The sequence below is a fragment of the Neomonachus schauinslandi genome, chromosome 7, assembly GCF_002201575.2.
Source record: "Neomonachus schauinslandi chromosome 7, ASM220157v2, whole genome shotgun sequence".
NCBI classification, from domain to species: Eukaryota; Metazoa; Chordata; class Mammalia; order Carnivora; family Phocidae; genus Neomonachus; species Neomonachus schauinslandi.
The window spans coordinates 122,741,618-122,813,706 of NC_058409.1; the positions used below are offsets into that span (position 1 = coordinate 122,741,618).

Here is a 72,089-nt window from a genome sequence, read left to right on the forward strand (position 1 = left end):
TGGTTAGTTGACTATTCCTTTTCCCTTCTTTTCCTCAGCTTTATATCCATGCATAAGGAAAATGGAGGCACCTAGGGGCTTCCTTGAAAAATCAGACATAAATCAGGGTAAATGTAGATATTAATCTCTAAGCAACACTTTCTCTCAGAGAGAAACCTACAGAATGAAAAAGACTTATGACACATATCAACTAAAGACAGTGTGTGGACATTGGGGTCCCAATTTGAACAAAATGTAAATTTGTTTTTAAATTATGGGACATTAGGAAAATAAGAACACCACCTGAATATTCAATTACATTAAGGAATTGTGTTTAAATATTAAAAGGCTGACAATTTCATTATGGCTCTATTTTTCAAAGTCCTTGCATTTTAGAAATACTTATTGTAATATTTATGAATGCAATAATCTCTGGGAAGCTTCAAATCCAGTGGTGGGGTAGGGGGCAGGAGTAGCTGTGATGAGACAGATTTGAAATAAGATTGACCATGAGCTGATAATGATTGAATCCAAGTGATGGTGCACAGGACTTATTATGCTATTCTTTCTACCTTCTCACATATATGTTTTAAATTTCTCACTATAAAACTTTTTTTTTAAGAATCCATTTCTCTCAAGGGCTGGCTTACAATTTTGTGGGTTATTTGACTTACCTATATAATAATAGGCTTATTAGTGAGGTCCACAACTTGATAGAATATCAATAGCTTTATGCCTTCACCAGCCTTCCACCATGACTGTAGGAGATAAATGCCAACCATTAAAGCAGAAACTATGGTTCTCTAGTAACAACAATCTCTTTCCAAGCAGCTACATACTTCTATAACCCGTTGCACTGTGAGAGACCTAAAACTGCAATAGGTAAACTATTAAAATGATGGAAACAGTTTAATAAATAATAATAATTGTGTAAGAGCAATCACACAGATCATAAGAGTTTTCATAACTCAGAGTATGCTTGGGAAATTGTTGTTAACTGTGTCAAAGTAGAAGGAGGATGCACCCAGATCTGGCTAGGGGGTAACCTAGTTAAGGTGTCAGGTTTAGCACCAATTTCCAATATGCCCAGGAAGCTGCAGCACCCAGACTTTGAGGCTGAATACTCTGCCTTTCTCCTTTGTCCCAGCCCACCACCTCCATTCAGAATCTACAGAGCTGTGAATCTTAAAGGGCAGGCTCTACTAGCATTCATTACAACTTCAGAGGTAGCAGGGTTCCCAGTTAAATGAAAGGTGTTCAGGGTTTGTTTTTTAAACAATAATTAAATATTCTATTATTTCAATGAATATTTCAATGAAATATGCTATTTCAGCACAGGAAAACCCTGGAAAAAGCTTTGTTTTATGACCTAGAAGTGGAAATAGAGAGTCTAAGGGGAAACAGAGGTAGATTTCTGGGAAGATAATGTTTTATGTGTTTATTTGTCTTCCAGAACTCCAAATAGTTGCGTTGGCAGGCAGGCTGCCCTAGAACTGCTCCCTTCTGAAGACTCAGAGGTGTTTACAGAAACTGAAAGTTCCAGCAGTATATTTCCATGAGCTCATTACCCGTTCCGATGATATCCTTTAGATGTTGCATGTGCAAATGAATATCCATGCAGTATAAACCCCTGCTCTGAGCTTTTGTTTTAATTACAAAGTAGCAGAAGTTAGATATGTGATTACTGTAACATCAGGGCATCTTTTTAGAATTCCTGCTTTGGTCACTATTATTCAAAGCAACTCCAATGCCATTTCTTGCCTGCCTCTTTATGCTAATCAGCCTAGCTCACTCGGCTCCTCCTCCTTCAGCTTCCCTTAAGAACTGTTCACTTTCAGCTGTCACGGAGGGTAACTCAAACCAGGCTTAGAAATCACTTGATTTAACTCAGCAGCACTTTTTAAATTTTGTGTCTATTACTCTAGCAGTCCTCTCTAAATACCAGAGGCATTAGGTTTCATGTCAGCAGATGAGTCAAAAATTGCCAAAACGGTAATTGGTTAGAAATAGTTATTTTGTAGCATTTTACACTGGGGGAGGGGGGGGCGGGAAGCTTCAAAGTGCTTTGAAATGAAAGAAGAATTAAGTTGTGTTTTTATCCAAACGAATTGGCATCTTTATTTGTAGGGGAGGTTATACTGGTAAATATTTATTTCAAGAATCATGACTTGGAAGCGCTTGGAAGTTTATTAGAGAGGTAAATGTTTTACACTCACGGACAGGATCTGCATGTACCTCTGTGGCTCTGGGTGTCTGGTGAGGACCATTTTAGGTGACTGACCAAGGGAAGGAAATGCCTTAGTGAGACTGGAGTCACAGCCATATTGCCACCACCATGTCTACCATACAAAGAAAAGGCAGAAGCCACCTGTTTAACAGTTTGTACACCTGTGAACTGAAGCTTCCAGAAGACCAGCGACAGCAAGGTGAGTCATCCAGGCTAATGGGCTGTGTGTTCGGTGATCTCCCAGCCATTCGCGTTCCAGGAAGAATGGTAAGCTGGGGAAGTACCTGGGGAATCTCTGGTTGTGAAATGCTTTATGATCTTTGATTTTTTTAACTCTGAGAATAGATATACTAGTGATGCATAAGGGTGAGTTCGCTTGGATTCACTATTGGTTTTTAAAAGACTATGGGAGACTATCAAGAATGCATATTTCTTGGACTTGTCATTCTGCAGCTTATGGGCTTAAACTTCAGGCCACTGTCATTTTTCTAGAGTATGCTAGACTTGTGTAATTCAAAACGTCCATCCAGGCAAGGCGGCATCAGCTACTAGGGGAATCTGCTGAGAGTAGCTTTAAGTGAGCCTGGAACTATCTTCCCTGTCCTGTCACTGATGGCTTGCTTTGGGATTTCAAGTTTAAACCTCATTTTTGCCCAGGTCTCTGACTCATTCATTTGTGGGAAAAATAAATATATTTTTGACTCTTCCTGTTAGGATGTAGGAAGAGCTGGAGACAGACAGGGAAAAGTGTCACATTTCACATGCTGGGTCCTCATTCAGACTCAACTATCTATCTGGCAGCCCCATTTTCACCATCAGTCTTTTTAAAATTTCAAATCCACTACCCAGCTGCATCGAGTAGTGGCAGAGGGTAGACATGAATAGACCAGATGATTCCTCCAATCCATTCTGTCATGGACAGCAAAGGACACTTGAGAAAAAGGCAGGGTTCTGTCACAGATGACATCGTCACTCCCCAGAGGCTAAGGATTGGTCCCAGACATTTCTAACTTGCCCTCAGTAACCACTGATGGATCTGTCTGTGTATGGATCTAGGCTACCAGCTCTTTATTTACTTTTCCATAGACACAGTTTTAGATTTTAGTGGCCTGGAAAGTATTGGCTCATGGGCTGAAACCTCCCATTGCCAAGGTGGATCTGTGTGCTGACATTTGCAAGACAGTGTCAGGCCACCTCCCTGCATTATTCTGGACTTCATGCTGTACAAGGCTTGGCACAGTGTGGGTAGAAAATACTTTATAAGAAATGGAAACAGCAAAAACTTGTAAGACCATTCTGTATCATCAGGGCTTCTCTAAATTATTTTAAACTAACTGCCTTAGCATGTCAAGTCCCGGACTGTGCCAGGGTTCAATCATAGCACTGTAAAATTTTTACCCTTCTGTTAGTAAACTCTAATTCATCATAGGTTTTCGTTGGCTTTCATTTTGTTTTAAATGCTTAAAGTGACCTCCCCCCCTCTATTGCTAGTATAGTATTTATTATATAAAATTTGCCAGGGGGAGAATTAAGGAGATGGTAAAAATCATTAGCCAAAGATAGTTGCTATTAACATTTTAATGTATATTCATATACATTACAAATAAATACATATACAAATAGAGTTATTTTATATATAGTTGTTTTGTAAACTGCTTTTTAATTTAATAATTGATTATGAACAGATTTCCATGTCATAAATTCTTCTACAACCTTATTTTTAACAGTTGTATACTATTCCTTTAAATGTAGGTAGCAAAATTCCTTAGACAGTTCTCTATGATGAGACACTTTATTTCTATTTTTTCACCAATACAAACAACACTGTGTTTCACATAAATCATTGCAGAGATAAGATTATTTTCTTGGATACATTCTCAGTGGTAGAACTGTGAAGCCAAAGGATATGTATGTTTTTAAGATTTTGTGGGTTTTTTGGCTTTTTTGTTTTTTTTGCCAATTGGTCCTCCAATTAGAAGTTTAGGGGCATATTCTCAGTAATACTGGGTAATATTTTTAAAAGCTTTTCCCAATTTTATAGGTGGAAATACTATCTCACTGTTGTTTTCACTGAAGGCAGGCTGTCTTAATATTCTCTCCTCTTATTGGCCATATCCAGAGAACACTGGAAAAATCATTATGATGACATACTTCCCAAAATACCAACAAGACAAGAAGTCTGGTCTCTTTTCTCAGACTGAAGCTCTTGCCTAGAATGTTTTGAAAGCAACCATATTCTTCCACAACCGAGTCTCAAAATATCAGCCCGCATAAACCACAATCCATAAAGTTGAAAAGCATGTTAATGCAATCCAGACCGGCCACTGACTGCTACAAGAACTGTCATCTAGAGATCTGAATTGACAAGTGACACTGGGCAGTGTTTGCTATGCTGCTAAATAGCATTCTACTTACTGTTTGGGAGTTGAAAAGTATTCATTGAGTGTAGTATCCTCCAAGCTATATTTGCACCTTGCTATTATACAAACTTCAGCAAAGGTCCAAGAAAGCAAAGCCGTTAGTTTCAGAGAGTGAGGTCCGCCTGTGGATTTATTCACTGAGGCATTCTGAGTCTGTGGCTTTGGCCTACCCCCAGCCACACCAAGGTTCCAGCTTTTTAACTTAACATACGGACGTGATTAATTGGCATTTAACTCTTCCGAGGGCACAACCAGATTCAACACATACCTACTTTCTAGTCCTCCACACTATATGTTGAAGCGCTTGTTGTTGTAAAGCTGTACTTTTTGGGTGATCACTTACATAAAAGTCACTTGTTCTTTAGCAACTATCTGAACAATGACTATGCAAAGCACTGTGCCAGTCACCGGGTACATGAGTTGAATCAAACCAACTAAGCCGTGGTTTCCAGTCCACACAGTGTTTACCTGCTACAGCAACAGATGCTCTAGAGTCCAGAATAGTAGTCCAGGAGGCTCCTCTCTCTACTTGTTGCTGTTTGATAGCTTCTTCTGTGAGAGTTCAAATCCGCTGATCTATAACTCTGATCTGAGACCACATTTGTCAACATTAACATGTGTCTGCAAAAACCTCAACAACGTTCAGTACGCATTACATGCAGGTACTAGGCAAACTTTACCATATTTATGTTTTATAATGCTGTATACTTTAAAATTTACAAAGTAAATTTCTAAAATGCTTTAAAAATTACAAAATTTTCAATACGTGACACCTCATTTAATTCTTACAATATCAGGTGAGGTGGTATATTAGTCAAGATTCTCCAAAGAAACAGAATCTATGGGGGATGTGTGTGTGTGTGTGTGTGTGTGTGTAGATAGATAGAGATAGAGACAGAGATAGAGATAAAGATAGAAATTTATTTTAAATAAATAAAACCTGGGTCGCTCAGTTGGTTGAGCATCTGACTCTTAATTTCAGCTCAGGTCATGATCTCAGGGTCCGGGATCAAGCCCCGTGTGGGGCTCTGAGCTTGGTGTGGCATTTGCTTGAGATTCTCTCCCTCTCCCCTGTCCCTGCCCCCACTTGCATGCTTGATCTCTCTCTCTCTCAAATAAATAAATAGTCTTTAAAAATTAAAAAAAAAAGAAATTTATTTTAAGATATTGCCTCACACAATTAGGGAAACTGACAAGTCCAAAATCCTCTGTGTGGGCCATCAGGCTGGAGTCCCAGGCAAAGAGCGGACCAACGTTGCAGTTAAAATCTGAAAGCACTCTGTTGGCAGAATTCCCTCTTGCACAGGGCAGGTCAGTCTTTTGTTATATCCAGACCTTCAGCTGATTGGATGAGGCCCACCAACATTCTAGAGGGCAATCTGCTTTACTCATAGTCCACCAGTTTGAATGTAAATTTTATCCAAAAGCACCCTCACAAAAACATCCAGAATAATGTTTAACCAAATATCCAGCACTGTGGTGCAGCCAAGTTGACACATAAAATTAACCATTATAGGTAGGCATCATTATCCTCAATTTCAAAGATGTGGAAACTGGGAATCCTCAAAGTCAAGTGATTTTTCCAAGGCTATATAGTTATTAAGGCCTACTTTCAATGTGCTTTCTGCTATATATAGCTGTCTCATAAAATCCATGTTTCCTAGTGTATATAGGGTTTAATTTTTTCCATTGATCCATATCAAAGTAACTTCTCTGCAAACAGTCAAGCTGCATTAGGATTCCTTCTGATTTTGTTTGTTCTGACACCAACTAGGTGTGCTACAATTTAATTCAATTCTGACATTATCCAGAGTTAGTGAAGATTCCAAAACTTACGGGCTCAGTCTCATGAGACTGACAATTTCAAATGCCAGCTACAAAACTTCAGGTGTCTCCAAGCCATCTGCATTTGTGCCTGGATGATTACAAATGCAAGCCTTCCCACAACTCTCCCAGGTTTGAAAATTTGCTAGAATGATTCATAGAATCCAAGAAAGACCTATAGCATTTTATTATAAAGGATACAAATGAACAGCCAACTGAAGAGATACATAAGGCAAGGTGTGGGAGGGTTCTGAGCACAGGAGTTCTGTCTCCATGGAGTCTGGGTCTACCACTCTCCCAGGACATCAGTAAGATCACCAACTAGGAAGTTCCAGTAAGCATGGGTGTCCAGAGTTTTCATATGTGATTTCATTACACAGATGTAATTGATTAAATCATTAACTGTGATTGAACTCAATTTCCAGTCTCTCTCCCCTCTCTCCCCCAGGTTGGGGGTAGGAAGTAGGGCTAGAAGTTCCAACTCTATACTTGCTTGGTCTTTTTAGTGTGGCCAGCCCCTCCCTGGAGTCACCTCATTAGCAAAACAGACACCTGACTCTCAGTCAGGAAATTCAAATGGTTTTGAAGCTCTGTGCAAGGAATAGAGAACAAAAACCAGACCTATTCTTTATTACATCACACTTTGGCCATGATTTTCTGGATGAATTCTGTCCTTAATGTCAGGACAGGTTCCTGAAAGTCAAGAAACATAGATTAATGCCTTCAACTATTTACTTATTTAATGCAGTTTTTACCAAGTGCTGGATGCTGTATTAAACACCAGAAATGCAAAGATGTTTTTCTCCCAGGCTTGTTTTCTATCATGTGTTTTTAAAGAGGAATTCTGTAATAAAAACTCAGCTAATGATACTTTTTCAACATTTTGGGTGAAAGAAAAAGTGATTTGATTCTATAATGTTCAGACTTTGCTGCATTCATCCTCATTCTTTGTATTTTAGCCACACTCCTCTTGAGGGTTTCAGAAGGCATTTAATTTACCTTTGAACTTAGTAAAGATAAATATAAAGGTTAAGTGGGGCCTAGTTACTGTGTGATCTAATTTGCTCTGAATCTAAACCATATAATTAGACTGCTGCAAATGCACTATTTCCCTTCAATATATTCTGTAAACATTTATGGATGTACTTAATTTAGAACACCTAAAAAATTTAAGTGCTAAGGATTGAAGACACGACCATGAGAAAGGGAGCCCAGTAGTGGCAAATAATGAAATAATGCCTCCAAAATGAAAAGATAATGTGATATATGTATATTTCGCTTCTCAAATAGATTTGTATTGGCTTTCCTTTCTGTGATTCTAAAACTGTGATACGGCCTAGACAACATGACATCTTTTGGGTGATACATGTCTAAATGAACAAGGATCAAAGAAGAAGACATACACATATTTCTGTTTTTCTTCCACCAAAGGGAGCCTCAAGGAGGCTAGAATGAGTTTTGTTCTATCTGCAAAACCATTTTACTCGCATTTAAAGGCACAGATTGATGGAAACAAATATAGACCACTTTAAAATAATTAGAAAGGAGAAAGTTCATATTCTATTAGATTTGATCATATTCAAGCTCTCACCCAGTACAGGAATCCTTTCCATTAAAACCTCCTTAATAGATGAAACATATATAAGGATTTGGAAAATATATGTAATGGCTTAAACTTCATTTTCCCACCTCACGGTCATTAGGATGGCTACCATCAAAAGAAAAAAATACCAGAAGATAACAAGTGTTGGCAAAAATGTGGAGAAATTAGAACCCTTATGCACTGTTGGTGGGAATGCAAAATGGTGCATCTGCTGTGGAAAACAGTATGGCAGTTCCTCAAGAACTAAAAATAGAATGATCACGTGACCCAGAAATTCTACTTCTGGGTATATACCCAAAAGAAGTGACAGCAGGGACTCAGACAGATACGTGCACACCAATGCTCATAGCAGCATTATTCACAAAAGCCAAAAGGTGGAAGCAACCTATCTGTCCATTGACAAATGCAACATAATGTGGTATATACATACAATAAAATATTATTCAGCCTTAAAAAGAAAGGAAATTCTGACACATTCTACAACATGGATAAATCTTGAGGACATCATGCCAAATGAAACAAGCAAGTCGTGAAAAGATAAATACTATATGATTCCACTAATATGAGATTGCTAGAGTAGTCATTCATGGAGACAGAAAGAATGGCAGTTGCCAGGGGCTGGGAGGGTGACTAGGGAGTTATTATTTAATGGTATGGAGTTTCAGTATTGCAAGATGAATAGGTTCTAGAGATTGACTGCACAAACATGTGAATGCAGTTAGCACTATTGAACTGTACACTTAAAAATGATTAAGATGCTTAATTTTATGGCATGTGTATTTTACCAAAATTATTTTAAAGCCATGCTGCCCAAATTCATCCCTAATTACATTTCTGAATTTGGACTTAAAAAAAACAAAAACAAAACAAAACAAACCTTCATTTTTCCTATTCCTAAAACCAAAACTAGAAAGAAATGTCCTGCTCATCTCTGATTCCCAAAAGTTATTTCTTTGAAAACATTAATAAAATTAATAAACTCCTAATTTCCATAAAAAAGAAACAAAGCATTACCAATATCAGAAATGATAGAGAGTGTCATTATAGATCCTATGGCCATTAGGAGGATGATAAAGGAATATTATGATTAATACTGTGCCAGAAAGATGCCCCCCCCCAACAAATTCAACAGCCACTCATGTAAAAACTCTAAAAGGAATTAAAATAGAAGGGAACTTCCTCAGCCTGATAAAGAATGTTTTCAAAGAACTGACAGCTAACATAGTACTTTCACTATCAATGAAAGACTTAACACTTTCCTACTAAGATTGGGAAGAAAACAAGGATGTCCATTATAATCATTTCTATTCAGCATTATGGAATAAGACTGAAGGTTCTAGCCAGTGTACTAGGTTAAGTAAGAGAAATAAAAGTCTTAAATATCAGAAAGAAGAGTTAAAACTATATTCACAGATGAATGATAGTCGGTATAGAAAAACCTTTAGGAATCTACTAAAAGAAAAAATACTAGAACTAATAAATGAGTTTACCAAGGTCACAGGATAACAGCAGACAAAGTCAATATACAAGAAAAAAAATTGTATTTCTATATATTAGCAAAGAATAATTGGAAATTGAAAAATTTTAAGTATTCTTTTAGTAGTAACTTTTTTATAAAAAAAACTTAAGGATTAATTTAACAAAATATGTGCAAGACCTGTACACTTAAGACAAATAAACATTGCAGAGAGAAGTTAAAGAAGATTAAACTAAATACACAAATTGGAAGGCTCAATATTATTAAGATATCAATCTTCCTCAAATTGATTTAGAGAGTCAAGGCCATCTCAATCAAAATTCCAGCAGACTCTTTTCTTTTTCATTAACAAGCTAATTTAAAATTTATTTTTTAATTTTTTAAAAAGATTTTATTTATTTATTTGACAGAGACATAGCGAGAAAGGGAACACAAGCAGAGGGAGTGGGAGAGGGAGAAGCAGGCTTCCTGCTGAGCAGGGAGCCCGAGGTGGGGCTCGATCCCAGGACCCTGGGACCATGACCTGAGCCAAAGACAGATGCTTAACAACTGAGCCACCCAGGTGCCCCGCTAATTTAAAATTTATAAGGAAATGCAAAGAACCTAAAAGAACTAAATGAAAAGAAGAACAATGTTGACAACTTATGCTTTGGATTTCAAGCTATAATAATCAAAATGGTGTAATATTGGTATAAAGATAGAAAATTGATTATTGAAACAGAAGAGGGAGCCCAGAAATTGACTCATTTATTTTTGACCAATTGATTTTTGAAAAGATACCAAGATAATTCAAAAAAGGAAAAGGTAGTATTTTTTGTAATAGCTCTGAAACAAATGGCTAAACATGTGACTAAAAATGGACTTCATTATCCTCCTCACACAAAAATTAATTTGAGATGAAATATGAAAATACAAAAGCTTAGTCCATAAAGCTGCTAGAGGAAAACATAGGAAAATATTTTCACAAAATTGGAATAGGTAATTTTTAGGCACAAAAAATAAGTAAACTAGACTATCAACATAAAAAATTGTTGTTGTTTAAAAGACAGAATTAATACAAGAAAAGAGAAGAGTGAGGGTGCCTCAGTCGATTAAGCATCTGCCTTTGGCTTGGGTCATGATCCCAGGGTCCTGGCATGGAGCCCCCCCGTTGGGCTCCCTGATCAGTAGGGAGCCTACTTCTCCCTCTCCTTCTTGCTCATGCTCTCCCTTGCTTTCTCTGTCTCTCTCTCTCAAATAAATAAATAAAATATTTTTTTAAAAAAAGGAAAAAAGAATATGTATATATGATATATAGATCTGAAAAAAAGCTTGCAATCAGAATATGTAAAGAACTCAATATAAACAATTTCATTTAAAAATAGGCAAATGATCTGGCAGACACTTTAGAAAAAGGATATACAAAGGTTCAATAAGCACATCAAAAAATGCTCAACATAATTAGTCATCAGGGAATGCAAATTAAAAACACTATGAGATATCACTTTACATCCACCAGAATGGCTAAAATTAAAAACACCAATGATACTGTGTTTCGGAGAACGTGGAGCAACCAGAACTCCCATTTACTGTTGTGAAGTGGTATGACCACTTTAGAAAATAGTCTGGCAGTTTCTTTTATATATAGTTAAATCTGTGCCTACCTTATGATACTCAATTACATTCCTAGGTATTTTCCCAAGAGAAATGGACATGATATGTCCACAATAAGCTTGCAGAAGAATGTTCATAGCAGATGTTATACCTATGCGCTCCAACATGTGAACAACCCAAATGTACATAAGCAGGTAAATGGATAAGCAAACTGTGGTATGTCCACAGAGTAGAATACTACCCAGTAGTAGAAAGGAATGAATTACTGATACACGTAACCACACAGATGAATCTGAAATTGCATGACATTTTGAGGGTGAAGACAAGAGGCTGAGCCTATGGGATGAAGGACTGTGAGCCCGGCACACAGGTAGCTCATAGGGTGCTGCTTCACACGGGCTGGAAGCCCTGCCAACAGCATACATTCTAACCACTATGCTGTGTTACAGAAGGCCATCTACTGAGGATGCTGCAGACACCTCAGATGGTAAGTTCTCCTAGGAGACCTATCAGATCCCTTTCAAAACTAAGATACTGTGATTTGCCCCTAATTCTTTCAGTCATTTGGATGTTGCCTCCTCAATTGTGTTGTACAAGCTCTTTGGGAGCAGTTACCTGGGTTTATACCGGGAACCAAGCACAGTGCTCAGGTGTCACCTATAAACAAATCACATTTTGTATGTGTCAGGCACTGTTTTAAGCACTTTGCATGTGTTAGCTCATTTCTTTATGAAAGTCCCGTGAGGTAGGGAACATCAAGACCTCACAACTGGGGTCTTGAGCCAAGACCCCAACCCAAGAATGTGCTTTAACACATGTTCACTTCCTCCTAATGGGGGCACAAGATAGATGCTCCACTAAGTACCTGCACACGATCTGAGTGATGGCTGGCCCATGAATCAGTTTGTGGTTCAGTTTAAAATGTGTTGTTATTGAAGTCACCAATCAATTCCTATATAAACTGCTCACCACATCCAGCTGTCTCCCAAAAGGGTGTAGTTGACTCTAAAACAAACAGAAAGAAAATGCAGCAGTATGGTGCAGACATAGCAGCCCAGAGCAAGTTGTTCTGCTTACTGGGCTGCAGTTTTCACTTAAATCTAAGTACCTGCACGGTCTCCATGTCTTACACTGCATAAAGTGTGAAAGATAGCAATGTACCACTTTTGGAACTGGGCTGATATGGCCTTGGAGAGATGATTTGAGTTTTAACAAAATACACAAGAGGTATCGAAAACTCCAAATTAAAAAGGGGCTAAAGAATTGTCATTATTATCATTCGCTTTTTTATTTAAACTGAGGACTCTATTCAAAGTGCTGGCTCAACTATTACATTAAATCATTAACTTGAAATCTTAACATTTAGGCAAGGTAAGTTTCACACCTGAGTGCTTTTTAATGAAACCTGTTGGTAAAATTAGCATGATATCCGAAAGTCAGGATTCAAAATGCAGTAAATACCAGTGTTCGGTAAGAAGCTGCATTCCTTCTACCCAACGATCAGATGACTCACCAATAAGTAAGCACGAGGTCATAGGAGTAAGATCTAGACTACTGGCAAAAGATGATAGTCTGAAGGTGGCTTTTGATACTAACTAAAGCCACATCAAAAGAGCATGAAACATGCATCTGTGTGTTGACCCAGAAGGAGATAGGAGTTAAACTCTAACTGAGGAAATGAAAACGGACCTATATATTTAAGCAGGAGAGAGAAGAAAGAGATTTTTGTAAGTGGCCTGTATCACTGCAGGATGGGCTTCAGGTCCAAAAAGAACCCAAGGCTAACGGGACACAAATTCCTTTCCGTCAGCAGATGCAGAGAAACTACCAGACTTCCAGACACTATAGGTCAGTAACTTGATTGTCCCTCTCAGGTAGGCATCTGTAATGACTGGTTTAAATAATGGGCACCAACGTTTCTTGTTTTGACAAAAGGAGGTAATTCATGAAGAAGGTATGTGACCATCTGGAGAGGAAAGAGTTAAGCAGGGAGAGCGCCTTCTTGTTGGAAATGGACATTTTTCGTCTAGGGCTGTCTGTCTTGCAGAGAAAAGGAGTCGCAGATAAAAATTTGTGCGCGTATGTGTTTTTATAAACTGAGCATGGGTAAGACTTATACTGGCGCTACCGATTATGAGGAGCTCTTTGTCCAGCAAGACCAAAGAACTTCATTCTCAAGTATGGATTAATGTTTTGGTATTATTTGCCATTTTTCTTTCTGCAAATTGAAAAAGCTAAAGTGAATTAGTAGATGTGATTGTTTTGATAGTAGGATGAAGCAAAGTAGATTTTGAGGGACTTGTAGAAAACAACTCTAGCTACAAATATACAGAGAAAGAAACATAAAGATTTGGAAAACAAATCTTCAAAAAATACCATAATAGAGGTATCAAATGTCTTTCTATCTTTGTAGACATTTCTCACATTTTAAGGCTTAAATTCAAAATATTGTTATTGCCTATTACCTTGCTCATAGCAGGCAAGTAATGTTTATTAAATGAATCGATACTTTTTTTCCCCAAAAGTTCATCCAAGTGATTAATATTCCTCAATCACTGACTGTTAGAGCTTCAGATTCTACTTAGTCCAACTGATCTTCACTAGAAAACTGAAACCAGAGGAGAGAAATGACTTACTCATAGTTAATAGTTAGGGCGAAGAGCTCATACTGTATTCCTTCTACATCTATCTGAGAATTTCATGATAAAAGGGCCAGCATAAGAAAAAGTATCTAAAATGGGTAAAAAATTAAGACAAGATAAACTTGCATTTTATCTCATTTAAAAATACCCATGGAAAGAGTATTTATTTGTGTAATAATCCTAATACTAAGCATGTAGATAAAATGATGAGTACATTGGGTGGGGGAAAAACAGGAAATGTGGAGGGAGGGAAACACGTGGGGGGGGCAAGGAACCAGGCGCTAGAGAGAAATATGCAGCCAAATGAGAACAAGTAAAGGAGAAGGCAAATGGAAAAAAAAAAAAGACAACTGATTATAAAAAAAAGGTCCAAAATGTGCTACATACATACACTGGGATATTATTCGACCTTATAAAGGAGTGAAATTCTTCATGTATGTCAGCACAGATGAACCTTGAAGATACTATGCTCAGTGAAATAAGTCAGATATAAAACAACAAATATTGCATGATTCCACTTACATGAGATGTCCTAGAGCAGTTGGACTCACAGAGTGAGAGAGTTGAGTGTGGTTACAGGGGCTGGGGGGGGATGAAATGAGGGGTTAGTTCTTTGTGGGCAGAGTTTCAGTTTGGGATGATGAAAAAGTTCTCAAGATGGATGGTGGTGATAGTTACACCTCAATGGGAATATACCTAACGTCACTGAACTGTACATTTTAAATGGTTAAAATAGTAAATTTCACGTTATGTATATTTTCCCACAGTAAAAAAAAAAAAAAACCTTGAAGAAAAAAATGAATAAATTTAAAGGATTGTTCTCTGTTTTCTTGAGAATTTTTCAAGTCATATAAATTTGAAAAGTGTTTTTCTCTTATAGCATGGTGAACAAAATGTTTCTGGTAAGTTTTACAAATTGCTACCTGGCCTTCGCTTCTGCCAAATTAGCTCTAAATCAATGCAATAAGGTATCTGCAGCAGGCATCACCCTAGTCCTGTCCAGTTCTGTGCCCGAGGGCCAGCAGGGCATTTCAGTGACGATGAACGCCCTCCTGCTGGCTTCTGTGAGTTCCCAAGAAGAGAATGAGGTCCGGGCCTTCTGGGCTTATGAACGCCTTGGGTGGGCAGCTCTGCTCCTTTCTTCTGGCCTAGGCCTCCAAGGTCTTGTTCTCAGGGGAATAACATCCATTTATTCCTGTGGAAACAAGGAAACAAGGAGCCTTTTCTCCTGCTTGCTCAAAGGCTCAAAGAGGCATAAGTTTAAGGAAAAGAGATTTGGAATTAGAAGAAATTGCAATCAAACTTCTCCATCCGGCCTGTGTCCTTGGAATCCATGGAGGAATTTAAAAATAGTGTGCTTCTTTACTGAAGAGGAAAAGCTTAAATTTATCTGAATTCAAAGTATGAAGCTATGCTTCAGCCATATTGACTTATTAATAGTCTGTGTGACGAGTGACTTAATTCTTACTAATATGATACTTTGTGTCAAAATCACCTCTTTAATTTTAGCAGCCCAGAAACACTGGAGAATTACTTAAAATAAAAAGATACGATTTTTAACCTGTGCATGTGCCTGTTCAGTATTAATCTTCAGCATGTCATAAAACCTCGATGATATTTCTCTTCGCCCTCCTTCAGCAAAATTGAGACACCCATTTCTAACATATGGAAGCAGTTTCACACTGCAAGTTATTCTGAAGGGAAAATACGTGATTTATAAATGCTGTCAAATGAAATATGTATTTCCAAATGGTACCAAGCTGACCAAGCACATCCTAGGACACATTCCACATCTTTATTACCCCATGGGCATAAATGAAGGAACAGTGTCAAGAGAGAAACAAACAGTCCCTTTTCGCATTCTCAATCCGGAAGTCCCACGTTTGTTGCTGGTAAACATATTCAAGTCATCAAAGATTGCAAGTGACCTTATCACAAAATTGTTTCCTTTATAAATAAAATAGCACCTTCAAATTACGGAGAAGGGCGTATGCTCTGTCAAGAGTAATACATTCGTCTGAGTTATTTTTGTCAGTGGTTGAATATAGATATATATACGTATATATACGTATATATACGTATATATACATATGTATATATACGTGTATATATATATATATAGACGTGGAGATTTTAGATGGCAAGGATCACTAAGCCACTGGTCTGCCGACATTCTCAAAAAACCTCTCTCGTCAGAATGCGAACAGAGAATGGTGAGACTGGGGTGCCTGGGTGGCTCAGTCGTTAAGCATCTGCCTTCAGCTCAGGTCATGATCCCAGGGTCCTGGGATCGAGCCCCGCATCGGGCTCCCTGCTCAGCGGGAGGCCTGCTTCTCCCTCTCCCACTCCCTCTGCTTGTGTTTCCTCTCTCGCTGTGTCTCTGTCAAATAAATTAAAAAAAAAAAAAAGAAATCTTTAAAAATATAAGAAAATGGTGAGACTAAGTGAAGCATGTTACAGTGTTTACAGAGGGCAAAACAGAAGTGCAGGGAGACTGACAGAGTCTGAGACCATCTCTCAGCGAGGCTTGTCCAGACCACGGAAGGAGGAGAGCTATCACAGCCCAGGCATATTCACACGATCAGAAGAGAGGAAGCTGTCCAGTAGTCATTTTACTCGCAGTGGAAGCCAGGGGGGATCCTTGCTTACAGGAAAAAGCTCGAGACTTGGAGTCTGCTCTCGCATGCTTTAGCTGTAAGTATTAGCTGTTTGACCTTGGGCACATCCTGTAATTTTACAGCCATTCTTTTCTCGTGTTGAGCGCAAGGGTTTAATAACGTACCTTTTGAAAATCCTATAATGCAATAAGAGCAGCAACTTATTGAGCATTTTGTATGGGCCAGCCACTGCCCTTAGCGTTTTGCCTACACTACCTTGCTTGACCCTTACAACTCTGTGAAGACTGTTTTATGCTCTCCATCTTAGAGCTGAGGACACCTGCCCTAGCTCATAGTTAGTACATTCAGGAGATGGAATTTGAATCCAGGTCCGTTTTCTGCCAAAAGCTTAGATTTTTAAAACCATGCATTCTGGCCCCTAGTAGCCTTTTATTTAGTCACCAAAACCTGATATATTTAAATCTGTTTTATAATAGGTGAAGTATGATGCAAATGTAAGTTTTTCTATTACACCAGTGCATAAAATAAGCATCTTGGGAAATCACCAAGGTCTAACTTTTTATACTACCATACTGAATTAAACACTTCAAGAGGCAAAAAAGGTTAAAGACTAATTAATCATGACATGCATAAGCATATCATATGGTAGCTACTCTGTTTAAATGAAAAAAAGTAACTCAAAGAGTTATGTTTTGACACTGGAATAATAGTAAAATTTAAAGGAGTATGCTATGATATCTATTTAAAAAGTCACTGATCACCCCCAAATATAAAGCACACTGCACATGATGACCATCATCATATTTTGGGGGATAGTTACAGAACACTCTCAAGAATATAAAGCCAGTTTTTTTCCTCACCATTGTGTTTTGATTGACAGAGTGATTTTGCCAGATGTTCTATAAAAAATGATTTAATTAAAATTACCTGTTTTTTAATCTGTGCACTTCTCTACTTATACAGACATTAGTGAAGTAAGTGACTTTGAAAAATAAAAATTTTTCTTCAATTGAATTACTGCTGCTATAAATCTCCAGATTCTAAAATGCAAATGAAATTAATTCACTGGCTATCTCCCACTACCACATAAAGCTGGATAATAAATTAAGCAGCACAGTTTAGAGGTGAGGTTGGGTGGGTGCATTCAGCACAGAATTCTCAGGGCTTGGTCCTACCTCCAGAAGGGTAGCAAGGTTTATATTTGACACAACCTCTGAGTCTTCTTGTTTCTTGCTCACACCAGAGACTTTTATTATCTCTATGCCTTGGTTTTCCAAAATTGGTCCATGTCTAGATCTAGACCAATGTACAAACCAGTGGAGGAAAGAGTCTAGATTCTTTAGAACTTACAATGAACAGATCTCTTGAAGATTATCAGCATGAGAAGCAGATGTGTTCAGAAAATTGGATGCATTGGATAAACTCTGGGTGATGACGGTTGTGTTCAGTGGATTGAAAGAGACTTTTCTCATCTTCTCTAATTTCTTAATCTGATATGATTCCCATTTTGAAAATGAGTGACTTCTTTATCAGCATGGTGTTGACAAGAAGAGCAATAGCTTTCCTGTGCTATTCTAATGTCGATTCTTTTTGTCTCTAGTGTGCACTTCTCATAATGAATCAAAACTACAAATGCTAGATTTCTTAGAGTGGGCAGTTAATAACTTCATTTTTAACAAGAACTTAAAGCAGCTCAGAAAATTTAGAAGTTGATTGAAAGGGTGAGTGTTTTTCCCTTCTACTTCATACACTGTATTTATTACAACAGTTTTGTATTTATAGTACACAAAATTGGTTATGACTTCAGCAGCAATGACCAGGGCTGGAATCATTCCAGCAGGGTCCATTCATCCTGTGTCTCAAGTTGAGCTAGTGCTTTGCGAATCAGCCTGGAAACTTCCTGTGTAAACTGCCTGTTTTCCTCTGGGGTCCTGGTTATTTTATCTTCAAGGCAGTGCAAAGCATCTCATAACATAGAACCAAGAGTGTCCCATCATAGTTCATAATGTCAGTCTGTGGCCCTACCACCTGCTCTTGTAAAGACTTACTTTTTTATATGTTGGTGGATGGGTGATTTGTTGTTTATTTCGTTCCTTTTGCATTTTTATAGAGCTCCTCTGTATATGGCTGGAAATAAGTACAGAATGTCTCATGCTTGGGCTTCCCTTGTAAATTGGCACAGATTCCTTTAGCTTCTGGGGTTGCAACTTGCCCTTATTAAAACTGCCTTGGATTATTTTAATATAAGGTTAAGTTTGTGTTTTTTCTTTAAAAAAAAATCAAGATTATGATTCAGACCCTCTGTGTCTCCTCTTTCCAAGGTCTCATATGGAGATTAGGTCACTTGCTATGATTTGTCTATTTTTTCTATAGAAGATCTCATTTTTAGAGTTGAAACTTCAGGTGTTTCAGATTTTTGTTGAAGAATCTCAGTACCATGGAAAGGTTTTTGATGTAGTTTATGCTTTCAGCCTAATTTTTTGCCTTGCAGAAATGAACATTTTAATTAACATTTAATAATCTCAAACAGAGACATTTTCTAAGAACATCTTTCAAGGAAAAAACGTCAGATCTCAGACATATCAAAGCAGCAAACCAACTTTTGCATCAGAGAGGAAATCATTAATTGCTTCAAGCAAAATATCTGAATGACTGATTTCAATATCAATGTCAATATTTTAATATCCTTACTACAGGGATTTCTTTTTAAGCCTTCAGAGTAGCCCTTGACTTCACCCTACATTGAGTCGCAACAATCATAGTACATAGTTTGAGTAGTAATCATTTTCTCATTAATTGTCAGGTTACTCAGAACATCTGGAGGGTTAGTCACTGACTCCACGAGTCTCCACTGCCATCTTCCTAAATTTGGTCTTGGGTGATAGAAACCGGGAGTAGTCTATAGTACTACTATAGATGTATATGTATTTATATATATATACATCACCTGGGGATCATGTCAAATACAAATGCTCATTCTGTAGGTCTGGGGTGGGGCCTGAGAGTCTGCATTTCTAACAAGCACCCTGTAATGGTACTGGTCAATCTGGACCACTTGTTGAGGACCAACAATCTCTAAAACTACGTATGGGCCACAGCCTGAATTCAGGAACTTCCTGATATTAAAAGCAGAAGAAATAGAGGAGCTCAATGAGGAGAAGTGAGAAGGAAACTAGGGGTAAGAATAAGGTAATGAGTGAAAGGAGAAAGAAAGACTCTTGAGGAACAATGAGACATTTCCCCCAGACTAACATGAGTCTTGGGGTGCCTGCGTGTAACATTGGACGGGAGAGGAGGAGGGCAGGGAATCTGACTTTTAGTGAATGTCTTCTGTGCAAACTGCAGTCTGATATATTGCTATATGTTTATGCATGGATGGATAGCTAGATCGATTGATAGATATGGAATATACTGTAAATATCTGGATATAGAGAGAGATGTGTACTTATATGGAGAATGGATGGATGGATAGATAGACAGATGGACAGATGAGGTTCTGCTTTGTTCCAAACAGGTTTGAAGAGGGAGCTGTACTAGGTGCTCCCATATGCATATACTGCTTCAATCCTCAGGACAAACTTTTAAAAATATATACAGAGAGAGGTGATAAAGCTGAGGCTTAGAGTAATTAAAAACAAAAACAAAACCAAAAAGCAGCTCTAGGACTATTCGACTTCAGAGCTAGGAAATCCATGCTTTGACCAGTCCCAGAGCCGGCCACAAGTAAGAGAGGCAGGGGCATAAAGAGCAGTATTGGAGCCTGGGGTAAGAGTGCACAGGGAGAAGAAATTAGAGAAGAGGATGTGGCAGACATGTGGATAGGTCCAGGAAGACGGGGAAAGGAAAATGCAGGACTTGCCAGGGCCTTGGTCCAAGTGGATAATTCCAGTCCTGGTAGCAATTAAGAAGTGACCCATTTGGCAGAGCCTGCCCCTCTGCAGGTTGCCACTCTCTTTCCTGCCAACACTGTTTCCATAACCTTTCTGGCCCTGGCTAGACTAGCCTGGTTCTACCCAGCGTGGACGACTCAGTTTTCACCTTTCCTAAACTACCAATGCAGCAAAGAGGCAGTCTGCAGGACTCTACGTGGGAGAGACTGTGTAGCAAAAACTTGGGGCCCCTAGCGGCACCTACCCCCACCCCCACTGGGACTCTGAGTCAATGGTACTCCAGGTTCAGGGTTTTCCTCCTCTTCTGGATCTGCTTTTGGCTCCATAGATCCTTTTGAACCTCCTTCTCTGAGATGATTCATTGAGAAAATCCTCCAGTTACTTCCCCAGATGAAGCAGTTTTCTCAGAGACCATCAATTAAACATACGGAAATCAGGGCAGGGACAAGGCCTCACAACCCATGTAAAATTGGGGGAGGGGAAATTATGGTACATATTAGAAGAGGAGAAAAAGAAGTTTATATTCACTCACCTTCAGCCTCATCTTGTACCATTTGCCCCCTCTCTTGCCTTGCAAGTTGTCTTCTACACAGTCAACCCTCAATACACATTTTTTGAATAAATGGGTTGATTAATGAATACATCAGAAAGAAAAAAGGCTAAATTTAAAAATATAAAATCATAAGAACCTTGTTTTATTTTGAAATTTTCCTATTGGGTCAAGTAAGAAAACTGTTACGGATCTGATGGCTTGATAAATGTGCTTACTTTTGGCATTGTCTTTGGAGCCAAAAGAGTTGCTTGGGAGAATCAAGATGGAGGAGGAGGATGGAGAGACTCTGCTTTCCAATCCCTGTACCTCGTGTATCAAGGAGAGACGGTGGCTATGTTGAGGTTACTGTAACTTCAATCAGACAATGTATACCTCCATCCTAGCACAGTGGCTGGCACAAAAAAGATGCTCAATAAATATTCACTGAATTAATGAATAAAAGTGATGTACTTACTCTATCATATGTCCTTCAAGCTGCAAGTAACCCTTAATGCTGCCTGGAAGATTGCTTTTGCCTGTGTTTAGCTCAATGTTTTGATCAAGGGAAAGTCAACCTGTCCTTTGTCTAAGATTAGGCCTCATCATGTTATTTTAGGCCTAACGATCCTAAGTCCAGTTTAGAAGAGGCCAATTTATAATTCTAATTTATAAGTATTCCCCTGAACATTCATGAAGACTATTTTCTTTTGAAGTCACTAGAGTCCTCATTTCTTAAATCTAATGTAATTGCTGGAAGAGGAGCTTGTTCGAGAAGGAACAAGAATTGAGCTATAGTTTAATATGGATGGGAATGCCAAGATGTTCTTGTGCATATTCTGCTGGGGCTCGCTTGGCTCCAAGGGCAGACAATGGGGTAAGCACTTGCATGAAAAAGTGAACGGTTTGCCTCACTGGACTGAAAAAAGGTACCCAAGGTCATGGGACCCAGGAGCTTGGCAAGGGTAGTCTGGCAGAGTTTTGACACTCTCTTATGGGATTAGATTATGGGGAACTGGAGAACCCCTTTCTGGCATATAAAAAAAAATGTAATTGTCTGGTAGTTCCTTGAAACTCAGTAAGGGTTTTATTTATTCAGCCCAGGGATGGCAAATTACCTTGGCTTGTATGGCAGGACAATATATTGATAATGGCTGCTGGAAACCTATAATGAGAAAAATTCTGAGATCATATTTGGGCTCATTAAGAAAGAGTTGTCATTAACACTTCAATTTAAAAAAGAAAGAAAGAAAGTGTTGTCATAAGTTGGCAATGTCAGCTAAGAGTTTTGGAACGGGGATTGGTGGCATGCCCCATATTTAATATCCTTTCTTTAAAGATTTTTTTCTCCTTTTTTTTTTTTTTTTGGTCTTGTAAAAATCTAAGTAATTATATCCAAAAATTCATTTAATTGTCCCATAAGCTCCGTGAGATAAGTACTATTATAATCTTCATTTTGTTTTCAGATGAAGAAACTAAAGGTACAAACATATTATTTCCCCAAGTATTAGTGCTACACATGCCCACCTAACTTCAGGGCCCAGGCTTTTAACAAACATGTCATTTTCCCTTAGAATTCTGGAGTGCTGATATTTAAGGTTGTTATCACCCTACAGTAAATGAGTTTCTCTCTGTTGTCTTACCTAAGATAGGAAAATATAAAAGATTAATAAGGTCAGCAGGGCTAAAGACAAAAGACTAAGATTAATTCCTAGTCTAAATATTGAAAACATGGCTTAGTATATGACTACTCCAATCAAGGAAATATGGATTATTTCTGGATCATTCTAAGGATGGAACACAATACATCTATACCATTTTTACCTTGAGATCCAACCCAAGTAGAAGAACTATTCTTAGATGAGATTTTTCACCCCTTGGAATTTTTCATTCTAAAAGCAAAGATGTTAATCATGATGTCCTAATGATATTCTAAATGCAGGTAATTATACTTTGTTTTCCTTAAACACTTAAAGTGTTCTTTTAATGGAATGATCTCACTATTTATGGAAACACATTATTATCGCTTTCCCCAAGTATTTATTTCTGTAATTAACTGTTAAAATCATTTGTAAATACACAAGTTATAGTGTCCATGTAAAAAGTGTTTGGATTTTATCAAAAGGCAGGAAAAATACAAAACGAAACAAAAAAATCTTCAAATATTCTTAGCTGGTGTTAGAAATGTCCGAATAGAGTTTGACTTTCTGCCTGTTCTCTTTCTTTTACAGAAAAATCTGTCATTGCTCAACCAATATTCGTTTTTGCAAAGAGAGAACAAACTTTTAAGGTAAGATCAAGCTAATTTTCTTTGACTTTTACTTTGACAAAGAAAATGATGTTTCAAAGAAGCTAGTGCTGCTGAATGATACCATGGTTGCCTTAGTTTATCCTCTTGCTCTTCACATAGCAGAGCAGTGACTCTAGAATATTTATATAGTAGGTTTTTACTGGCAGCAATTTGGCCTAAGTGGGAGGCCAGAGGCCTGCCTTGTCTTGAAGCTATGAATAACATGCCATCTTTACCAAAATTAGAGGGTTTATTTGGAGTGACTTGGAAGGGGGCAGAATGAAAGAAGTTAGCAGGGTCGAGGCTCGTCGTGGGTCTCCACCACTGACCTCGCTTAAAACCGGGGATAAAATAGGTTCTAAACTTCATTGCTTGATTCAAAAGGGATCTTAAGGACCCTATCTGCATCATACTTTAGTACCACCTGCTTTGAAAGACCAACAATAAGATTAATAGCTTTCCCACTTTAGCTTGATTAGTATTTTCCTGTTATTTGTTCCCACTTATGCGAGTCATTTACCCTATTACCCACAAAACTCACTAGAGAAGCTCAACCCCCAAGCCCTGGTCGAAAAGTCAGTTTCCTGGGCCCCACCCCAGGCCAACCCCTTCAGATCTTGAGAGCTCAGTTTCAAAATCTTCCTTTTAAACAAGTTCTGACAAGGGATTCTGCAGTCACTGAAATACAAAACCGCTAAGACTTAACACTTTGCTTTGTCTTGAATATATGCCTAGGAGTAAAGGTGTAAAGGTGAGTGGCTTTGTCCTGGCCTAGCTGAATAGACCTGGCTTTTGAGAATTCTCTTCTAAAGTGACAGGGTAGAATTCTGACGTAAAAACAGCACTCAGCTCTCATCGGCAGCTTTGTTTCCTTCCAGAGACCTGCAGAAGACACCGCATGTGAGGCAGCAGAGCATGGTAATGATTTACATCCTGTATTTCAAAACCAATCTTCAGACAAAGAAAATAAGCAGGCCCAAGTATTTTGGCATGTGGCAAGAACTGGGTAAAACTTCATGGTTTTGCTTGTGTTTAAACACCAAAATAAACTGGCTTTTGTTTTGAAAGATGACACGTAGGTCCCAAGAACACTGACGTTAGCAAAGCTAAGGTCCCTTCTTTCTGCATTGCCTGGGTCTCAACCTACCAAACACATTCTCTACACAATCTCAAAAGTCATATGCAGTTTCTTGCCGAAGCCACTTGTTTCTAAGTGTTTCTTAGGAGGATGATATGCCTATCGCTTTATAATCACCAAGCTATTAACCCCAACATTTAAACTTGGGCTTCAGGAGTTAACATGTTAGCAGATGATGGGAGTTAACATGTTAGCAGAAGATATATCTTGGGTTGAGGATAATTTGTTATTGCCAGCAATTTTACCCATCATGTTAAATTTCTTGCAGAATGTAATGGTTTTCTAAGAAAGCGTGTACGGTCTTCATCTTTTACTTTGCATACTACAGACCCTCAGTCCCAAGGAGGTAGGTATAGACCTGACTGTTGACTGTTCACTGTTATGTTTTCTCTGAGTGTGAAATTACTGAGAAACTTTTCAAATGGAAATGTTTAAAAGTCTACCCGTCGGAGAGTGTTTATAATAAATTATTGTATGAAAATAGCAGTCTATAAGATGGATTGTACAGTGAGTCACTATTTAAAAATTCAATTTATCAACATTGGATGAAAGATGGAAAGGACATCAGCCATAATGTCAGCAATGGTTATCTTAGGTAATGGGATTACAGGCAATTTGGGGTTTCCCACCCACTCTGCATTTTGTCATGTTTCCAAAGTGTCTGCATTAAGGATGCATTAGCTTTGTAATTAGGGGAAACTGACATTTCTCCCTAAGTTACCATCTACTTAAACAAATAGATGTCTGCCTTGAAAAGAACACTTTAAGAACATCATATACTGTATTCTGAGTAAACCAGTAACTCAGTTTGCCTCTCTTCTACACTCAAAGCACTCTGTGATTCCTTTTATACATGACCGCATTGTCCTCTGCCTTGTAAGAAAGCTATTTCTGTGTATGTCTATCCCCTCCACTGTGCCTTCCTTGAGGTCATCTTCCTGCCTGATAGAGTGTCTTACACACGGTGAGCACTCCAGTATTTATTGAATCGAATAGAAATTAATTTGTAATTCTCACCACAAGCCCATTTTATTTCTATTGATTAAAAAAAATACAAAACCTTTTCTAAATTAGTGATACAGAAATTTTTCTGAAACAGCAAAAGTCCAAATCAAAAGAAACACAAAAAACCACTTCCTCACTGACTTCAGTTTGCAATTTGCTTCTAGCATCAACCTTGTTCCAGAATCGAATGAGATCATCATCCTTCACCAACCTCCTGACCTTCCCCCCTTCTGGGCCAGGTAATAAACTGCTTCCAGGGGCGCCTGGGTGGCTCAGATGGTTAAGCGTCTGCCTTCAGCTCAGGTCATGATCCCAGGGTCCTGGGATCGAGCCCCGCATCCGGCTCCCCGCTCGGCGGGAAGCCTGCCTCTCCCACCTCCACTCCCCCTGCCTGTGCTCCTCTCTCACTGTGTCTCTCTCTGTCAAATAAATAAATAAAATCTTTAAAAAAAAAAAAAAAAACAACTGCTTCCAGAACCTCGAGCCTGACACTCTGACTTTTCAAATTCATTCTCATTGATGGTGTGCTTTCTGACTTTTCAAATTCATTCTCATTGATGGTGTGCTTTCTTACTCAGCTACTATAAAATGCCGGCATTTTAGTGGCAAATAAAATAGAGGCAAAGTATGATTAGAAGAATGCCTTATGAATTCCAACTCCACAAATCCAGACAGTGCATCTGTTTATTTTTGGCAGAAATTTTGAATTTGATGATGTTTTTAAGGAATTCATGTTTATGATAGCAATATGTTATATAAGGCAGCTCCATAGGATAACTTGCTTTATTTTACTCATTATTATTCATCTGTACAGTTTATAATATATACAGTACTCAAAATATACAGCTATACTTTATTTTATTTAAAAGATTTTATTTATTTATTTGACAGAGACACAGCAAGAGAGTGAACACAAGTAGGGGGAGCGGGAGAGGGAGAAGCAGGCTTCCCGCAGAGCAGGGAGCCCGATGCGGGGCTCGATCCCAGCACCCTGGGATCATAACCTGAGCTGAAGGCAGACACTTAACGACTGAACCACCCAGGTGTCCCTACAGCTATACTTTAAATTCTTATTCTAAAGTTTATGCTTTAAGTGAATATTCTAAGGTTTAGAATATGATTCCTTTTATTTTCATTTATTTTTTTAGAATATGATTACTTAACCTTTTCACTAAAACATTACTTCTTTTTATTTGAAATTTATAGTGCTTTGCTAAGTAAATCTATCTTATCATAAAATCTTTGAAATGGTTGGAACATTACATTAAAATTACAATTTTATATTCTTTTTGTTTTTGTTTCTCTTGAACAACCAGCTGCCTTTTCCAAGTTAAGCTTGCCACTAAGAAATAAAAAATACAAACTATTCACTTCCTTTTAAATGATCCCTCTCTACCTGGGACCCACAGGGTTTTCAAACTAATGTATTTTTATTCTTATTAATAATTCCAAACATGACTGAGCAACATATATGTCAGATACCTTTCAGATACAGAAGAAATACTTTCAAGCTCAATAGACCCCTTTTAAACCTGACTGACAAGTTACAGACATTAAGAGGAATAGGGGCCCTAATCCTAGAGAATTTGTTTTATTGTATTTGTGCCTAAAGTGGAGGGTTGGATGTAAGTTATCTGAATAACTGTTTCAATTATTTTAAATTAGACATACACATACAAAAAGATTAAATAAAGGAACATTGATATGAGTAAGTACCATTCCATTTTATGTTGTGCGGAATGTTGGTGGTATTGGAATGGAGAAAAATAGTACAATTTGATATGGCCCATTTGTTACTGGTATTTAATAATAAAGGTCATAAAGCATTTAATTGAACTTTGAATTAGAGAAGCAATTTACCCCAACATTTATAATATGTTTTAATACTTGGAAGAAGCAGTTCTTATTCTCTTCTCATTTCCATTAATCAAATGCTCAAAGGTTGCTGTTTCTGCAATTTGCAAGCAAGAGATGGGTGATCTCTTTGAAATGTATAATAATCCTATACTTGCAGCCACCACCATAGTCTTATGCCACCAACACACTTGATAGAAAAATCCCCTAGCATGACAGTCATCTCTCTCTAGGTATCACTAGATTGGGGAGAGTGGCAGAATTTGCTAATAGTTTCGTAACATTTTATAAGAAATACATATTAATGCACACAGAGGGTTCACTACCATCAGATTTTATAATATGTATTCATTTCAGTACTCATTTTCGTGATTCTAAAAAAAAAGTGCCTGTTCTATTAGTGGACCAACTTTCATTTATATTTCTGAAAGTAAACAGAACTATGTGGCAAAACTCGCTGCCATCATCCATTTTTAGCACAAGGCACAGCCTACAGTTGTTAGTGCCAACAGCGACATCTACTGGTGAGTTTGGTACAGGACTGTTAAAACCCGGATTCTGTAGAAACGGACTCTTTGATTTAAAATGTGCTAAATATTTTTTCTTACAGTGAAGAAACACAATGTTTTTATGACATCAACTCTTGTGCAAAGGAATGTGGATATGAACAGTACAGATCAAGGTATGTAGTTTATTACAAGAGCCTCTGAAATTTTACATTTTACGTTTATATTTGAATTTGTTGTGTGTGTGTGTTGGGGTCTGGAGTTAGGGCCAAGTGACAAAACGTGAAAAAACAAATTTGGTAAGCCAAGTCCCATGGCCAAAATGAATAGGTATTGGGTAAAGGTGAGGGCAGAAGTAAGCATTAAGCAATTCACTGGCTATTTTGACATTGATCAGTTAACATTAATCCCTCATTTAATGATAACTTTAGAAAACAAACATTAAATTAGTCAAAAATATGGAGGAAGAAGTATTTCACTAAAGATATATTGACTCTTTAATTCTGTTCTTTTAAGGTCCTGTGAAACATTCTGAACATGTCCTAAGGCCTGCTATTTTGCAGCCACCTCAAGCTCAAAGGTGTGAAAAAGTAAGAAAAACATTTGGACACAATACCTTGGAATCCTGCAAGACTAAGGAAAAAACAAAAAATAAGGTAAGAAAACCTCCTATGGTGGGATTGACATCAAGTTTCCATCTTTCATTTAGTAGATTATTGTGGGCTCTACATTCCGAGTTAGGGGCTGCCTGACTTTTGTTCTGTTGCTGAAGCAGACTATAGATAGCAAACAGCCCTCGGTGAGCTAATGAAAGTTGTCCTCTTAAATTGGAGAGTTGTTCCTAGGAACTAGTTTTGTGGTTTCTCCTAAGCTGTAAAGTTGAGGCCCTTTTGGTAGAAACCTCTGGGCTCCTGTTCTAGTACACTGACCCCACATGAGAACAGGGGGAGCAATGAGATGGCCAGGACCAGGAACCACAAGTCAAAAAAGGAACAGAAGTTTTCTGCATCCCCAGCTGGTCGACATCCCAGTGTGGCTTTGCCAGTTTAGGTCACACCGGGGATCCATCCAGACCCATCTTCATGGATAACAGGAGCAGAGGACTACCTGCACGGAGCTGGGAATTGGGAGGACTGGGGAAGCTTCTGAAGACAGAGAAGAAGTCTCCCTTCCAATGGTTGTGGGTGGCTGAATCCCTCACTGTGGGCCTTTCTAGGGAGACTGATTGTCATTTTGCTCAAGCCATGCAGATATGGGTTTGGGGATATTCTGTTGCCGTGTCTTCCAGAAGCCAATACTTGAGAGGAATGGCACCCAAGATTTTCAGAGTAATTCCATCGTTCATTTGTTTCCAGCTGGACTGTGGAGGGTTGGTCACCTGTTTTGTTTTGTTTTTCCATACTGAACATGAAGACAGGGACACATGGAAATTAAAAATACCAGTCATTTCATCAATGCAATGAAAAAAAAAATCAGATTGGTACTAATCCTACCTCTGTCCATATTTAACTTAGGTTTACATTCTTGGACAAAGCACCCAATCTTCTCTTTTTAACAGTGAAGTGAGAGAGTTGAACTTGGTCAGCATTTGACAACGTTTTTGTAATTCCAAACATTTTTGTAAGATACGATCTCATGAGACTCATTATGAATTTTAAAAATCATTTCATTATTTCTGCATGGCATATGGCGTGATTTTTAAGTAAAACATATTTTAAATTTCAAATCAGGAGATTATTAAATGTTTTTGTTTAAATATAACCTAGTAATCATAACCATATTACATAAATTCTCACTTTTATCCATTTAATAAGTGATGCATGTTGTTTAATTTGTGTTAAGGTATGTAAGAAAAAGTATGGATGTGTTGACTAATTTCTAAAATGTTATTATGTTGCATATGATTTTGGAACAGGATGTACTATAAATTATAGATTAAATTTTTTGTTACATGTTATGATATAAAAAGTAAATCAACATTTCTTCTTTGGCATGGCTTATTGAAATATTGCATTATGTATTTTAAAAATAAAATTTATTAATATTTTTCTTGCATTTTCCTTCTAAATGATAAAGAATAAGAGAAATTTTCAGGTAATTATTTGTAAGCATTTCTTCTTGAATAAATCTATCAAACATATGAAAGTACTTTTTCCTATTTAGTGAACAGCTTAACTGTATGTGCCCATTATTGAATTTTCTCTAACAATGACCTTTGAAGAGTTAAAGACATACTATATAAAATGCAATGTAAGAACTCTGACAAAATAATGAAACTTATAGATGTAGGGAAAATTATCTCTAGGTGAATTTCATAGAACTATTATTTTCATGTTCCTTAATGACTTGTATATAAAATCAGAGCAATTTTTATTCATTGTCATTAATCAATGGTCACTTATTATGTATAATTTAAATAATATATGCCTAATAAAAACTGTTTTAAGTACAAAGGAGTAAAAACTACCATTTTGGCTAAGAGATAAATCATCTGACTGAATCATGAGCATGCACTTTGATCTCTGCTAACCAACAACATATATTCTCTTCATACATACTTCTCAGCTCTCAAATTCTGTTATAAAGGGAAAAATGCTCAAAATTATTTTTATTGATTGGTATAAAATTGAAGTGGAAACAGACTCCAACTACCTTTAAAGATATGAACTCCTTGCAACATCTTTGCAAACCCCTGCTGGGGGAAGGGAGGTGTTCATAAAACATTGGAGATACTAGATCCGATCATTTAAGGGCTCCTTCCAGTTCTAAAATTGCTCACGTCTTCATTTATACATTAATCAGGTAATGTACATTTGCATATACATCAGACAGAGTAACTAGTTGATTAAGTCACCAGTCAAAAATTTTTAGATGAAGAGATGAATGGGATTTCCTCTAATGTTTAATGACCATGCTGGTGAAGCTCTTAGGGTGTTTTCGGGATTAAATAGTCCTGAAGGATATATCTACGAAGCTAAAAATGAGAATTAACTCCATGTGGCTAAAAAGATAAAAGTAACAAAAGGAGGTGCGATTTCTAAATATGATGGCAAAGGGTATAGTCCCTGATGTCAGACAAACCCTGGCTCTGAGGTCAGCCCATTCCTGGTTGCCCATACCTGGCCAAGTTATTTAAACTCATTAGGTCAGTTTACTCATCTGTAAACTATAAAATGTGGATGACAGACATACAACCTATATAGAGATGTTGTGAGGAGTAAATGAGGTAATGTACAAAAAATGCTTGGGGAAGTACTTGAACATAGTAACTTTTCAACACATTTAACTGTAACTATGTTTCCTCGTCGGATGCTCCTCCCTTAAGGCAATTGAAAGGAACTTTCTGATGGATTGCCTTTCTTTCAGATTTCTGAGGGGAACTCTTCTTTGCTAAGTGAAAATTTACCAAGTGCCAGAATTTCAGTCCAGCTGACTACTAACCAGAATTGTTTAGGTGTTACATCAGTAGGGTAAGTTAATGATGAAGACATAGAAAATATATCCTTTTATTCTTGCTTTCTTTTATCATTATAATCATTTATGGAAAATAGCTTTCTGATATTGCACAGACAAATTGCTAAGATTTCTTTTTTTTAAGATTTTATTTATTTATCTGAGAGAGAGAGAACATGAGCTGGAGGAGAGGCAGATGGAGAGGGAGAGGCAGACTCTCCACTGAGCAGGGAGCCCGATGTGGGGCTTGAACCCAAGACCCTGGGATCATGAGCTGAGCCAAAGGCAGACACTTAACTGACTGAGCCACCCAGGTACCCCAAATTGCTAAGGTTTCTATTTGAGATTTTATAAAGGACACAAGTTTACAATGTTTTTCAAAACGTCTCTAATATTTAAAGATTATCATATTAATATTGGATTATCTCCATTGCTTTGTTGACTTGGGTGAGAATATTTCAAAAACATACAGTTAAATTTTTAGTTAGGAATTAATTATCTGGCTGATAGATTAGCCTTCCCCTTCTGTGGTGTTCTTCCCCCCCCCCCCGCCCCCGCCACTGCCATTTTTCATTATTTTGGGTGTTATTCCTTATTTATTGACATACATTGGATAGACAACAAAGAAAACAGTATAAATGTACAAAATGAAAGTTAGTATTTACCGGTATCACCAGCAATGAAGGCATGTTTGATCTGAGGGAAGATTAAACTGAGCCATAGATACAACCAGACTCACATGATTAGGGCCCATGTGAGTACCACAGCTCTTACCTATGGTGCACACTGGGGGTACAGTGGGGACCCCAGAGCACATTGGCCTACAGATAGACAGCTGCATATCTTTGAGTTTCTCATCATGCAAAACACTTTTAGCAACAACAACAAAAAAGTTCCAGGAGGAAAAAAACCCAAATTAAACAAAAGCCCACTCAAGTATAACTGACAAGATAGATTGGCTGTGCTTTTGCTCCGGAGACCTCTGGTAGCTGGGAGCATTGGCCAATTGGGGAAGAGGACAGAAGAAATGGGAGATTGGAGAGGCTGTGCTGGAAAAGCAAGCAGATAAGGTCTGGGCCAGCCCCTGGTTGATCACACAGCCTGAACAGTGATGGGCATGACATGTGTTTGGACTGGTCTCAATTTGTGCTGTCACAGCTGTCAACTATTTTAAATATCATCCCCAGGAGTACCTCAATTTTTCCTTCATTTCTCAGTGGCTGCAGATGAACAAGAGTTAGCTATTTTTGTGCTTTACATAAATCTGTTAAATCTTCCGGTTATTTCATGTGCTAAGATCTATCATGGCTTTATCCATATATTTCAAATCGCAAATGTTCATTTCTTTTCCTTAGATGTCAACCAAATGAAGATAAGTATTCTTTTAAAAGCTGCAGTTCTGATTTTGTGTTTGGAGAAAACATGGTAGAAAGAGTTTTGGTAAGAATTTTGGCATTATAAAGAATTATAAAAGATGTCACTTTGAGTTTCTGGAGGCATATTAATTAAAACAATGTTAAATTGGAGCATACTTTAACTCCTGAGTTCGAAGGCACGTTTTCCTTCTTTAACCAGAAAGATTCTCCTGGGAAGCAAGTTCTAGTTGTTAGAATAATAGGCAGGAACCCACAGAGGAAGGGAATTGTATAATTATGACATTATTACTGATGAGAAATATTAAATAGTTCTTTGACATGTGTTACACCCAAGGTACCCAAGGAAATCCCAGAATTATCTAAAATAGATGAGCTTAACTGGTAATGATATTTTAATATCAGGTTTTCGATAGCATCTTTCATAACAAGATGCACTTAAAATCATTTGCCAATTTTTTCTTGTTAACCACAACCCTCCCCTTCAAGCTTTTATAGTGAAAAACATTATCATAACTTTTTTTTTTTTTTGCAGGCTTTAAGAGGAAAATCATAGTACTTTACTTGCCTAGGGAAACATACTTGCCAAGTGGAAACCCCTAAGGAGTTTTACCAGCATCCCTATTTAGTATTGGGCGTCCTCCTGCATGAGGTGGTTGCCCCTCTGCCCTCCACAGCTAGCATGCATTAGGACTACTAGTTACATCAAGGATCCAGAGGAGGCTACACAGATTTTAAAACCTGCATAGAGGCTCAGAATAACAAAGGACCAACTCATGAGGTCTGTCTATTCCAAGTTTTTTAGGGCTTTCACAAATCAATCCCTTTTAAGACTTGGTTTATTCTACACCCCCCTCAGGCTAAACCCAAATTCCAAGAGTAGTGTCATAGCTTTTTAGCTTAGGGGCACCCTCTGTCACTCTCAAGATGAAGGGTAACTCCACAGTTCTAAAGCTGTTGATCCACATCTTTGGATCTGAACCAGAATGGACCAACTTCCAGAGTGAAGTTCTAGGCGATACATTTAGGCACATTTCTTCCATATTGTTTAGTCCTAAATTTGGCACTACATTAACCACAGCTTCTGTAAGATGTCACAAACATAAATAAAATACTTTCCAAGCTTCACAGGATCAACTTTAACACCCAATTCAACTTAACAAACATGTTTTGTGTTCTTATGATGTCTAAAGCTCTGGCGTTGGTCTCAAGTTTGGCTATGTATTAACAATCATCTCGTGAATCTCTAAAGGATTCAGTATGCCTGAGCATTTCCCCAAACCGATTAGATCAGAGTCTCTGTGGGTGAGGCTAGGTGTCAGGTGATTTGAATGTACAGCCAGGATTGAAAAACACCTGGGTGAGTGGTTATGCAAAGCGAAAGGGAGACACTGTGCTCTAGAGGTGCTTATAATCTAAGGGGAGACAGAGACATACCTGAGCAAATGAACTACAGTTGGGATTAGAACTTTGCTTTGAGGAGGTACCGGAATACATTTCCTGTGCGCACTTTCAATCTGGTTTGCAAAGGAAAACTGAGCTTCCTGTCTCTTTAAGATGATAACATCCTAGGCCAGCAGGAGCTGTAGCGATCACTTGTATGTGTCCTCTGCTTAATCCTATAATCCCGTGACCTTGTGATCTGGGGGTCAGAATGCCCTCCTGACTCGTGTGCTGACCATGCGCTGTTCCCGAGAGTCATGAAACTTTCTGTGCCTTCCTGTTCATTTTCTTAAAATGGAAATAATCACACTCATCTCTACCAATTTTAGCAGAATATCTTAAAATATCCAGTTAAATAATGTGGAAGAGTTTTGAGTTCATAAAGGAAAAGACAGAAAACCCAGTTCTGAAGTACTGTTAGAATCCCTCTGTTCTGCGGGGGATCTCCGGGATCATAAATGGCCCAGCAGTTACTCGCTCTTTCTTCACAGGCCTTGGTTACAGCACCTGGGCAGGGCCCCAGGTGTGCTGCCTTAAAAGCGATTTTTGGCAGAAATTGTCTTAGAGGAAAAATTAAGATGAGCTCTGAGGCAGTGAGTGGGTTCTCTGGGTAACTTGTATGATTATTTTGGATAGAGAGTGAGGCACTGGGAATACTGAAATACCTTGAAACAGAGATGAGAGTTGCAACTCCTTTGAGGCATCAGGGTGGTCTGGTGGTAGCACGGAACAGCTGCTACCTCCTTTTGGGTCTCTAAACCTTCTCCCCTTGTCCCTGGAATGAGATCCCACCTGAAGTAGGCTGGTGGTAAGCAGATTACGCTTCCTGAGGATCAGGGCCAAGGTCCTGTGATGTGATAGGAAGGATTTCCCCGTAGAGCACATTGGGAACCCAAAACAAAAACATCGCGGTAGAGTTTGCCGTGTTGAAGTAGATGAAAGAAAGGTAACTTTTGGCTTACAGCAAATATATAGGGATACAATTCTGTAATACATCTTTTTGCCTCACCCAGGATACTCAACATCTCACCCAACCTCAACTCGAAAATGACTCAAACACCAGGGAAAAACCATTCAAATCCACTCTAGAATTTCCTGTCAACTCTCCAAATTCAAGTAAGAATTATGTCATTTGTAAAAAAAAAAAAAAGATTCAACTAGTGTATTTCCTGTTTTCCCATGTCATTTGTTTAGTATCCATAAAATACAAAAACAATAACGCAGTGCTTTAAAACTTTTTGGTAAAGATTAAAGCATACAAATATGGTTGTATGATACATAAGCTTAAACATTTTTTACTTGAGCACATGAGAAATCATTAAAGAGATTTATCTAAACTCGAGTAGTTTCACTTTTTGGGAAACACTCATTATTTTTGTTTTGTTTTTCAAAGATTTTGTTTATTTGAGAGAGAGAGTGCACGCGCGCGTACTCACGCACAAGCAGAGGGGAGGGGCAGAGGAGAAGCAGGCTCCCCGCTGAGCAGGGAGCCCAAGGTGGGGCTCGATCCCAGGACCCCGAGATCATGACCTGAGCCAAAGACAGACACTCAACAGACTGAGCCACCTGGGCGCCCCGGGAAACACTCATTGTTATAAAAAGCTTAGGAGACCTGTATATTAATGGGGACAATAAAGAGCTTTTACAGTAGAGAAAAAGGGGGTCTTTTATGTATCTTTTCCCCCCTATTTTTTTCTTAGGCACAGACTCTATTAAAAATATATCCCTAATTGAATCAGCTGCTGCTTTCTCTTCTAAGCCATCACCCAAATGCTTGCTGGAGAAAATTGATGTTGTAACAGGGGAAGAAGCAGAGCATAATGTGTTAAAGGTCTGTATACCACACGTTGCTCTTTCTGGCAGCACGTCTGTACATGAAGTCAAGTTTCTATAAGCAGGAACCCCTTTAAAAATAAAGGCAGAAGTATAGTTTTCATTAGGACGGAGCTGCTTCAATAAAACTGTGAGGGGCTTCCAAAGACTAAGCCAATAGTTTGTTGTATTCATACGTTAGTATGTATAATTTTCAGGAAGATGGATTATTGGGTTTACAAGCATTCACATTAGTCTTTTAGAAAGAAGACAGCCAGGCATCCTGTCTTAAAATTCAGACCTAATTTTTATACTTTTCATGCCTACTTTTATAATCAGTGCTATCATCCTATGAAAATTTCTACTTACCCTGGACATTTTTAAATGATAAGATGAATAGATTTCAGTTCAAGATAATAAAAAAATTCTGTCTTTCTTTGAAAAGTTCTTTTATGTAAGTTTTGGATTTCATATAAAGCAAGACTTTCACAGATATAATATACAGTATCATACATAGGATTTGAATGTTGAGTGGTCTATCAGCCGAGGCACATGAAATGTAATTACTATGACATAATGGTTTTTCAACAAGGTGCAGATTTCCCTTTCTCCTTCTCCATCTGCTTTTACCCCCAAATCTCTCCATTTCTCTTCTCTTCTCCCATGATTTACTGATACATTTACTATACAAGTGTGCTTCTAAGCATAACTCTCAGATCATCTTAAACCGAGGTTAAGTGAAATAATTGCTAGGGGTGAGGTCCTGGCATGCTATATTTTTAACAAGTCATCTGGGTGATTCTTGTACACAGTAATATTTAATTCTGGTAAGCATTAAATTATAGTACGGTGCTCTGTAGTACCACATCCTAGTTGCCGTATTCCTCAAAAAATTTTAAGCATGCAAATAGTTTCACTAATCCTTTACTTTCACATAAGTCACATAGCTCAAATAACATTAAATTTCATTTAAAAGTTGGTACATATAAATATATTGTTAAGTGAAAAATCTGATGCAGAAAGTATGGTATTCTACCATTTATAGAAAAAATAAGGGACATATGTATCGGCATGTATATACATACAAATATCTCTAGAAGGATAAACAAAATATTAGCAACAGCGATCACCTGTTGCAGGGGGTAGAAATTGACAGATGGAGAAGTAGGGTTGGGAAGGACTTTCCATTTTGTACATCTTTTTTGCTTTTTGATATTTGACCTATTCAAAAATTGCGTGTTTTAAAAGTTAAATTTTTAAAGCTGGTTTACAAATCATTAAGAGAGGTTATTCTGGTAAAGTCAGACAAAGAAAAGTATTACAGCATAGGAAAGGAATCACTTCAAAAAAATTTTTTTTATATATTTGACATTTAAAAAAATTGTCCTTTAGATCAACTGCAAGCTTTTTATATTCAACAAAACAACACAGTCCTGGATTGAAAGGGGCAGAGGAGCTTTGAGGCTGAATGACACAGCGAGCAGTGATTGTGGAACATTCCAGTCAAGACTAAGTAAGGAATCATTTTGTAAAGCAACCCACTCTTTCTCAGAGTAAAATTACCAGTAGGTACACATCATTTTCTGGCAATGTGCTATCAAAGAGTCAACAAATCAGTCTGTTGAAAACAATGTTGTTTCTAATGTACTATAGCAGCTTCCTGTTTAGAGCAGCCTCTGGTTCTGCCTCTATCACTGACTAGTGACCTTGGACGAAGTACTTAATCTCTCCCTGCCCTAGTTACATCAGTTTCAAATGGGGAGAATAGTACTCCATGACTTACTGAGCAATTGTGAGAATTCAGTGAGATAATGCACTTAAGCACCTATGAGCAAGCCCAGCACACACCTCAACAGTAATCTCCGTATTATTTAAAGGCCATACATAGGATGACATCATTTTTGAAGGAAAAATAGTTTTTCTAAAAGAGAATATCTGCCCTGTTGTTTATTCTTGGCATTCTAAACATGGCATGTGGGTTGGGATGAAGGGTCAGATTCCTAGGAAATAAAGGTGTGTGGTTACTGAATCCTGTGTGTGGTTACTGACATCCAGAGTGATGGTGAGAATCTGGAGTCAATCAAACTGAAACACTCAGAAAGTTTTTGGCATCTGAAAAGACACACTGGGCATTGTTCAGAGGCCCAAACTGAAAGTGAGAGCCCTGGGCAGGGCCAGTAGGTTTACTGGTCAACACTGGGCAGGCAAAGCTGTGGAGGGGACTACTGGTAGAAGTTGGATCCATGTATACGGATGTTTATTGAGCTTCAGATATCAAGCTCAAGAAACCAGCGAGGACTAGAACTCACACTAAAAGAATAGGAACCGTGTCTTCAGTTCTATAACTGGCAAACAGGTTTCTAAGTAACCCAACCAAATATTATTCCCAAGGCAGGTGCTAGTTGTTTTCTACTCTTGTTCAATGCCAGTCTTTCCACTGCCTGCCAAAATTTGTGATGCATGGTGTTTACATTGCTGGGTAACCTGATTGTACATTTTATGTAGTATACCATGATCACCTTTCCACATCAGTAGTTATCTTTCTTCCCAGTTCTTAATGGGTTCATAGTATTATCTTGAATAGCCATGTCATTTTTAAACTAATTTAGCTAATTTCATTTTTTGAATGCCTAAAGCCAAGTTTTCTCCATTGTAAACAATTCTTGGATAAATATTCTTCAGACCACTAGATCCTCAAAGGAGTTCTAAAATTTTAATCATTTTTTAATATTATAGTAAAAAAAAATAATTCCGGCTTTTAAGCTAAAATTAGTCCTCCAACATAATAAAGCTCAATTTGAAAACCAACTTATAATCAAGCCAAATTACAATGTAATAGTGAAAATACAGTCTGAAAAACCACTGAAAGATTTACTTTGCTTTCAAAAATGGCAAATTCCCCAGAAGGTCAAGTAATCAACTGTTCTGTAGTCTTATATATTCACCTTCCCATTTTAGTTATGCGCAATCAAGGCAGCCTGAGGCTGATCCTCAATAGCAAACTCTGGGCTCAAATGGAGATTCAAAGAGCGAACCACAAAAATTTGCGAATAACAGCTACTGATTTAGAAGACTATAGCATCAAAGTGTTTTTAATTCAGGTAAGTAACAGATTACAGTGATAGAGAATTATCCTACTATATTTCTAGATCGCTGCAATTGCTAAATTGTTTAATTTCATTGTAACCTGCACCACTGGCAAAAAACAAAAAACAAAAAAACAAACTTCAGCCATTCATTTTGGTTGTTTACAGTTTAATATAAGACCTAAATTTTATATGGAAATTTACAGATTAACACCAAAATCTATAGTAATCAATTGGTATATGTCCCAAGACATTTGTACTGATATATGCTTCAAACCTCCTCATTTTTCTTTACCATTATGTGTAATGGTATTACAAATTATGTCAACAATCTTACTAAGTTACCAAAGGGACTGTTGTCAAGACTGGCTCCTAGGAGTCCAGTGGAATACACAGCCCAGTGCTTATACTGAATGCTGAAATTCAGAAGGCTTTGAGATCACTGGAAAGGAACCAGTGAGAAATGGAAAAACACAGGGCTCGTAAGTCAAAACAACCAGTCCAACAGCACATTCCCATTCTGGACATGAGTCAGTCTCCAAGGTAACAGGATGGGAGCACAGACTTAGCTTTTCCCGGCAGCAGGAATGCTTGACCTCAAATACAAGATCCAGGCACAAAAGAGAGAGATCTGGCAGGGATCAAACCAGAAAAAAGGTTAGGTTTCCCACATGGGCTGAGACCCAGAAGACTGGAGCAGACTGAGTACTCACATGACTCAGGCAGAAGGTAACAGTACAAGTAAATTAGTTCCCATAGTAATGGAAATGGAAATGGAATGGAAAGTAACGGGGAAAAAAAGTTGCCAGGTGCCCAATGATGAAAAACCAAAGGTTTTATTAACTACCAGTAAGGGCACTGTTAGGTGTAAGTGATGTTGAGTATTGAGATGTTAGAGTAAGATAATGCCCAAATGTTGTTTACCATCGAGGGAGACAATCCCTGATACTCTGCCAGGCTGGATCCCCTGGCTTTGAGCAAGTAAAGCAGCCTGCCTGTAGCTGATACTAAGATTGAGACCATTAGCTAAGATGAGATTCTGCTGTTCAGTATCTGACCCACGCTGGCTCCATAAATTGTAGGATATCTGCTAGAGATAAGCCAGCTAAATGCAAATAAAAATCACCCCAAATCCATTCCCAGGCATGGTCATTACGAACATTTTTCTTATATTTTAGCATATATGTGTGTGCACACATATGTATGTATTGAACAAACTGTATGGTCTTCAGGTAGGTTATTTAGATTCTTTAACTTGATTTTACTCATCTGCCAAATAAAGATAATAATAATTTACTTTATAAAGTGGTTGAATAGATTAGAATGTGAATATTTGATTATGAAGTACACATAGGTAACCTTTTCACTCATCAATGAGTCATTTTCCTGTCATTAAGTAGTTCATTTTTTGAAAATTTTTTTAATAAGCGAAAAGAATTCTATTATGCACCCTAATTTATTCCATTAATTCCACTTTGTTAAATACTTAGGTAATTTACTGCCTTTCATTATTAAAAATTCTGCAAGAAAGATGTGAGGAATTCTCTGTGTACATACATGTTAATTTTCTTCGGATAAGGTTTTGACTTGTCTTGACAAATTTCTCTTCAGAAAGACTGAATCAATTTTCATTCTCTCCAGCATTTTCTTATGGTACTTCCTGGGAATTATCATTCTTTTAAGCACAGAGAATTTGTTATTCAAAAAATATATCATTGTGATTTTATTTTTAATTTCTTGTTCTGAATTCCTTGAATGAATATATCTGAATGAATTTGGCAAAAGGCAATATATTGACCAGTGGAAGACATATTTAAATTTTAATGTTAGAAAGTCAAGGTGGCAGACTAGTATTTATATTTCAATTACAAATACTCTTGCAATATTTATTAACTTACTAAGGAAAAATTACACCTTTGCACATAATGTAAAAAATGAAATCAGTCAAGAGTCAACAATTATTTTCTCAACATCTACTATATAATATTTAGCACAATATGAGGAACAAAAATATTTTATTTAACTTATAGTTATTTTCCCCCCAAAGTAATTAAGGGAACTTAAGAACATGCAAATGAAAAAATATAACTCGGGGTGCCTGGGTGGCTCAGTCATTAAGTGTCTGCCTTAGGCTCAGGTCATGATCCCAGGGTCTTTGGATTGAGCCCAGCATTGGGCTCCCTGCTTGGCGGGAAGCCTCCTTCTCCCTCTCCCACTCCCCTTGCTTGTGTTCCCTCTCTCGCTGTGTCTCTCTCTGTCAAATAAATGAATAAAATCTTGAAAAAATATATATATAGGGCGCTTGGGTGGCTCAGTCGTTAAGCGTCTGCCTTCGGCTCAGGTCATGATCCCAGGGTTCTGGGATCGAGTTCCGCATCAGGCTCCCTGCTCATTGGGGAGCCTGCTTCTCCCTCTCCCTCTGCCCCTGCTTGTGTCCCCTCTCTCGCTGTGCCTCTGTCAAATAAATAAAATCTTTAAATATATATATATATACATATATATATATAACTTAAGACCCTTCTCCCAAAAAGTTGGCATGTAGTTTGTTCAACCCTCATTTCTTGGGTTTGAAAAGTAAGACAGCTTTCTGGAGGGTTAGCAAAGAGAATAATTTACCTAGATTCTCTGCGAAATTGTGAAAAGATACAAAAATGTAAACCACTGCCATGTTACCTTAAAAGAGCACTGACTTTGATGACAAAGATCTGGGATGCGAGCCCAACCAATCTGCTGACTAGCTAAGTACACTCAAGCAAGTCATTGTACCTTTCTGAGCCTTCATCTCCTCATCTGTAGAGGCATGGGGGAAATGAGAATATACTGAATACTTGTACTGGGTGCTTTTGCTAATATAAGTGAAATAAATAATTCACTCATGCTTTCATTGTAAGGATTGAATAAAAAAGAGTGTAGTAACCATAACTGTTATAACACTGTTATTGTCACCATCATTTTTTATATTAACAGCATCCATGAAAACAGCATAGAAAAGTACTGAGAGCAAAGACTTCTGATGTGTTTCTTTTTTTTTTTTTTAAAGATTTTATTTACTTATTTTTCAGAGAGGGACAGAGAGACAGAGAGAGCACAAGCAGGGCGGAGCGGCAGGCAGAGGGAGAAGCAGGCTCCCCGCTCAGGAAGGAGCCCGATGCGGGACTCGATCCCAGGACCCTGGGATCATGACCCGAGCCAAAGGCAGATGCTTAACTGACTGAGCCCCCCAGATGTTCCTTCTAGGTGTTTCTGATACAATATCATAAGGGTGGCTCTGTGGCACAATGGCCGGCACTCTGAGCTTCTATGCTGCAATATTATAGATTGCTCTAATGAGCTCTGCTCTTTCACTGAGCTGTGAGGCTTGCATGGGACATCGAAACGCAGTCATGTAAAGGAAAGGTGGTCTTTTGTTTCATCCACCCTACAATTTTCTACAGTGTAAAACAGTGGAGGAAGGATAGTCTTCAATTCAAATAGAAATTTTAAATCACAAAATTTCATTTCTCAGTTTAAAATGCACAAATTGGGACCTGTTATAAAATTATTCACTTTCGGATTCAATTTGCTTCAAGATGAATGGCTTTTTACTCTTTAATTTTTAGGGTTATTTATATTCTAGATTTATGTCATATAATTCTTTCCTTATTAATAGTTGATTAAAAATCTCTAAAATGTGGCTATTATTAAGTTATTTCTACTCCTAAGATTTTATTTATTTATTTATTTTGAGGGAGAGAGAGGGCAGGGGGAGGGCAGAGGGACAGGGGAGAGAGAATCTCAAGCAGACTCACCCTGAGTGCGCGAAGCCTGACATGGGGCTCGGTCTCACGACCCTGAGATCATGATCTGAGCTGAAATCAAGAGTCGGCTGCTTAACTGACTGAGCCACCCAGGTGCCCCTATTTATATTCTTAACAACTTAATTTTCCTCATGCAGGCCAGTGCCAAAGACACAGGATGTCTGTATGCAGCAATACATCATCGGCTGGTTGCACTTCGAAGCTTCAATAAACAGAAAGATGTAAATCAAGCTGAAAGCCAGTCAGAAACAAGCCTCCAACAATTAAACTGCGAAAGCTGTGATGAGGATGAGGATGATTTCATCCAAGTCACTAAAAATAGATCAGGTAAATAGCTTTTCTTTTCTTAGGTCAGCTGTTTAAGAAAGAAATCTTCTGCACAATCCTAATATATGAAATAGATTTTTGTAAAGTGGAACTAATCTGTTTAGAGTGGATGGGAATTAGAGTCCTAGCTCTTTGGATCAGAGGAATGGGTTTGTAAATCATTGTCTTCTATCTGTGGCCTTCATTATGATTTTGCCAAAAGTCATCCCCATTGTGATGCCCGTATGTCATTTGCACATAAACTTAATAAAAATACCATAAAGTCTTACACTGATACACTGAAACTAACCCATTTGTTTCTCTTCACATGGTCTCATTTTCCTATTATTGGCTATAATAGAAGAAATTATAAATATATCATAAAGGTAAAAACACATTGCAATGGAGCCCACCAGACAAATATGGCTTGAAATACCGAAACTCTCATTTATCTCCTTTTTGGAACTGGACTGCTTTATTCTCAAGGACTTTTTTTTGCCTAGGGCAAACAGTATTATTTTTTTTATTGTGTCCGGATTCATGAATTGAGCAAGGTTGAAGTAGAACCAGTAGTTAGCAGATTTTTAGGTTTCAATGCTTATCCTGATGAGTAGATTTAAAACAAAAACTTATCATTATTTTTGGAGAGAAACATTGTCAAGGAAATAATAAACCCACCTCTGTTATATAAATGGTGCCAAGTATTTTCAGTAATAGTTTCATTTAGGCCTGAATTCTGCTCTACAGAGAATTGAGTAACATACTTATAAAGACAGTGTGTTAGCAAGCATTTTTGCAACTTTTAATCATTTTAAATCTTAAAGGTAACTTAATCATACATAATTTAAGAATCTATCAGAGTACAAGTGCAAAACTTGATGAAATATCTTCCTTTGCCTAATACTAAAAATGTAATCAAGAAGAAAAATGCACAAAATATGCAGATCAGGATTATAAACTGCTTGACTCAGTGAGCCTGAGAACTAAGTGAATATGATTTTTCTTGTCGTTCTTAAACAAATGGTTTCTTATTCTTTAAAATGTGTGAGATGCATAAATAAAATTATCTTTTATAATGTTTATATTGTCAATAATAAAATGGGGTCTATTAGAAAATGGATTGGTATCCATTAGAAATGTTAGCTTGAAATAGGATTAAATGGCAAAATTCTCTCATCAACAAAAGTCACACTTAGAAATCTATATTTTATTATATTCCATTTTAGGAAAGAGTAATATGCAACTATCCTCATACAAAATGAGAAACAATGGAAATAATGCAAAGTAAATGTCAATCATATGAACCCACCCTTCCTCTGCCATTTTTCCCTTTTCATTTAGTACTTCTCTAGGAGGTGTGGCATACAAATGCTAAACTGTTAGGAAAGCAATAAAAAGTCTGTTTTTTAAAACTTTGTTGCCCATGAATTAAGGAAGGGTTTAATTATCTGAAATGTCATGTTTAAAATTAGCAACATTTCCAAATGTTACATATAAAATGTATATTCTATATATTGCATTTCCTCACAGTAAGCATATTCATGCATATTCATGTTCAGTTGTGTTCAATATTAAATCTAATCTGAATATAACATTTTATAATATTTTAAATTTATATCACAGATCCTTCTAGGTGGACCCACAGACAGTCGGTTGCCTGTTCATGAACGCTATCTACTATAAACGTGACAACATCTACAAAAAGATTGGTCATCTTACTGAAAATACTAAGCCATCCTAACTAAATGAGAAGATCCTATTCGTTCCTTGAAGAGTTTTTACAGCACAGTTCATGAAAGATAATTTGTTGCAATTAAGATTTTTCTTTTATATAGTCTAATAATTGCAAGGTTTTATATTTTGATTATAGTGGAGAAAATGACAGAATTTAAGAAATACACAGACTTTGGAAGTTCAAAATTTATCATTTTTGAAGAAGCTAATTTAGAATAGGATTTGATAACTAATTTGGACTATTCATCACATTGGTGGATATAATAGTTCAAATAAATTTCTGGATTTCATAAATATCTAACTAAAATATTTTTTCAGTCATACATTGCCTGGTCATAAAACAAATATTTTACAAGATTTCCAGTCATTTCTTCCGAAACACTATATCTGCATGCTAACATTTCATTAAGTCATGTTTCTCTTCTGGGAAATGTGTATCTTCATTTAACCTTTGGATTTACTACTACTATAAGATTATATATTCATGGTATGAATCCCTTTAAAGATAGTGTTGTCTTGGACCTGTATCCATTGCACCTTGTGTATGCTTGACTCCAGTTCAGCATCCAATAGTTGTTGAAGGGATGAACAAAATACATTAACTATGTAACAAAACAGTAAGTATACAAAAAGTAAAATATGTTAACTTGTTCTTTGCTTTATGTAATTAGATTGTCATTAATAGTCTAATGGGTGTAGCTGTATAGAGACCTTTTAAAAAAACCAAATATATTCATATATACCCAAACGAATTTTTTTCTTAAATGCTGTTATTGTGGTAGACTGTAATAATTTCAACATTTGTGCAACAAAGTTTTGATGCTCCTCTTTTGAGATTTGTCTCAGAGACACCTTATGAGTTACACAGAAAAATTGGTGCTTCTAGGCATATTTCATTTTTCAATCCAGTTTGATCACCCCATGACTTCAAAATGACTTTTGATCATGATTCCTAAATATTCCCTTGTTAGAGGCATCTTAGTCTTCTCAGGGTGTCATAACAAAATACCACACTGTGAAGCAGTTATTTTTCACAGTTCTAGAGGCTGAGAAGTTGAAGACCAAAGGGTCAACAAAATAGGCTTATTCTGAGGCCTCTGCTCGTGGTTGTAGGCTGCTGTCATTGCCTCGCGTGCTCGCAGGACCTCTTTGTGGGAGCACGGGCAGAGAGAGAGAGCAAGCTCCCTAGTGTCTCATCCCATAAGGGCGCTAATCCCATTAGACCAGGGCCCTGCCCCCTTAAATTTATCTAACCCTAATTACCCCCCAAAGCCCCATCTCCAAATTCTATCACATTGGAGGTCAGGGCTTCAACATATACATTTGGAGGAGAACATAAACATTCAGTCCATAACTAGGGAATAGGATTTATAATTCCAAAATGATTTCTGAAGATTTTTTGAACAATGACAACATATTTGGAATAATGGGTCTAACTTCACTAAATGTTACTTTGAAGAACAATATTCATTTGGATATATACATATGAATACACATTTTTTAAAGTTACATTATTTTGCTACAGTACCTTTTATAGTAATAAAAGCAATTATTTAGATATAGATAGATATATAGATTCATACATGCATACATACAGTATGTATGTATGGTATAGTATGGTATAGTTTGGCATATGAAAGTTCAATTAATTCTTTTAGACTCTAATTTGGTTAGTATATAAATTATAAATTATATAAATTATTAGTATATAAATTAGTATATAAATTGTTCAGAGTTTTGCTCTTTCCCTATAACTTTTACTAAGTTAGTTACTAAGAGAGGCTTATTCATTCTAGTGACTATAGAAGAAATACAGCATCCTTCTAAAGTAAGCAATGATTCAGGAAATGGAAAAGAAAAATTAATGTGAGAGAGGAATAGAGAAGAGGTAGAGAGAAGGGGGAAAAAAATCAAAGAAGAGCTCTAGCATAAAAGGAAGAATAAAAACAATGAGAAAACAAAAGTTTAAAGTTGGTTGGGTTTTTTAACCCCAAAAAATGCCTCTGATACAGAACACAGAGGAAAATTTCCTTTAGAAGTGAAAATAAACAGAAGACATCTGGAGAAGAAATCAAAGAATTGGTTCTCTTTTCCTATCTTAGTTGATATGGGAACACTGTGATTGCACTAAATTGTTAAAGTAAAGCAGAGAACAGAGATCTTTATCTTCCTGACATGTTCATTCTTGTGCTCACTTTAGGGTGGAGATAAAGCAATATTTCTCAATGCCTCAAATATTTTAATATCATTTGAATTCATTCATTCTTTCTTTGATTTTCCTTGTACTTCTCTTCATATACAGAGCAAAAAAAATTAGACTACTTCAATTACTTATCTACACATTAATGTCAGTGCAAAAGAATAAAAAATAGAATATCAGGAAGGCAGAGAGAAAAAGTGAAAATTTCTGGATTATGACATGGTTACCAATGCAGAAACATGATATCTAGCTTGTGACTTTCAAACCATTTTCTATCCACTCTACTATTCCTTCTTACAATCTTTATGCAAATATTTAGTAATATTTAGGAGGGGATAATAGAAGTAGAAACATCTTATAGTTTCTCTTTGTCCTATATCTTCATCTAACCTTCTTTTTGGCTTTTCTACATATGTTGACCTTTCTGTAAGGTGAAGAGATCATCCTACCATGATAATCATTTTCATAAGTTATTAGGTAGATGATTTCAAAGCATACATCCTAGATTTTGATAGAAGCTGCTTTTTGTCAGGGTGCCTGGGTAGCTCAGTCATTAAGTGTCTGCCTTTGGCTCAGGTCATGATCCCAGGTTCCTGGGATCAAGCCTCGCATCAGGAAGCTTGCTTCACCCTCTCCTACTCCCCCCTGCTTGTGTTCCCTCTCTCACTGTGTCTCTGTCAAATAAATAAATAAAATCTTTTTTTTTAAAAAAGGAGCTGCTTTTGTCAAAATTTACTGAAATATTTCCCAAATATACTAAATATATATTTAATATATCTAATTATATATCTTATACTCAAGTAACCTTAACGTTCTTCTCTTTCAACAAGACTTTAGACTCTACCAAGTTATTCAGCTTAATTATGGACCATCAGAATGTTCTCTTGTAAAATATTATTTTACATCCATTACTGTCAAAGCCAGGAATCCTTAGACCTCAAGGATTAATACCCTATACAAGTCTTGGAATATGTGGATGTCATTTTAAAAAAAAGGGTGTGTGTATCTTTCATAGAGTCAGTATGTACATGAAATGGGTTGGAAGGATACATCTTAACCTTTGTAAATCCTCAAGTTGTGAATATCACAATGATACATAATTTTTCCCATAATATGTTGAGAACAAATAAGCTTCTTGAGATGTAGTTACCAGGTGGTTGGGTAAGCTCACTCACTAGAAAAGTATATCAGCCCTGCCAGAGATGGGGTTTGAGTTTTTGAAACTCAGTAACATCACAGATTATTTTAGTAGTTTGAGGGTTTTGAAATTCATATTAAATCCATGAATGTAAGCACTTCTGTTTGTTTTGCAATGGACAAATCACACCCACAATACTGCATGATTTTTGACATCAGACTTGGGAGTGGACAAACTGGAATACATGAACACATTTAAAGTTTCTAAGATGATACTTGGAAACTGTGGCATTGGAGAAGCTATTGAAATAACTGGCAAATGTGTAGCCTAATAAAGACTTGATGTAATAGTTTTCAAACAATTGGAAGTTTGCCAAAACTTCTTAATTTCTGTGAAGCTAGTGGATATAAAAGACTATTTCAGTGAAATTACCTTAATTTGTATCTTTTTAATTTCTAATAAGGTTGAGTATCATTCAGGTATTTATTCTCTGCTTGTTTCTTCTAAGAAATTCCTGTCAAAGCTAAGCATGCCATTTTCCCATTTTAGTGGCTTCTTAGCATATACAGGATAAAATCCAAGCTCCTAAGCACGACACTTTCCATGTCTTTCCCCTGTCTGCCTCCCTAGCCTCACTTCCCACTGTGGCCTGCCTCCCTCTAAATTCTCTAGCAATTCAGAACTGCTATTTCATTGCTCCATACTTTTGCTCATGCTGTTTTCTCTGTGGAAATCCTTAGGATAACAAGGTGTTGGAAGAGTGAGAAGAGAAAGGATCTTGAGGATGTTCAAGTTATACACGAGTAACTCACACCCCACAAAAGTTAAGAGATGTGCTTAAATTTCCATTCCAAGTCACTACTAGCACCTGCTGTGAGGCAAAGTTCCTGACCAGAAGGGATCAGTGACCTACTAAAAGTAGACATCAGCCTTCATTGTGTTATTTCCTATTCTAATATACTCTCTGGCACACAGTAGGGACTCCATAAATATTCAGCGAACCCATGAATGAATGTTGGTGGTGGTGGATAGCTAAAAAAGGAAGAGTCCAGATTCAGGATCAATTTGGGCTTTGAAAGAACCTCGGTATCACTCTAGTTCAACACCCTCATTTTATAGATGAGGTATCTGAGGCCCAGAAAGATGAAGTGACCTGCCGGAAGTCCACAGGCTAGTTATTGATAATGCTAGGACTATAAAGAAGCAAAGAGGGCACCCAAGCAAGTGGATGTAAGGAGCAGGAAGGATTAACAGTAGGACGTGGATTGCCATTTGATTCTCCCCTTGTAAAAGGAGCGTTTTCTTCTACTTCCGTTACTACTAAGTCAACCCAGCGCCAAGTCTCCCTCCTCTTGCCTCCCAATCCGCTCAACAGTCCCAAGCCAGATAAACAGTCATCATCGTTTTCAGGACTCACTTCTTTCCAGTTAAGAGCCTTCAAAAGGCTAACTACTGCCTATAGAATGAACTCCAAATTACTAACATTCTTACCTTTCTCTATTGACCTATCTACTTTTTCCATCTTATCTCCCCATCTAGAAACGCTCCACTTGGTCAGATTCCTCTACCCGTTATCCTCTAATTTCCTCAAAGCCTACCTGTCTTTCTCTCCCTGGGCTGATAGTTTTTTGGTTGTCCGCAGGGGCTATTACTTGTGCAGTCCCACAACGCACCATGTTCAGATGGGCCAGGCACTCGGCTTAGTGCTGTCTGTCTTGCAATTCTTAATACTTCCTGAGCAAGAAGCTCTGAATTTTTATTTTGCACTAGGCCGCGCAAACTGTGCAGATGGTCCTTGGTCAGTCTCCCTGGCCCCCAGCCCAGCGTTGGTCATATCGGCCATCCGACTAGATTTGGTTGAATGAAGGAATAAAGAAGCTAGACTTGTGCGCAATAATGAAAAGGTCTAGTTTTACACGGGCCGATAAAGTGCAATAATGAAACCCAAGCGAGGAAGTGCCCAGAAGCACCTGCTCTCCCGCCAGGCCCTCAAAACCCCACCCGCAGCCCCCGCGCCGCTTCAGACCGGTTCTAGCTGGATTCCTAAGGCAGCTCAATCGCCAAATAGAATTCCAGCCCTTCCTCCGGCCGCAGCCAATCCCCACAGTTCCTCGGGCTCCGAAACCGCTGCTGGCTCTGATTGGCCCACAGAGTTGGGGGCGGGCGGGCGGGTTTGGTGCCCACCCAGGGAAGGGGGTGGAGCAGGAGGTGGGCCCCCAGGCGGCGGAGCGGCCACTGCGCAGGCGTGGATGGAAACGGATACACAAACAAACAAAACCCACCACCCTGAGGCCTCTGGCTCCTCCCCGCCCACCTTTCCCGGGCTTCGGCTCTCCCACCTCTCAGTCGCCGGCTTTCCCCGCCCCCGTCAACGTCTGGGCACGTCCCCCTCGCGGCGCGGGCCACGCACGGCAGTGCACTTAACCTCTCCCGGTCCCGCGCGGAGTTAGAGGCCCGGGCGGCGCGGGTGGTGCGCACTGCTGGTGGCGGGGAGCCGAGGCGGGAGCCCGGGCCTGCAGCCCTGCCGGGCGGAGGATGACTTGCTACCGAGGCTTCTTGCTGGGCAGCTGTCGGCGTGTGGCGGGCGGCCGGGCGGCGGTGCTGAGGGGGCCGGGCGCGGGAGGCCCCGCCGCGCGGCCGCGGCTCTGCGGTGACGGCGGCGGCCGGCGGCACCTGGGGCAGGGGCAGCCGCGCGAGCTGGCGGGCTGTGGCAGCCGCCCTGACGGCGGCTTCCGCCCGTCGCGGGTGGTGGTGGTGGCCAAAACCACCCGGTACGAGTTCGAGCAGCAGCGGTACCGTTACGCGGAGCTCTCCGAGGAGGACCTGAAGCAGCTGGTGGGTCCCGGCGGCACCCCCCCTCCCTGTTGTGTGTGGGTTCGGCCCCCGTTCACACCCAGGCTCGGCCGCGGCTTTGTGGTGTAGCGAGAGCTCTCGGGACCACCTTTTTCCCCCCTGCGCCCTAGATGCCCTGCTTTCCCGGCTCGATGCCCTCCACTCCCTCTGGCTTCGCGCGTAGACACCCCCGCCCTCTGTGTGTGTCGAGAGAGAGAGAGTGAGGGAGAGGGTCACTGCTACTGCAGAGACCCCCCCCCCCCCAACACGGGGGAGGAAGACTTGGATGGGGGTACAGGAGCTCCCAGTGGGAAGGGTTTGGGGATTCATTTGTGCCCTCGCCAGCACCACCCGCTATTCTCCCTTTTGGGAGTAGCAACAACAGCCCCGAGAAAGGTGGGCGGGTGGCTGAGGTCTGGACGCTCTGGAAACGGCTCCCCAAGCTTTCCCCAAGAAGGGGCGCCGGGGCGTCGCTGCGGGGAGGTGGAAGAGAGGGCTAAGTTACGGCGGACACACCCCCTTTTACTCTGCAGGTCAGGCCTGGGATACTCCAGAAAGCCGGTCTGGGTGAGCCTTTTCCGTGATGGAACGTGGTCGTCAGACAAGGTTCTAGCAGTTTGTTTTGCTAGAACAAAAAGCACACGTGTTTCTAGTTCAGGGGATAGCGAGGGAGAAAATTTGACTTTGAGTATAGGCTATTAAGTAGAAAGGGCAAGATAGAGGGCAGGTAAACTTGATAATTACGAAATAAAAAGCCTACGTCCATAACATAGCAGTATTTCCACAATAGACTCTGTTTAGTACAGATATTAATATCTTTGCAAAAGTATATAAATCCATCTGAGAGAAAAACCGAGTATCTCTCTTCCCTCTCCTTTTGAGACTTCCCTCTCCTTTTGAGACTTCTGATCCCATGCTCCCTGCCCACCAACTTTAGGAAAAGGAGAGTGAAGATACCATGAACAATGTGCACCAAAGCTTTGGAATTACATGCCTATAACCAAATCTTGTAGGATTCTGTACAGAAGTAGCCTGTTTTAAACTTCTGGTATGGTTTGTATTCTTCAGATTTGTTTGTAATGTTTTGTACAGGTATCAAAATCAAGTTGTAAATCATGTCTGCATAAGTACTGAATCTATTATTAGCATTAAACTTTTTTTTTTAAGTTTTTTTTTTATTTATTTGACAGAGAGGTAGAGCCAGAGAGCACAAGCAGAGGGAATGGCAGAGGGAGAGGGAGAAGCAGACTCTGCACTGAGCAGGGAGCCTGATGCGGGGCTCCATCCCAGGCCCCTGGGATCATGACCTGAGCCGAAGGCTTATGAGCCTTTAACCATCTGAGCCACCCCATCTCCCCAGCATTAAACTTCTTGATTCTTTAACGAGTTAATTGAGGAGAGCCCCTGCTTTCGTTAGATGGAAGTGCTAAGTACAGGTTTTTCTCTCCTTTCCTTTAGTGTTTGAAGATGTAGCAATTTATAGAAAACAGTTGTGTCATTTAATAAGAGTAAATCAGTTTGTCAGTGTCAGTGAATTTGGGGGTGAGGCAGGGAATAATAATGTCAGAAGCAAGCACATTGTTTCTGTGTTGGGAAAGAGGTGTGTTCCTTGGATTGTACTCTCAATTTTGCAAGATCTTTTTAGAAATTGTCAAATATATGTATAAATATGTTCTTTATACAATTTTATGAAAACCTCTCAACAGTTTAAAATAGTACACTCTGTTGGCCTGTTTGGACTGTGGGATTGGGTGTTAGGATCTTGGGGTCCTAGGCCCAATTCTGTGTGGTTAACTTCCTAGGGGTCTTTTTAACTCCTGTGGGCCTCATGTGTGACACTGATACCTTTTCGTTGTACCGTCAGGTTTTCAAACTTCTGCCTAGTTCAGTATGTGAAGTAGTAGGGTTGGACTAGATAGCCTCCAAGGCCTTTTTTAGTGCTGGCGTTTTGAAACTCTGGATAACTTTTCAAGGCCTCAAGAAAATAAGTGTGCTCTGAATTAGATTAACTCTGGGACCTCTGAACTAGATTGCCACTAATCAAATTTTTTAAAATGTAGGAAAATCAGTAAGTCTTTACAAATTGAACTACCTAGTGTACCCACTCTGAGTATCTAAAGAGAAATCTCTAATAGGTAAATATTTGTCTTTGGCTAGGTAATGCTGTTTGGGATAAGAAAACTTTGAGTTAAAACTTCTGTACTATAGAACACATGGTTTTGTAATTGCAAGGCAGTGAAATAGTTGTTGTCATTTCAATTACATTTTATTGGATTATCTCCTTACTGATTTTTGTTTTACCATTTATATTAAAGCCAGTATTCAGAATGGAATAGCATTAGGTAGAGTCCAAGCCAAAGAATACTGAGCTGTGTAAAGTTGTTCTAAAATGGGATTCTGTGGTAGGACTGATAAGCTGGTTAATATTGTTTGCTATATTGCTGGGGTAAAAGATTCTAAGATACACAAATCATGTGAATTGGGAATAAAAGAAAGTGGCCGTGTGCTTACTTTGTGTCTTTGGCACCGTACCTCTTGTGTCTATAGTGTCATGGTAACCTGAAGTTTTAGATCAGAGGGTTCTTTTTTGTTGTGGAGGTGGTGGTTTTGTTGCAGAATAGATCTCTGTCAGGTTATTTGTTAAAATGCAAAAAGAAGATGAAGGATGGAGTGTCCGTGTAATTTATACCCTCAACCCTCATGGTTTTCTCATTTTGTAGAAACTTAAACAAATGGAGGAAATACTTCTTAGTTGTTAAAGCATGTACAGAGTAGGTTTCTATCTTTCGAAGTTGGTCAAAGTCTGACTTCCAATGACTCTTTCATATTGGTTACATTGCTTTATTTTTAAATCTTGCAATGATGTTTCCTGTGAATTTCTAGGAAGGTACCTTCGTAGGTACCTTACCTCTACTGGCTCATTACCTTGCAGGGCTAATTAAACTGTTATTACGATTTACCTACATCATAAGAGATGCAGCTGTTGGCAGATGTGGGATTTTTATTAATAAGGTCCATGGCACTCAACAAATCAGATCTTTAGGCGAATCAAAGCTGATTGGAAAGGGTTTTGACATTGTCAACATGCCTTTTTGGCCAAAGAGTAGGTTTTATTTAAAACTATTTTGGTATATACCAAACAAGACATGAACTGTTTCCATTCTTCTCTCCCTCCACCCCAACCCCAGAAGCAACCTTCTTTAATGGTTGCCATTTTTAGTTTTTTTTTTTTTTAATTATCTTTATAATGGGATAGAATAGTTTCATTTAGCAGTCTCTCTATTACTGGATTAAATTATTCCTAGTTATTGCCTTCTTAGCATATTTAAGAGATGTAGCACCTTGAATTTTGTTTCCCTTACCTTGTATCCTGAAAATGATGGTGTAGCTTAGGTTATAGTTCTTGGGCAGATACTTTTGCCACTGGTGTGCAATGAGTGTAGTGTTCATGAGTATTTATCAGATTAATATCTGGAGTACTTCCAGGGCCTTCTAACAGTCTCACTCCTTTCACATCTTTCAGATACAGGCACCAGAGTGGTCTATCTAAAGTGAACATCTGGCCATTTTATTCTTCTGCTTAGAACTTCTCAAAAGCTCCCTCCCCATAACCTGTAGAATCACCTAGAAAATTTGTAAAAATGAGGATGCCTAAACTTTAGCACCCCAAGATTCTGATTCAGTTTGTGGAGACTCCTGACTCTGCCTTTCTGAACCACACCCTTAAGTTTGCTAGCTCTGTCCAGAGATCTGCATTTTTAACAAGCTCTCCAGGTTTACAAGTGGTCCCCAGATCACACTTTGAAAAACACTGCTGTATGGCAACCTTTATGATCCTTACTTAGTATGCCAAACAAGGCCCTTCATGAACTGGCTCCTGTCTACCTCTTGAGCTTCATTTCTGATCAATTTTTGTCTTGAGCTTCGTTTTCCATTAATTCCAAACTGCTTTTATTTTCATTAGGTGGTGTGCTGATTTAATTTTATTTATTTACGGATCAGTAGTGCATTTTAAATGGTTCAAAATGTAAAAGATACAGAAGGGTGTGCAATGAAAAGTCTTTCTCTTATTCTTGTCACTGGGCACACAGTTTTTGTCCCTGTAAAGTAGCCAGTGTTAGCAGTTTCTTGTTTTTCCTTCCAGAAATAATCTATACATACAAATCAGCCCAGTGAAATATTTTTCTTTGTCCCATCCCTTTTTACTTAGTGATAACATACTATTTTTTTTTTTTAAAGATTTTATTTATTTGAAACAGAATGAGAGAGACATAGAGCACATGAGAGGGGGGAGGGTCAGAGGGAGAAGCAGGCTCCCCGCTGAGCAGGGAGCCGGATGCGGGACTCGATCCCGGGACTCCAGGATCATGACCTGAGCCGAAGGCAGTCGCTTAACCAACTGAGCCACCCAGGCGCCCAGTGATAACATACTATTTAAGCTATTCTGCACCTTGTTCTTTCTTTAAAATAGTATGTATAGTATTCCAGTGTGTGCATGTCTTAATTTATTAGAATACAGTCTATAATGAATGACAGTTGTGTTAATTTATTTGTGTGTGAATCAAGCTTGAAGATAAATACCTAAAGGTAGAATTGCTGAGTCAAAAGGCATGTGCATTTGAATTGCTTCCCTTAGAGGCTGTACCAATGTATATCTTCACCAGCAATGGATGAAAGGTGCTCCCCCCCCCCCCCCAAGCAATTTATCACATTTTGGGGGTCTAACCAAGCTGGTAGGTGAAAAATGGTATTTCAGGGTGGTTTGATTTGCATCTGCAGCCCCTTTTGCTTTGAAAGTTCCTCCTTCCTCTAGCCAATTCCTAGCCTTCCTTTGAGGTCAAGTTCCAAACATTATTTCCACAGGAAGCCTTCCTGGTAACTTTGCTGTGCCTCTCTCTGGCTACCAGGGTTGTGTTAGGTGTTCTACACTGTATCTTCCTAATACTTACATATTTGAGCTTTCCACCTTGGAGTATAATCTGATTATTTTCTTCTCTAGACTTGAGGGCAAGGACCTCATCTTATTCATCATCCTCTCTACCTTCCCATCCCTGCCAAAGGTTTCTGACTTTGTAAAAATCAGTTTTAGTTCTTTTCTCCTGGAGGCTTCCAGTCCAGAGCCTTATTTCCAGCTATCATTCTTCCAAAAGATTTTAGCTGTTGAAAGCTTAAGGTTGAGGTTACCAACATGAGTTCCCCAAAAGAGTTTCATGGTTAAATATGTTTGAGAAACATAAACCTAAACAAAACAGGATTTTTATTTGACCGTGGGATTTGGGGGGGGGGGGGGGGGGGGGGGGGAGCAGAAAAACATGTCAAATTTTGTTTGGAAACCAACAAAATAGAGGAAAATAGAGGCTTATGGTATACTCCCTTCCATAAATATTTGCAGTTAAATAGACTCCTGAAGATGTAAAAGGGTTGAATATTACAGTAGCTGAAATTCTACCATTAACATAATCATTGACCAATGTGCTTTAGAGCCCTGATTTTTGCCCTTCAGGGTTACCTGGGGGAGTTTTAGAAATTATATATATGTGGCCCACAATGAGATTGTAAATAACATAATTTCTTACTGTGATCATTTTTGCTATATTTTTAATTACATGAATTTTGTTTTGAGTAAAGTATTGGTGCACATTAATATCTTCTCAGCTAGTAAAGTGTAAGTTACTTTATTTTTCACTATCAGTAATCTTTGTTAATATGTAACAGAAATGTATATTTCAGAATATCAGCAAGTGTGTGGGTTATTTCTTGCCTTAGCAAAGTTCATTGTATATGATGTGGATTGTGCAGGAAATTCGACCAACCTCTGTAAGACATTTGCATTCAAGGAGAGGTTAGCTGATTGGCTCTCCTTCCTAACTGAAAGTTGGTAGAATTAGGGCATAGGAACAGAATAGTTCTTGGCCTGTGTAACTTAATCATTAAAATTGAGCCTTAGTGCCCTAATGAGTATTTACAGCTCTCAAGCAGGAGTGAAATATATAGCTAATGTAGGAATGTTAGGAGTCTGTGGTGGGCAAGTCCTGGATTAAGAGCAGGAGATAGGAGTTTTGATCCTGGCACCAGTCTATTAGCTTTATAAACTTAAGCAAGTAACCTAACCTCTTTATCAGCCTCTGACTTTGAAATAGGTATAATAATGTCTGCTTTTCCTTGCTTACATGATTTTTAGCTTTACATAATTTTTTAATCTATAATTTACATAATTTAAAGCAGCATAATTCTAATTTTTCAGCCACAATAATGGTCATTATGTAAATGCCACTATTATTTATTAAATTATGTACCTAAAATGGTACTGCTTTGGTTACTTCAAAGTAGGTTCCTTTATAAAATAGACTGCTAAAAGAACTGAAGATTTGTTGAATTTAACTCTTATGTAGTTTTTGTTGTTGTTTTTAAGCCAATCTCTTGGAGGAAGTGACAGTTCTGAATTTTTTTACTTTCTTTTAAGAAGTATTTTTGTAGTGGAGAAAATAATAATAAAAACTATGATCTTTAAAAATACAAGCATACAGTGTCACTGTTGCCAACATTTGTGAACTTTGTTGGTTAACTTAATTTGTTTAAAGTGTCACTTTTGAATATCTATTCGTCAACCCATTCGTTGAACACTTGCTAAGTGGGCATCCTGCTAGGTTCTGGGGAACCACAGGTGAATCAAAAGAGTTCCCAAATGTTTGGGGAAAATATATTAAATTGTGTTATAACTGTTTATAAGTGGTCCATGGGAATACAGAGAAGGGAGAGAATATTTTTGGAGAAGGGCAAGAATGAAAGGGGAAAAGACCTTTGAATTTTTTCAACTTTTAAGTAGACTTTCCTAGTGATCTTTTTAAAGTTTAGATTTTCAGTTATGAAATATTTTTACCACATAGAAAACTTTCAGAATAGACACCTATATCTCCAACTACTGGGCCTTAACAGATATTAATATTTTGCCACATTTGCTTGAAATATTTTTAAAGGAATTGTTATAACTAAAGCCCTATCCTTCCACCTTTTCTCCTTCCCTGTGTCCCTAGAGGTAACCACTAGCCTGCAGCTGTTATAGATGTATGTGTGTGTGTATTTATATATATATATATATATATATATATGTGTGTGTATATATATAAAATCTTTCTCGTGCTTATGTTATACATTAATATGACCATGTCCATAAAAAGTATACTATTGTTTTGTGTGTCTTAAAAAAGTTACATCAATTATATATTCATTAGATTGTGCGCTTGTTCTTTAGAAACTTGCTTTCCTTAATATTGGTTTTGAAACTTATTTGATATGTGTTAATTCACTTTAAGTGCTGTCTAGTATTACATTGTTTGGATAATTAGGTTGTTTCCAGTTTTTTAATTAAGAAAATGCAATTAGAAGTACAAATAATATTTCTGTAAGCATTGAACAGCTCCCTGATTCCCCATGTTCTCATTGGCACTTGGTGTAGACACTTACATTTTTGCCAGTGTGATGAGCGTGAAATGATATCTTTTAAGTTCAGGATATTTTAATATTAAAGAATAAGGAAGAATTTATATGTGAATGGGAGAGAATAGTACTGGCAAGATAGGGGGAAGTTAATCTTTTTGCCAACAAAAAGAACTTAAATGTTTTTGACTGTAATCTACAGAAAAATTTTACGTCATGACTAAGTACATATACTCATTTGAAATAAAAGATAACATGAAACAATTGAGCCAGTTAACATGTAGTAGAGTTTCTTTTTTCTTTTCTTTTTTTTTTTTTAAGATTTTATTTATTTATTTGACAGAGAGAGAGATCCCTAAGTAGGCAGGCAGGCAGAGGGAGGGAGAAGCAGGCCCCCTGCTGAACCAGGAGCCTGATGTGGGACTCCATCCCATGACCTGAGCCGAAGGCAGATGCTTAACCAACTGAGCTACCCAAGCGCCCTGAGTTTATTTTTTTCTTAATAATAATGTGGGGGGCACCTGGGTGGCTCAGTCGTTAAGCGTCTGCCTTCGGCTCACGTCATGATCCCAGAGTCCTGGGATCGAGCCCCGCGTCGGGCTCCCTGCTCGGCGGGAAGCCTGCTTCTCCCTCTCCCACTCCCCCTGCTTGTGTTCCCTCTCTCGCTGTCTCTCTCTCTGTCAAAAAATAAATAAAATCTTTAAAGAAAAAAAAAAAAAAAAAAAATAATAATAATAATAATGTGGGTCGTGATCAATAAATTGATCAATAAATTGATGTGACAACCATTTTTTATTAATTTTTTTTAATTCTTATGTTGATCCCCATACATTACATCATTAGTTTTAGATGTAGTGTTCCATGATTCATTGTTTGTGCATAACACCCAGTGCTCCATGCAGAATGTGCCCTCCTCAATACCCATCACCAGGCTAACCCATCCTCCCATCCCCCTCCCCTCTAGAACCCTCAGTTTGTTTTTCAGAGTCCATCGTCTCTCATGGTTCGTCTACCCCTCCGATTTCCCCCCCTTCATTCTTCCCCTCCTGCTACCTTCTTCTTCTTCTTCTTCTTCTTCTTCTTCTTCTTCTTTTTTTTTTCTTAACATATATTGCATTATTTGTTTCAGAGGTACAGATCTGAGATTCAACAGTCTTGCACAATTCACAGTGCTTACCAGAGCACATACCCTCCCCAGTGTCTATCACCCAGTCACCCCATCCCTCCCACCCCACCCCCCACTCCAGCAACCCTCAGTTTGTTTCCTGAGATTAAGAATTCCTCATATCAGTGAGGTCATATGATACATGTCTTTCTCTGTTTGACTTATTTCACTCAACATAATACCCTCCAGTTCCATCCACGTCGTTGCAAATGGCAAGATCTCATTCCTTTTGATGGCTGCATAATATTCCATTGTATATATATACCACATCTTCTTTATCCATTCACCTGATGTGACAACCATCTCTTAAGGGCAGTTTGGAAATCATTGCTTCAAGAATAAGTAGATAGAAGCTAAATAGGTAGGCTCTACCTTATAAAGATATTAAATGTCATATGCAGGAGTTGGCTTTATGTCCTAGTAATTTTCAGTCTTTTTTAGCAGGAGAATACAACTGTCAGTCCTACTCTCTTTCCCCATAAGAGTGGAGTGGAGGGTCAGTTTTTCTGAGACTTTAGCATTCTGGGACTAGTATGAAAGCAGGCTTGTGGTGGTGGTGGTTAGGTTGGCAAAATGGGAAATAAATACTGAAGGAAGTAGTTAGCAGTCCTGGGAGCAGGCTATTGCTTGAGACCAGATAAGAGTTGATGTTGTCCAGAAGTCAAGCGGTGGCAGCATGAATGTGGAGGACAGATTGGAGAAGCAGTTTACAGGTGTATTTATTGTACTTTGCCACTGACTGGCAATGGAGATTGAGTGTGAGGGAAGAATTTAAGGGGACATCTGGGTTTATTCTGTTGATTATATAAATATTGTTAACTGATATATGGGACTGAGATGAGAAGAGCAAATTTGAAGGAGGAATATGTCATCGGATTTGGATGGTTTTGGGGAGAGGTACTTGATCTACCAGTGGGGGGATTTAATGTAGGCCTTTGAAAATTTGAGCCTATAGTTCAAGACAACGGCATGAGATGACAGTATATATTTCATAGTTACTGGTGCGTACTTGGGAGATCAAGGCCCTGGAGTGGGGAGGTAACTCAAGGAAAATGAAATGGGAACAGATAATGAAGATGGAACCTTGAGCAACCCCAACATATGAAGGAGTAGGTAAAAAGAATAAAAAGAGGAATGCAAGCAGTAGAAAGAGAATGATGGAGAAAGTAAAGGTAAGCACCTGGGAGAAGGGAGAGTGAAACTGAAATGATCCAGGATAAATGCCAAATATAGCTAAAGAAATACTTAGGCTTCACTGTACCAGGCCTAATCATGCTAGGTGGAATAGTTTACTTTCTAGCTGTTGACGAGGTGTTACTAATCATTTTAAGGCAATTCTGAATTAACACTCATTGTACCATTTAGTTAAGCAGGTATGCTTTTAAGAGTGCTTAAATTATGCCTCGTGAGTCTATGTACCAAATTGTCATTGTCTCAAAGTTTGTGCATTTCTTATGTGTTAAATTTAAAAAGACCTATTTCCTTCCATAATTGAGCTTTCATGTGAATTAGTACATAGAGTACAAAGTAGTAATATTGAACTGACTAGTAAAACAAGTCTTAAAAATTTGTATTTCTAATAAACTCAGTTTTGGTCAAGTAAAAATATCTATGATATTTTAATAAAAGTGGTTGGATCATATAGGAAGTAGCCTATCACATCTAACCTTAAGGTAGGCAAATTTTTGTTGGTTCAGAATCCTCCCTTATTCCTTTCATGCTTTGTTGTATCTTAACTTTGTAGCTACCTGGGGAGAAGTGATGTTGGCTTTTGTAAATTTTGTAGGAGAAACTCTTGTTGCTTGAATGAAACTCTTTTGCTCTTTCACTGAAATGTGTCAGACTATAGATCTTTTAGATTCACATTGCTTTTTCCAAGTATTCTGGCGAATAATCTTTTTTCTGTATAATATATACTGTATTTATGTATATATATATATATATATATATATATATATAATCTTTTTCCAAGTATTCTGGTGAATAATCATTTTTTTTTAAATGCACATCAACAGTATTTTTTTTGGAAAAAAGCATGTTAAAACTTTGTTGCTAATACCGGTGGTGTAGCATTGCAGAATTGAGAATGTGTTTTAAATTTCAGTAATTTCTCTAACCTCTTCATTGTAAGACGTAACGAATGTGTTTGTGTTTTTGATTAAAGTACGGTTTTAAATCTTTGAGGTCTTGTTATTTTCAGAGGGATAGCTAGAAATTCTTACCAGTCTTTGAATATAAAAGAAAACTTTAAAAACTCTACAAGCCAGTTGAATAGTGATTTAAGACTTTCTAATTGATGCTTTTACTAAGTGATTTTATAAAATGCCTTATCTTGTATTTGCCTAGTTTAGCCAGTCCATGTTAATGAAGCTTATTAGCCCAGCCATCTAGATCTTTAAAGAAAATAATTAATATAAGAACTTGTATTCTCTAAATAAATGTATTGAACATGAGTTATAAGAGAATTAGTTCACAAGAAGCATTTAAGTGGGAATAGAATTTATGAAATGACATTTCTGCCCCAATATATTAAGTATTCTGATGCTAAATGAATTTTGTATTTAGGTTTGGAAATTTAGGAATTTTAGTGTTGCTAGCAAAACTTATTGAAATCATGGAAAACTTGGAAGTTTTTTGTTAGTGCTCCAAAATTATTTTCTCCACAAATTCAAACCCCCTTCACCATCTCAAAGCACAGTTTCCTAACCCTCAACTGCTGAGTAATCTTAATTTTCTGGAGTTTGCTGAGAGCCAGGAAGTGAGCACAAAAGCTTCTGAACCACCAGACTAGAATTTACAGTTATCATACATAAAGGTTTATGTCCTGTATTCCTGGATACATGTTCTGTATTGTCCATACCACAAATTAGAACATAAGATAAAAATCTGGGCAGGAAATTGAGGACCAGCTACCCTTAAGTTTTATTTATAGCAGGTTAGAAGCAGTACATTTGATGAAACTATTCTAATAGACTTCTTATACATTTGAGTTAGTTCTCATTGTCCTTGGCAGTTTTCAGTGCCCCATTATTTGATTGAGCTCAACTAATGTTTAAACTAATACAGTAGTAGGCACTCAAATATTTGAACGAATGAATTTAATTTTTTAGAGCTCAATTTCTAGCTACATATTCACTCTTGAAATGGGCTCATGAGAGGTAATTACTGTAACAAAATAATACACCACAGTAACTAATCTGTTAGAAAAGTCAGGAGTTTGATACTGAGTATTCTAGTTTGAGATTCCTGTTGATAGCCAGAGAAAGATGTCAGATACATTGGTGGTTACATTTATTTGTATATAAAGAGAGGCTAGGGTTAGCAGTTGGGAGTCCTCTGCATACAGCTCTCGCACGGAAAGCCTTGAAGCTAGAGATCCCCAGGGAGAGAGTAGAGATGAAGAGCATTGTGATCCATATTTACTGAGAGATGGTTAGTACAGTTAGTACAGTGTAATCTGAATGTTAATGCTATGTTCATTTATATTCAGAAATTCTAGTCTTAAAATAGTTTTTCAAACCTGTTGTATGTTGACTTTTTTAAATTAAATGAAGGATTATCTAATTATGATCTTGGTCACTGCTTTCCTTTAAAAAATATTTTTGATGTTGGTATGATCTGTCTAAATTGAAGCTTATGTCTAGATGTCAAAGTGTTGTACAGATGATCTGATCTAGTGTATCTTTGTGAGTTAACATCTATGTATTAATTATCAAATAGCCAAATGTGTCTTCACCTCCCCTTTTGAGGAACACACATTTCCCTTTAGATTATAGAGTGAGGACAAAACTATTTTAAAACTCTTAACCCTATATTCATAAACAAAAGACTGGAAAGGTAGATATCAAAATATTAACATAAACTGTCCTGGGACAATAAGATTATATGTATTTTAAATTTTCTTTATATATGTATCTTCCATGTCTTGTTACTTTTATAAAAATTTTTAATATGTAAAATACATATTAAGGATGCTATCTAAAATTTGGTTTTACTTTATAATTCAGTAATAATCTAAAACAAAAGAATATGTTTAAGATTGTATTTTGGACAGGTACTTGAAAAACTGATATTGTGTCATCAAGAGGTAGGGTATAAGGGAAGTTGGAGAAGGAAAGAAATAACATGCTTTTTAATTCTCAAATTCACTCTACTGGACAAATTTCCTAGTTGATTAAACGGATATGCATTGAGGATATGTCTGAACTTCTCTCTCAACATTTTACTTTATGGATTATTTCGAAGACATGTAATTTAAAAGGAGAATTATTAATGGTAAAGTAGTGACATTGTAAAAATGTCACTCCAGTGGACTAGGAAAGATAATTCTTGAAGGATATATGTCTTTATATCTAAAAGTTATCCAATTTCAGGGACTTAACCCGGCCTTTGTTTGGATTGCGTGGGGTAAATTCCAAATAGAGTTCATAAATCTGAACAGAAGAGAGCTGCAAATCCAAGTGGAACAAAGGTCATCTAACTGCTTTCTAAAATACTAGTTTGTCTTTGGTCTTCAAGTAGCCACATGCGATATGTTAAAAATCCATTAAAAAAACCCTCAAGTTGAAAAATAAGCAAATTTTGAGATCTCGTTAACTACATGATTCAGGAAACTTAATGCTGTATTTGGTATTGAAACCAAATTATGATTTTCTGAAATCAGTCTTTCTAGTTCAGTTTAAACTTGTAGTCATAAAAATGTGCCTTAACCCATTATATTTTTTATAGGGTTTTTTTTAAAGAGATATGTTATAATGTGTAATATATGTCATGTAATGAGACAGAATTTGTTTTATCTTGATACAGCTTGCATTGAAAGGCTCTAGCTACAGTGGACTACTTGAACGACATCATATTCACACCAAAAATGTAGAGCATATTCTAGATAGTTTACGGTAAGTTAATGGGATTGGATCTTTGATGGGCTTTTGTATTCAGGACTTCCAGTTTTTATTTTTACTAGCAGGTGATCCTGAGATTTTTAGTAAAGATTGCCATTATAAAATCATTTTCAGAAAATTATATCTTGGTTAATGAGGTTGATATTATAGTGTTTCTAAGGAAATTTTTTTTTTAAGATTTTATTTATTTATTTGAGAGAGAGAGAATGAGAGACAGAGAGCACGAGAGGGAGAAGCAGACCCCTGCTGAGCAGGGAGCCCGATGTGGGACTCGATCCCGGGACTCCAGGATCATGACCTGAGCCGAAGGCAGTCGCTTAACCAACTGAGCCACCCAGGCGCCCTCTAAGGAAATTTTTATTGTACTCTGAAAATTTCACACATTTTCAGTTAATATTTGGTCTGAGAAGTGCCTTTTCTACAGAGATAATTCTGTATACATTAGGCTTCAACTGTATGTGTAATATTTTATTAAATACTGGATTTTATGGGTATTCATTAAAATATTCTTTGAATGTCTAAAAATTATCATAGGAACTTCTGTTAATTCTATTCATGCAGTCAGTGAATAAGTTTATATGTATATAAGAGAATCAGTGTGAGAACATGCAAAGTAGAAAGTATTTTAGTCACTGTTTCAGTGTCTGACAATGAATATTTGTTGGATTTAAAATAATGACTGTTTGCTTTTATAATTAAAAAGTGTCTTGAGATGTTACACTTCTTGACCATTTTTGTATTAGTGAATTTTAGCATCAGAGGAATAGAGAAAATGAAATGAAATTCTAATCTATTGATACTGCTATTTGTCAGGGGCAAAAACAAGATGTTTTTGAAGCATGTAGAGATTTCGGATAGTCATTAACTTTCAGTTTATTCATATGCTTCCTGACCATAGTAAATTGGCTATTGTAATTAAATAAATGAAAATGAAGTTAACCTTGCAAAACTAAACATAAATTTGTTTATAAAACAAGTTTCGTTATCGTTATTTTACATCATTGGAGTAACCTGCCTCAAAACATCCTTCATGTTACTAGTGGACATTTTATATAACTTTTACTTTTTTATCTTAGGAATGAGGGAATTGAGGTTCGTCTAGTAAAGAGGAGAGAATATGATGAAGAGATTGTTCGATGGGCAGACGCTGTCATAGCTGCAGGAGGTAATAGTTTTACAGAGGTAAAGATGTTGGAATATGGAAATGCTCTTTACTATCATTTCCAGATACCTGTGGTCTAGCTGTAATGAAGCCTTCAGAATCCTACCACAAGATGCATTTTGGGATTTTTAGGATAAGATTTAAAATATCTGCTATATATAACATTTCACTTTTTTAGTGAATGATGTTATTTGTGAGGTTCTATGTCTATTTCTGTTTGTATATTTAAGGTGTGCATTTGACTTCAAATATTCAAAAGATGAGTTGTAACTGTATTTTGATTTAGTTATGCCAGTCTTAAAAAAAAAAGTTGAAATTGTTTAAGAGTTCAATGAGATTAGCTAAGTTCCATCCCACTCTGGCTCCAATATACTTACAGCTATCTTTCCTGAGCTTTATTATTAAGTAAGTGGACATTGTTGTCAAAGCTTTAAATTGATAGCATTTGTTAGAAAAATCTGCACTGGACACTTTTTTGGATGTATTCTCATTAAAATAATGTATGAATTTGGACTGATGTTATGACAGAAGGAAAGAGATTTGGTTAGTAGAATGATAGGATTAGAACAGTGGTTCCCAGCTGGGGGGCTACTACGGGCATCTAACAGGTAGAGGTCATGGATACTGCTAAACATCCTGTAATGCACGGGACAGCCCCCCCCCCCCCACCGGCACCCCCCAACAAAGAATTACCCTGCCTAAAATGTCGGTCTTGCCACTGTTGAGAAATCCTGGATTAGGGATAGTGGGTAGAAAGGAAGTGGAATAGACTGGTGGTCAGCAGGATGGAGTAGGAGTGTGATTGTTAAAACAAAAGGACTTGTGTTCAAAATGATGTTAAAAACTAGTTTTGTAACAAATCTGGTTATGTCTTATGTCCTTTAGGTGATGGCACGATGCTCCTGGCAGCAAGTAAGGTCTTAGATAGACTTAAACCAGTTATTGGAGTAAACACTGATCCAGAACGGTAAGGAAAAACACGTTCTTTTTGTTTGGTATGTGTGTGCTATACATTAGTTATTCTTTGCTTTGCATAATATCTATTTCTGATAAGTCTCAAATTTGGGGAGCTCCATATTTTCTCCACCGTAGTCACACTGCTGTGTTCTGTTGCTGCAGGGCATTTACTGTGGTGCATGATGTTTAAGTGGAAGGATCATTGCTCCTGGTTATCATGAATGTTAGAACTGTGTTCCAGAAACATTTTAGGGATGCAGTTGAGGCATGTACAATTCGTTTCTACTTTCAGTAGAATTTTCTTCTATGTGGTGGTTTTCAAGGACCTAGCTCTCATGTATATATAGCTCAGGCGTGAGAAATAGATAAGCGTTTTAGCTACCATTGGTGGTAGAAAATTATGATATGGGATTGACGAGTCTTCACATTGGACTTCCTAGGTAGTCTGGGAGTAGTACCTTTTGGCAGAATAGACCTGAGCCCTTGACCTAGTTGGGTACTGGTGACCTTTTGTATTGCCGAAGAGGCATGAGTTAATGCCCCGTCTTCTGTCCTTCCTTATGTCTCTCATCTACATTCCTGGTTATGCCTCTGCTGATTTTCTGGGTGACTTCATTGACTTAATGAAGAGACCAAACCCTGTCATCACTTCTTTTTTTCTTTCTTCAGCTTCACTGACGTTTAGCATCATTCTGTTCCAGCCACCCGTGGCCATGAGCATACCTGGACTTTATGATCATCTAGAATTGCCCCATCTCTCAAATCTTAATTCCACTCTGACCACAGCCTCCTACCTTTAACCGCAGTTTTATTTCCTCAATCCTGCTAAATCTGCCCTTTGGTTTTCAGTGTGTTGAACCCCTCTATTTTCTTAATTTTCCCTCACTTCCTTCACATTCTTGACAAACTTAATTTTCTTTCTTTTTTTCTTTCCTTCTTTTTTTTCTTCTTCCTTCTTCCTTCCTTCCTTCCTTCCTTCCTTTCTTTCTTTCCTTCCTTTCTTTCCTTCCTCCCTCCTCTCCCCTCCCCACCCCTCCCCTCCCCTTCACTCCCCCCTTTAGAGAGGGAGTGCACATGTGAGGAGGGGGAGAGGGAGAGACAGGCTCCATGCCTAGTGCAGAGCCCATGCGGGGCTCCATCTCACAACTGAGCCAAATCAAGAATTGGATGCTTAACCAACTGAGCCACCCAGGCGCCCCTCTTGACAAATTTCTTAAACATTTTGTACCACTGTCTTTCTGCTCAATCCTACATCAGTCTATCATCCTTTTTATTCCTTCATCAGCACTGCTGAGGCCATCTGGGGGGGAAAAAAATAGAAACTTAAGCTTGGTGGCTTGTTTGGGCCCAAATTTACTTCCAGTTTGTCATTTCTAGCACTTAGAACTAGATCCTCAGAGTTGTTAAAAAAAAAAAAAAAACTTTCTGTGTGGCTCAGGTCTTCTTTTTTTTTTTTTTTTAAGATTTTATTTATTTATTTGACAGAGACAGCAAGAGAGGGAACACAAGCAGGGGGAGAGGGAGAGGGAGAAGCAGGCTTCCCATGGGGCTCGATCCCAGGACCCTGGGATCATGACCTGAGCCGAAGGCAGACACTTAACAACTGAGCCACCCAGGCACCCCACGCTCAGGTCTTCCTCTCTCTTCCGTATTCTCTGCACTAGCTACTTCAAGGTTATTTTAACTTCTGTATGCTCCTTGCTTTCCTTACCCTTCCTCCTTCAGCATTTGCCTTCTCTTACCTCATAAAGGAAATGGAAATCATTGGACTTTGCAACTTTTCCCTGGCTTTGAAACAAAATTTTGTTCTGTTATTTGTTCCCTTTCTTCCCCTCTCTCCAACATGCTTCCTTTGAGGCTATAAACTTGTTTAGGACTATCCTCTTTTAAGAAAATTTAATAAATCCTTTACCCTGTGTCTCTCTCTTGGCTGTTACTCTTTTTCTTCATCTCTGCCCCCAAGCTTGGGATCTCCACTTCCTTAAGTTACTGTTTTGCCATCTTTGCTGTCTTTTCTGGATTGCCTCCAACTGGTTCATTGACATTCTTTTTGCCTTACCAGTAATGTTCTGGTTACTGAACTTACTGAACATTTCAGTCCTTGTCTTACTTGATTTCTGGGAAATTTTTGCTCCTTGGTTGCATCTGTACTTCTTTGCCATTTATGACATTCCCCCCACCCCCCACCTTCTTCCTATTCTGGTGGCTACTTCTTTGTCTCTTTTGAAGGATGTTATATTAAGTCACTGCTTAAATAATGGTGTTTTCACATATTATCTTCTGGGCCATCTTTCTCTAACTTTTCTCTAACTTTTTATACTGTCTCCAGTATTAGTTAATTAATATTAATATTAATATCTGTAGTTGAACTTAAATCCTGGTGACTCCAAAATATTTATAGCCAACATTGATCTTGCTTCCACTCTTATCCTTATTTACATTCTCTTCCCACTGCAGCCAGTCATCATTTTATGAAAGTTTGATAACATTATGTGACTTCTCTGCTCAGAATTTTATGGTGACTCCCCATCTAACCCAGGATAAAATCTAATTCTTTACTCTGACTAGGGGGACCAATGCACCCTGGTTTGCCAGGGACTTTCCTAGTTTTAGCATTGAAAGTTTCATGTCCTGGGAAAATTGTCAGTCCCAGCCAAACTGGGACAGTTGGTCACCTTAACAATGACCTACAAGACACTACATTTTCTGGTCCCTGACTATTCGGTGTCCTTTTCTCCTGTTATTTTTCTCTTCATGCTATTCTAGCCATACTGTCCTAAGTATCCAGTGGCATTAAAAATGTAACCTGTCTGGCTGGCTCAGTCTTAGAGCATGGGACTCTTAATCTCAGGGTCATGAGTTTAATTAAAGTCCTACGTTGGGCATGGAGCCTACTTAAAAAAAAAAAAAAAAAAAAGGCAACATGTCTACAAATGAACCTGTTTCCTTTCCCTTCCTCTACCGTACTTGATGAATGGAATCATAATCTGTGCTGAAGCTGGGACCACTTGCCCCTCACCCCTTTTATCACATTGGTCTATGGCTCTAGCGCTAAGTTCTTGGGATCTTACCTTTGAGTCCATCTCTTGCCATCCTCACTGCTACCGAACATAGGCCTTTATAATTTGTTGTTTAAATTACTGTAATAACTTCCAGTCTTGCTCGTTCCAACCCACCCATTACACTTTATCTTCATGGTCTTTCCGAAGTACAAATCTGATGGTATCTACTTCTAAATTAAAATCTTTTAGGGTTTTTCCATGACCTTCAGAATACATTGCCAATTCTTTAGTATAATAGTATGATCTTTCACCATCTGTTGCCTATTTGCTTTTTAAGTTTCACTGATCCTCATTTACTCGTAGGCACTATACTTTCTTCAGTTAAGAAAAAATTACTGAAGTCCCTCTAGGAACAGCTAGGATTCTTCTTAAGGCTGTTTTTTGGTTTTCTTGGTTTTTTTTTTTGAATTGCATTTTTTGCCCAGTTTTGTTGAGCTATAACTGACTGCATAAATTGAAGGTGTACTGCATAATAACTTACACCTGATGTGAAATAACCACAGTAAACTTAGTTAACATTTATCCTCTCATAGAGATATGAAAAAAAAAAGTGTTTTTGGTTTTTTTTTGTGATGAGAGCTCTTAGGATCTACTCTTAATAACTCAAATATACAGAAGTATTAACTACAGTCCTTCTGTTGAATTGTTACAACCCAGTGTTGGAAGTTTTTACCTTTGACCACCTTCACCCAATTCCTCCACCACCCACTCTGATGGCTGTCCTTAAGAGCAAATGTCAGGTATGAGCATCTGCTAATACCATGGGTGGAGGCTTTTCCTCTGGTGAGGAGGTTTGTTGATACTTAAAACAGTAGGATGTGAAAGAATAAGGGAAAGAGTTCTCCAGAAGGTGCATATCATTTTCATGCCTTTATACATGCTTTTGCCTACAGTGCCCTTATACCACTTACTCAGTTGTGTAGTTGTGTAAATTGTTCATTGAAGACTGGTGCCTCTCCTGGGCTCTGACTATAATTTTCTGTAGAGCATATTTTCTGCTTGGTTGTTGTCTCTTCCATTAGACTATAAATTTCTATGAAGTATAAAATCCTATAAAGTATAGGATTGTATTTTAACTCCTCTGTCACTGTTACAGTATTATACCTAGTCCATAAACAACCTTTGAAATGAGTGATTAAATGATCTTAGGGAGTAGGGCTAGGATCCCAACCTAGATGAGTAAATATTACTTGAGTATAAGTAATTGAGATCATTCGTTCAATAATTATTTTTTGATTGCCTTCAGTGTTGATGTGTTTATATTTTAGAACTTCTTTTTTTTTGACCTTTCCTTTCGATTTTTATTTTCATTTCAACAACCTCACTAGGTGACACTCCTCATTTTCCAGAGGAGAACAGAATGACAACCCGCCTTGTCCTTGGTGACACAGGTGACAGAAGAAACAGCAGAAATTCAAGCAAATCCATCTCCCCCCCCCCCCCATTGTCGCTGAGGCCCAGCGCTGGCCGCGGGCTGGGCTGGTGCCTCCCACGGGCCTGGTCCTGCATGCGCTGGTGGGCCGGAGGGTTCGCCCCTCACGCCAGCATGGAGTCGCCTTGATGAGGTGGCTGTGAGTGATTTTATGACAACTCCGGTTGGTTTCCAAGTGGCCAGGTTATCTCTGGGCTCTACTCCATGGATCTGTGGTTCAGTGACACACTTCGAGGTCTCTGGGCACTTTTTCACTCAAGTACAGGCCACAGGGCTGTTGGAATTAATCAGCCAATCTGAGGCCACCGGAGATTGTGGCCCAGTGCAAAGACTGATTTGGGAGAAGGGAGTGAGCCCATTTCACACCTCACTTAAAAATGTCACCTTTCCTACCGAATGCTCATGGCTGTTAGCGGCTATCTGTTCTATCGACCGCCATAGAAGCAGGTGCTTGAGGCCCCAGAGTTCTGGCCAGTTGTAACCCGAGTTTCCAGACCAGTGCTGTGCCTTCTTACATTTTGTTCGCGTTTGTGAGATTTGTTTTTCTGGGGCCATGAGGCCATTTTAAGTCCCTGAGGTTTAATCCAAGGCAGTGGTAAGTTTGTTTGTTTTATGTTACTGGGAATAATTTTTGGCCATGTCACGTTGCTGTTATTTTTGCTTGTTTTTGAGAATTGGGAAGTAGAGGGATATTTGAAGTGAAGGAACAAAAGAATCAGAAGAAAAGACCAGTCTTTTTTCCTCTGTGATTTTCAACCTTTTTCTTTGCTTCAGAGGGTTCCCAGTTCTAGGGGCAAAGCCAGGGAACAAGCATGATGCTGCCCAGCACCCAGGTGCCTGGCTCAGAAACCTCCCTTTGCAGCCTCCGTGCAACGGGTTCTCACCTGTCGCTCCTCCGTGTGCTGAAGGCTTGGCAGCCCCCAGGCGGAGCGTGGCCAGGCCAGACTCTCAGGCTCTTCGGAGTCTTCATTAGATGTCTTTTTTTCTTCCTATGATTTTAGTAAATCTGGAAACTTAGGAATCATTAAAATAAAATTGTAACTTATTGATTGTCATTCAAAGAGCTACTAATGGTTGGTGAGACTTTGGGTCCAGCAGGCAGGACGGGCCTCATAAAGAGCAGAGAACACGTACCCAGCTTTTTTGATCAACACCTTTTTAGGTCAAAAGCACCTCATGATTTTGTGTGCTTTTCTTTTTTTTT

At 38.1% G+C, this 72,089-nt stretch overlaps 2 protein-coding genes and 1 long non-coding RNA gene across 9 annotated transcripts in view; all 3 read left to right on the plus strand.

The window, feature by feature from the left end:
- The first annotated feature begins 2,160 nt into the window (after positions 1–2,160).
- RANBP3L (RAN binding protein 3 like) lies at positions 2,161–45,513 on the plus strand. Of its 6 annotated transcripts, none has more exons than XM_021696230.1 (15): positions 2,161–2,405; positions 23,034–23,092; positions 23,971–24,010; positions 24,499–24,576; positions 25,400–25,474; positions 27,700–27,771; positions 28,112–28,251; positions 30,962–31,065; positions 32,404–32,488; positions 34,878–34,980; positions 35,565–35,695; positions 37,069–37,189; positions 38,635–38,777; positions 42,697–42,886; positions 44,489–45,331. In XM_021696230.1, exons 1-15 carry the CDS (start codon positions 2,315–2,317, stop codon positions 44,530–44,532), a joined length of 1,476 nt encoding a protein of 491 aa, XP_021551905.1. In that variant the 5' UTR covers positions 2,161–2,314; the 3' UTR covers positions 44,533–45,331. The 6 variants fall into 6 exon arrangements, with proteins under 6 accessions (XP_021551905.1, XP_044772891.1, XP_044772892.1 ...); XM_044916955.1 differs by having other exon boundaries at positions 2,315–2,405; positions 24,559–24,576; XM_044916956.1 differs by lacking the exons at positions 25,400–25,474; positions 44,489–45,331 and adding an exon at positions 45,446–45,513.
- LOC110586093 lies at positions 11,581–14,671 on the plus strand. The gene is made up of 3 exons (XR_002480670.1): positions 11,581–11,610; positions 12,934–12,971; positions 14,646–14,671. It is a non-coding gene; the product is annotated as an uncharacterized LOC110586093 (long non-coding RNA).
- Positions 45,514–50,472: 4,959 nt separating the features above from the next.
- NADK2 (NAD kinase 2, mitochondrial) overlaps positions 50,473–72,089 on the plus strand; it is a 46,388-nt gene continuing 24,771 nt past the window's right edge. For both annotated transcript variants that reach the window (XM_044916960.1, XM_021696224.2), the window contains exons 1-4: positions 50,473–50,772; positions 64,178–64,266; positions 65,349–65,437; positions 66,320–66,401. In XM_044916960.1, coding sequence (XP_044772895.1) covers positions 50,473–50,772; positions 64,178–64,266; positions 65,349–65,437; positions 66,320–66,401 — 560 coding nt within the window. The remainder of the gene's footprint in view (positions 50,773–64,177; positions 64,267–65,348; positions 65,438–66,319; positions 66,402–72,089) is intronic.

Bases quoted from the DNA above. Each gene is read 5' to 3' on its own strand.
- RANBP3L (XM_021696230.1), top strand. From the start codon at position 2,315: ATGTCTACCATACAAAGAAAAGGCAGAAGCCACCTGTTTAACAGTTTG. The intron at 24,577-25,399 runs GTAGGTATAGAC...ATTTGCTTCTAG, and splicing joins AGACCCTCAGTCCCAAGGAG to CATCAACCTTGTTCCAGAAT. The intron at 37,190-38,634 runs GTAAGGAATCAT...TTCCCATTTTAG, and splicing joins AACATTCCAGTCAAGACTAA to TTATGCGCAATCAAGGCAGC.